The sequence below is a fragment of the Erigeron canadensis genome, chromosome 7 (assembly GCF_010389155.1).
Source record: "Erigeron canadensis isolate Cc75 chromosome 7, C_canadensis_v1, whole genome shotgun sequence".
Taxonomy (NCBI): Eukaryota; Viridiplantae; Streptophyta; class Magnoliopsida; order Asterales; family Asteraceae; genus Erigeron; species Erigeron canadensis.
In genome coordinates this window covers 35786045-35858133 of record NC_057767.1, presented here as the reverse complement: position 1 = coordinate 35858133, position 72089 = coordinate 35786045, and the positions used below count along the sequence as shown (strand labels likewise).

The following is a 72089-nucleotide window of genomic DNA, read 5'->3' as shown; positions in this document are numbered from 1 at the left end:
TGTTTATATTTGTGTTATAGCAAAGAGAGCCATGACAACCTTTACTTTTGTACATAATCTTTGAAATAATTAGTATTTAGTATCTTATTTTAGAGTAAACATCATCGTTGGATCAATAGTAAATACTTTGGCCTCTGAAGACAGAAGTCATGGGTTCGATTCTCATCTCATACAAAGGTTGGAGGACCTTTTCTACCAAAACAATGTCTCTACTTAAATAGAAGTAAAGTCTGCCTACATCTTAACCTTTCCATACACCGTGAAAGTATTGGACTCAAAACTCGTAAAAAACGACACGGAACAGCTTCTTCCTTTTATCTTATTTTAGGGTCATGATATTAAAATATACAATCATGTCATGAAAATCTAGATAAAATGGGCTAAAAAGTTTACTTATAGCTAAATCTAAGGTTTCAGTGTTTTACATGTTTTCGTCACAAAATTTTTCAATAAAAATATTACATTTATTTTATCTCTTTTATATCTCGTTTTGAACGATATTGGTATCTATAGTTGTTCCTCAATGGAGATTTCAAAAAAATTATATTATATATTTAAGATATGAAAAAAGACAGAATAGATAAACCTTATTCTCATATAGGCTATTTGAGAAAAACGAGTTTTTTCTTTTTTTGCCGAACCATTGTTTGGTCACCCAAAGTGAGACATAACGAGATTTGAAGTTGAGAGCTCTTAAAAAATCTTACTATGTTAACTAACTAGCTTAGTCACCCGCGTATTACACAGGCAAATCAAGGAAATTTTATTTTGATAAGTTGAAAAATGTTTGTTATGTAGTGCAATAATAAAAGATATATATGACTTAAAAGAAAACATATAACTCATTTGCATATTTATTAATATATAATTCGTTTAAAATAATATAATGATAATTCATTCAAAATAAAAAAAATTAAAGAAAAGCTTCAAAAAGTTATACAACTTTGTTTATTATACTAAAATGTCATATTTTTACAAACGCATAACAACATAGACTGAAATTATAATTTATAAACTTTTTATATTTTTAATGAGAAAAGAATTTTCGTCAATTTATTACTCTAAATATGCACATAATAAATATTATACATCTTATAAGTATTAATATTGAAATATTTTAAAAATGAAATTGCTTGGCTATTTCTTAAAGTTTTAACGTATTTTAATTATATTGAATTAGTAAATATGAATTTATTTATTTTGAACAGCTAACAAGAAAGTTATTTATGATGTAAAACGTACTATAATTAACATTTGTGAATAATGCATATACTAATTATTATATCCAATTTCTTGTATATTAGTGAAGAAATAAAAAATCAAAAAATAAACTAATAAATGAAGTCATAAATCATTTAAGGGAAAAAGAAAAAAGTTATAAGAAAATTTTTAAAAATACCAACTAAGTTTTTTTTAAAATAATGATGTACACAAAATCTTTCTTTATTTATATAATAGATTGGCCATCTTGATCGTTATTAAAAGTATATTTAAAATGACATCCCGATAAGAATTCTATTTCAAAATGAAAATAAACCCTACACATTTATTTTTTCCCATAAACGGTATATAATACAACTGTTTAATGTTATATGGTAAAAATATGTTGTATAAGGATTACTACCCATTTCAAAATAACGAGCTTTTTAATCATTTATATGCAGGTTATGTTTGATATAAACTTTTCAAAAGCTTTTTAGAAACTTTAACTTTTTATTTTAAATTAAAAGCTTCTAAAGTGTTACTAGTTTTGTTTGGATACAACTAGTTTTAGTTTTTATTTAAAAGAAAAAGCTCCAAAAATGAAACGCTACTTGAAATAGCGTTTTAAAAACTTTAACTTTTTTATGAAGCTTTTAATCTCTAATAGTTATACAAATACTTATTGAAGTTGTAGTTACAACTATCATACCAAACATTTTTAAAAAAATAAAAGTTATATCTAACAGCTTTATTTAAACTACAACTACCAGCTACAACCACTTTTCCCAAGCATACCAGTAATCTAACCGATATATTCATGTATCTATGACCCCTAGATTTTTGCTTGCGGAAGATTCTAAACTTCGAGAAAATATAATTCCAAACCTTGAGAAAGAAAATACAATATTATCGTCTAGCGGCCCTATAAGCCCAAATCACAACAAAAACCTAGCCCAGCCCATAAAACAAAATTCCCTGGAGACAAAAGAAAAACATCCTTCCTTAAACTATGTATGTGTATTGACTTTTCTGGGTAGTCAAACATAGATTAGAGATTTTGCAAAGATGAAAAGTAATGTTGGAAACCCTAATAATTATAATGGCGGAAACAAGAAGATGATATTGAAGAACAAAAAAAGATTAGGGGGTGGTGTTGGTGGGCTTTCACTTGATGCATTTGCAAATGCTAAATCCATGAATGATGGATATAATCCTGCTATAATTAGTATGTTTCTTTCATTTTTTCTACTTTTATTTTGTATATATACATACATATATATATTATATAAAAAAAAGTAGTTTTTTTTTATAGAATTTGTGATTTTAGATGTTTTTAGGGAAGTAATTTGAGTTGGGCAATTTTTTATATATCTTGTTTTATAGTTGTTTTTTTTTATAATTTGGTTGTTGTTATTGATAAAAAGATGTTTATTTGTTTAGTTTAGGCAATATTGTAGGTAAAATGGATGTTAAGAATGATGGGTTTTGTATAAAGATGTTTAATTTATGTGTAAAAATGTTTAATTTATGTGTGAAGTTAGTTATATTGAGGCTTTTGGGAATTGAATTGCTTATTTTGATGTTAACAGTAAGAATTCATGAAAAGCTTCTTTATGGTTAGAAAAATACGCGAAGGGACACGAAACCATGAATAAGGTGAATAAAAGAAATAAATGAAAAAGTATGACAAACAAGAAAAAAAAATGAACCCCTTTTGTTTATATGAGTAATGTATAGTATAATGTAACGTTGAAGAAAGTTTGTCCTGTGTTTTAGTATCTGAGAGTGGTATATGCAGAGACTCGTTATTTGATGGATAAGGCTATAAGTTTTTATGTAAGGAGTAAGCCAGAGTAGTATGTTAAGTCTTTAAAATTGTTAAGTTTACTAGAGAACTGATGTGAATAATTTGTAGTTTTGAGATTTTGTAGGTTGGGTATATTATCCTGTAGAATTTTGATACGACTTCTGGAGGGATTTCAAAAGCATAAGTTTGTAGCTGCTTAATGATTCTTTTCTGTTGAATGCAGTTCTGGGTAGATAAGTTTTAACGTTAGCGGTAAAGTAATGTAGGACCGTGAGAGTTGTAAATTAACTTGGTCAATCAAAGAGGTTTAGTGATTGTAAGCATAAAATATTTCTCGTAAACAAAAATAACGACAGCTATCAGCTATGTGATTATGTGGTCAATAGTTGCTTACATTCCTGCTATGTATCGATTATGGCTATTATGTAGACCATGAAAACTACAAGGGGTTTTATAGTGTAAATGTAGGTGTCATATATTGGGTTAAGGACTTAACGTACAACTGAGGTGAACACCCCTTTATCGTGCCTTAGACTGGAGGCGTGAAAAAGGTAAGGGCTTGACTGATAGAAGCTAGTAAAAGTTTATGGATTGTGTATATGACAAGAAATGGAAACATGAATACCATCTATTCTAATACAGAAGTCTATGTACTAAATGGTCTTATAAGTTTGTAGTTTCTTGTTCCTTTGACTGGAAAGTGGAAATCTGTGTTATCTCCTTTCTATACATATGCCAATTGGCAATTTGTTATCTTTACCGGGTAACCATTTACCCAAAAAAATGGCAAATTTGTTTTGTGTGTAGGTCAGTAGGTTTGTGTTGGCATTTATATATCCCAACCTTAATATTCGTAATACGATTTACTCCCAGACATTGGTGGTGCATCTTAAGTTTATTTAAAATTGTTTTAATCATTTGTGACCCGATGAGAAGGCTTACGGTTCTCCCTTCCTTGAGCCACATGAGAGGTTTTTACCCTCACAAAATATATTGGAGACCCGAGTTTTCCCTCAGAATAGAGGACTCGTTCATTTTGTTGGTTAGGAAGTATAACCTTACATGTTTTCTTCATCATGAGAGGATCCAAATCCTAATGAGAGTAATTTGTTTAATAATGATTGATTTATGTGGATAGTAGAGTTGCTAGTTTATAGTTAATGATAGAGACAATGATGATACTGGTTTACAGTAAATGCTAGTTTTGAGGCAGAGTCTTTAGGGTTGTTATGCAGTTTTATGTTGATTTTTTATGTAAAGTACAGGATTTCACAACCATAATTCTGTAACTGCTTGCTAATGCTTTTTTCGAAGACAATTCTTGGTATTAGTTTTTGACAGTAAAAGTTTGTCTCGTAGTGTAGTAACATGCTATCATGGGAAGCTTTGGGAAAGGTTAAAGTTAACTTAGTCAAACAAGAGGTGATTAATGATTGCAAGCTTACATAAATTTCTTTTCACAAAAACAAAAAAATATATCCATCAAGTTATGAGTTTCGGTTTAACATGAATGTTGTGTGTTCAATACCTTCATATTAGCATTCCATGAAAGTTTAGACACATTTTATAGTCCATTATAGATTTATAGTTATCATGTAGTCCAGCCCCTGTTTGGAATGGTCATCATACATCCGAAGTGCCTCCTAATTTCATAGTTAGAGCTCTAACTTTAATGTAGAATGGAACTTCCTAAATATGTCAGATAAATTTGTCTATGCTATTTGATTCTACCGTCTCTTCTTATGTGTTCCCTATATCATATACCTGAGTTTTACGAATTTTAATCAACATAGAGAAGCGAAGGGAGTTCTACAAAAATGCAAAATACGTCAGCAAGTACAAGAAGATACAGAAGCAACCAAACCAAGGGGAAAGTTCTTCCCAAGCTACAAAACTCATAGAGGTTGGACTCTTAGCCTTGTAACCTGAGGTTCTTTGTATGCTTTATATTCTACGATTGTTAAAGGTGTCGATATAAACCCATTAATTTATGAATGGGTTGATCTGATTCTGTTTTATCTTGATGAAAAAATTTGGACTGTTATGTATAATATGACATTACCAACCAGTCATATTCTACTATTATTAACCAAAAATGATTTTTAATTTTAAGACATGAAGTCTGTTGGGTGAATTCATTCTCTGACATAACCCTTTTGGCCCATTACCCAACCCGCCAATCTTACATAGATATTGATTTGAACTCTGAATCTTGCATGTTTCATCTTGTATCAAGAAGCTCTTAAAAAGTCACGATGAATTTGTTATACAGGATGGAAGTCAAAATAGGGAAGGTGGCAAGACACGCCAATGGAAGCAGAAACAAGGGAAGAAGACGGAGTACAGTTTAGATGCAATATATAATAAGAAGCGAGAAGAGGAAGAGAAGGCGAGAATGGAAAAGGAGGCTATATTAAAAGCAAAAAAAGAGGAGAAAGAAATATCAGAAGCTCGTCGTAAAGCTCGGAGAGAAAATATGTTCAAGAGAACAAGATCAGGTCAACCAATAATGAAGTACAGGATTGAACATCTGTTGCAGACAATCACAGGCTCAAAAGATTAAATGGGAATCCATTTCTTGTATCTACTGTAGTGTTTTTTCTTGTAATGCTCTAAAGTTTTGTCATTAATGATGCTTTTAACCCATATACTTTACCAGCCCTTTGGTATCTCTCCTCATCTTTAATCTAACACTTTTGTATAAGTTCTTTTTGAGATCTTTAATTAGAAGTTCAATGTGACTACACACTTCAATTGTTTACTCATCGTCATGAATTACAAAAGATTGTAGACCTTGATAAGGCGCTTTTGTTTTTTATCAGGTCTTTACATTTGTAGTAAAATAAATCTGAACTGATACTTGTTCTTGTTCTCAGCATTCTTTACTTTGTCATTAAATAGCTTTGGTAGGAGAATACTTTGTGTTTTAAAGTAAAGCGATTGCAAGATACTATTTTTTTTGTCATCGGCCTGAAGCAAGCTTTGGTGTCGGATCTGTTGATTGAGTGGTAGATTTGAAGACTTGGATGCGAGGCCAAGCTTTGCTGTCGGATCTGTTGATTGAGTGGTAGATTTGAAGACTTGGATGCTTGATATTTTGGTTTGCAGAAAGATATATAATTATACACTCGTATGTTGATCTAAATCCTAAGTAAATCCATAAGATAATATTTGATGCAAAGCAAGATTTGTTTACTATTACTAATATATCGAAGACTACTTGCTTGAAACACATCCCTACACCGACTATTTGCTCCAAAATTCATGATAAACGAAACAAAGCTGTTCCCATTCACACACAGATGACATGGTGAGACGTTAATCTCTAATGCACAACACATCAATCATAAATCAACTTTAAACAGTTGAATACTATCAACTTCAGTCTTGTGTTCAAACAAACTTAAAAGCTTGACCCTTTGACTTGAACAATAGCCATTTGCCAACTTGGTAGGCCTAGATTGAGTCATTGAGATTTAAGATGCAATATTCTTTGGATCCGCCCACCCACACACACACACACACACACCCCTTTTGAATTCAAAAGCCATTATATTTTTATAAGTGATGTATAACAAAATGAATGTTAGTTGTCTTACTGTCATTTCAAATTGAAGTAATTTGTTTCAATCATCTTTCTTTTTACTAAAAGTATATCTTAGAACATCTTGCCTATAGTTCAAAAATGTCAATCTTAGCAATCGACCTAATAACTAAACACTCTTCAAACGATATGTCAAGTCGAACCTCGCATTTACTTTGAGACGAAAGATACAAGTTTACTGTTTACAGACCCAAACTACCTCATGATAAGAAATAAAAGATAGCAAATACTCATTGTCTTTTAAAGTTACATACAAAAAAAAAGTCATTCGTTCATTCATTCAGTCAGAGAATTTGACTTTAATGAGCATCTACATAATGGTAAAATCTGAACCAAACAGTTGTAAAATGGCCTGTGGAAATCATAATTAAAAACTGTAGTATATGAAATGATGAAGAATGAAAAATGAAAGCCATGTGCATTGTGAGAAAGAAAAAAAGAAAGATGATGATGATGATGAAGGATATATAAAAAGTAGTGGATATCATCATCCAATACATATAAAAAGCTTTTGGTTTTTAGTTGATTATCTTATCCATTTATACACCTTTCCTTTTAACACATTCACTCTCACTCTTTTTCATCTATCTTTCCAATTATTGTCTTCTTCCTTTTATCATTTCATTCGTAAAACCAAATTAATCTGCTGGTGATTTGAACAGGAAAACCTCTTCTGGGTACCATTTTCCATTAATCTTTACAATGTATTTTTATAAGCAAGTGTGACCCATGTGACATTATCCCATAAGAGGAAGAACAAGCAAGAATACTAGTACCTCAACAACAAAAGTGAAAAGTTTCACAGCAACTAATCATGGTAACTGCAATCAAGAATGTGACATATGACATAACGAAAACAAGAAAAGTAATGTGTATTACAACAATAATCGATAATCAAATATTCAGGGTTTCAAAGAAACCTTTTGCAGTAATGTGTACACATTTTTCAGTAGAAAAAATAATACGCAAGGACTAAGATAGATTTGATCCCAAATAATATGTTGTTACAACATTAAAAGAATCTTTATTTAGAGAAACTAATGGTACAAATTACATTCTACAACTCATAGCCTTGAAATGCAGCTGCAGGTTGAGCATGACCAAATGTGGCTTATGGGTGGATACACAAACTTCAACGCTTTATTGGCACCTAGCGACCTAGGTACCGAAAGCCAATCCAATATGTCAATTTAAAGATCATTCGTATGACCTCTTTTTTATGTTTTTTACCATAACATTATTGAATCTTTGGAAGAAAGAAAACAAAATTTTATAAGTCATATGCAGTCATATGCATCGCGTACCTTAAGCAAGATTGTACACCGCATCTTTACCCATTGTGCGTACGAACTCCGGCATGTCAAACCTTTGACCAGCAACTGTTCGGTATATGTAAAGCTTCTCAACTGGATAGCTTTCTGGGATTGAATTTAGGTTTTCCCGTTCATCAATAACTTCAACGTTAAGACCAGGCATCTTTTGACCAAGTAGTTTACATGCTCCAAAAGAAACGGCACAATTAGACATCCAAAGGGATCGCATTGTCTCCAACTTGGAAGCATTAGCCAAGAGCGCCTTGTCCCCAAAAGGGCAGTCACGAATCTCCAACTTCCTCAAACTTTCACAACCCGATAAAACATGATGTAACCCCAAATCACTATCGCCTGCAAAAGCTATAGAAAGCATGTCCAACTTCTTAGCATGTGTTCCAATGTATTCAAATACAAGATCCGTTAGGAGACCCGACAACGAAAGGCGTCGAAGATCTCTGCAATTTTCAACTATGGCTCCAAACCCAACATCAAGAGGTTCCAATGTCAGATAATCAGGAGCTCGAGGTTCAAGGATGCATAACCGGAAGCATGTTAGATTAGGACGGTTTCTAGCGATGGAAATTAATGCCGAGTTTGAGAATTGTCGACAAAAATATAAAACAGACTGAAGTTTGGGGCAACCCTCTGAAACTGAAACGAGACCCTCTTCTGTTAAGAGTACATTTGCATCAGCTACAAATGGGTCAGAAGGGAACACTCTCAGTTCTCTTAGGTCCTTACACGACATAGCAAGGGAGTTGAGACCAGTATCCTCGATGTAATCTAACACCTGAAGTCGCACATTTCGTTAATTCTAACAGAAGATATTGATGACAATCAATATAATTATAAAATTATCATAAAAAGAAACAGTTCACAAGTCGTCTAAAGTGTATATGAATGAATAAACCTCCAAAGACAAGTTAGTAAACAAATTAAACAACTTTGACAGATAAATTAAAATGTTTAACCGTAGTCAAAACACTAATTAGTTACTACGAAACTACAAAATATGGAGAAAAACAAGTTACACATCAAGCAAGCCCAGTCCGTACCCAAAAATTACCAGTTTGACCCATTACCCAACCTGCACACCCAGCAGTAGAAAGAAATAAGAATGACCTTGATATAAATATATAATATTGTAGACCCTAAAGCATAATCTACTTTAAATAGTCAGACAGGTCGAACTGCAGATCGGTAAATAATGCATTTCATAGAGTGTCCAGGCATTGCATCAATGTAACGTTAACAACTAGAAGCCACTGTTGCATGAATAAATATACAACTGATAAAAATTGATGCTTGAACATGACAAGATGTGCATTGAGACTTACCAATAGACGCTGCAAATTATGACACTGGCTAACAATCTTTGTAAGATCGGGACTTTGTATAGTTGCATAGCTCAAGTTTAAAGAAGTTAGCCGAGAACACACAGAGTTAAAGGCCGGAAGATAAGCTGGAACCACATCCCAAAACCCTGATAGGCCTCTTAGACCCTTGCAGCCTGAAAAAGCCTCAGCTAGGCTTGTGTAAACATCTGACCGGATTTCAGCAGTGTATGCACCCGTACCTAACTCAACTAGATGTGGGGCCAAATGTAGGAGCGTGGAAAGTTTCTCGAGGGGTACAGCTCGATTGAGTCGAAGAATCTTGAGATTGGGTGACCGAGCAACCAGGCGTTCAAGGGCTGAGAAGCTGATGTCAGAACCCAGACAGGACATGTTTAGACACTCCAATGATGTAAATGAATCAGGGAAGTGGCTTAACCAGTGTCCACTTAGATCCTCAACTTCGCATTCCCGCAGATCCAGTACTCTCAAATTTCTGCAAAGAAAGACTTGAGTATTAATAATTCCAGCAAAATAAAAAAGAATAATAGTTACGAATGTAAATAAGCAACTGTTTAGTTTTAAAGGAAGGGGGTCCCATATAGTAACTAGCACATAAGTTTACGAAAGACACTTAACCTGGCTAGTACATCTCTTAACAATGTATATGCAAAGAGGAATTCAAAAGCTTTCATAATTAATATACAATTCCCAATTATGTGATTCCAAATATGAATTTAGACCAAAACTGAAATTGCTATTATCACCAAAGAACATTTATGAATCCAAGGCTAAGAGTATACCCGGGCTAATCATCAAAGAAAGCATATACCATTATCGCCTAAACATTTTTGCTTGTAATGTAAAACCAAATGTCACAGCAAAAGAAGGCAAATCATCCTCTTGTCAACAAGGAACAGCTCAATAAACAAATGCGACTTCATTGCAAAAACAACAGATTGAAGTCCTAAGACACGTGTATCAAAGTGAGAAATGTTCTAGAACAAGCAAAATAATTCAGGTATTCATACATATAATTAAGCATATAACCTACAATTAACCACTAGTCCCAGATGCTTCTGCTAGTTTCAATCTTTTTTAGCCATTGCATAGGGAAAGACTAAAACCAACATAGCAAATTTTACAAAACAAGGTCACTCTGAGCTAAAATTAAATGTGAAGGTTGAATAGAAATCAAAGATTCTAACTTTTTGAGCCATTGCATCCAAAAAATACTAAAAATTTAAAAATAATAAGTTCAAAGTAGCCTAAAGATAACAAAAGATTCAACCTTTACGAAAACTAATAGTATCAAAGATTCAAACTTTTTAGCCATTGAACTAAACAATTCAAAGAAAATTAGTTCCACTTACAAAAAAATTAGGCTATAGAGACAACAAAAGAAAACCTAACAAAGATTCCATCTTTACACAAATTAATAGAAAACATTCAAACTTTGTAATCTATTGCATCACAAAAAGACTAGGTTATTCAAAGAAAACTTTTAATTTTTACTAAACCTAACAAAGATTCAATCTTTAAACACAGAAAACCAAAAGATTCAAGCTTTACACAAAATTCAAACAAACAAATTCCAACCTGCAATTAGCAGCAATAGCAGCAAGTCCATCAGTACTAAAACCTTCACAAGAACTCAAAATCAAGACTTTAAATCCTTTAAAAGACTTTGAAATCAACTCCAAACATTCATCAGTAACCACCATTCTTTTAAGCCTAATTTCTTCTAAAAAGGGATAATCTTTAGACATATAATCAATCCAAGAATACACACAACCACCCCATCCATCTGGGACTAAATTAAAGTCAGCAAAATGTGGTTTTCCTTTCAATTCAATACATTTTATTTCTGGGAATCTTTGTATCAAGATTCTTGGATTGACTGCATAACAGTTGCCTATAAACACTTTCTTTCTTGACCATCTTTCCATTTCAAACCAAGATTTGCATACTAATGACACCATGTTTCTATCTTTGGAAGTTGTTAAGAATGAAAAGACATGTTCAAGTACTTCTTCAGGAAATGAATAGGCCATGGTGGATGGTTTGTGTGTGTGTTTTAGTGTGTGAAAATGGGTTTAGATCTGATATGGGGTTACACCACTAACGAGTTTAGATCGAAGTGTTTGTTGTTTTTGTCAAGTTTTTGGAGATGAGAGAGAAAAAGAAGTGGGTATGTGTGAGAGAGAGGAAGAGAGATAAGATTTTTATATGTATATATTTGTATCTATGTGTATGTGTGTGTGTTGTGTGATAGATATATAAAGTATGATAGATGATAGATATATAAAGTGTGTGATAGATAAGGTATTTGTATGGGGTGAAAACTAATTTTTTTAGACCCTTGAGAATTAAGTATTTGTATATATGTACCTTCACTTTATGTTTGGTTTTCAAAGAAAATATGAATGCTCAAAATCTTTGCGCAATGAGTGATTTGTGTTAATGTGACATTGGTAATTGGTTGGAAGTGTATGGTTCATGTACTAAAAAGAAGTGTTTTCGTGTGCAGTTTGTGTTGAACTTTAGTTATGAGTGATTGTGTCTTTTGAAAAGAGAAGATCCAATCAATTAATCCCCCAAATCGAGGAATGTCATGGATCGTAGTAAATATAAATATATTATTATTGCAACACGAAGATACATTAACAGTTTTTAAATTATATTTTGTTACGTTTTGTTGAAAATGTAAAAGGAAAATCCCTATTGCCATTCTATTCTAATTAAATTTTTTCAGTATTGATATTTAAAAATCTATCATGACCCCGTCATCACATCATCTTAACCATCACATCAATTTTCTCTTTAAAAAATACACTCAAGAACTATCTTCTCATTAACATACCCTCGTCCTCGACACATTCCCAGAACCCAATTAAAAAACTCTAAAACTCTACACATATACTTAAATGGGTCCAAATAAATCCTATCCACCCTTTTCTTTATTTTAATAAGCTTAGATGATGAATGGGGGGTTGCCTACTTGCCTATCTATGACGAAGTGAACGACCAAAATGAAGACATGCATAGGGAGGGGCTTAAGAAATAGATTAATGATAAGGTTTATTCATTTGAAGTAACTAGTGATGTGTAAAAATATATAGAGTTGTTTAGCGGATTCAATTGGCTTGATCACCTATGATGAAACCAATTATAAACCAATATTTAGCCGACAAAGACATGGTATATTGATATAGGGTTATGTTACTATGACAATCATACATCCCAGCAAGCGATTTTAACACGTAACTTATTAATATGATACGAAGTTAACAAGTTTTGTGTCATGTTTGTGTTTAAAAAAATTGACCCAATAAAAATTTGCGCCTAACATGTCTTATATTGTAACCTGTTAAGACCCATCAAACTTTTAAGAAACTTGTTTAGACATGAAGTAACTCGTTAAGAAGTTTGTTAAAACATGAATTGACTCATTAAAACCCACATGTCAAGAAGCTTGTTATGACACGAACTAATTGCTTAAGACTCGTTAATACACATCAATACCCACTTAACATGTCTTATCGTGTAACATGCTAAGAATCGTGGTGTGTTCATGTATGTAAAAAATGACACAATTAGTTATCGTGTCGTGTTCGTGTTTAACTTTAATAGATTCGTGTTTTAACATGTTTAGTGTTTGAACTTTTAACAAGTTTGTAGAACTTGTTATGCTAGTTCTATTATGCATCCATACATGGAAGGTAACAATGTGGTAGATTGGTCAACATCATAATCTTACTTACATTAAAAGACAAGACTATGCATGCCAAAATGTTTCTATGGATCGTAACACATGGGTTAAGCATATATGTACTCTATGTCTAGTCATTTGTAAGTTTAGTGGGGTTAGTTTGTTCTTTGATTACTCATAATACGTTTTGCTCTACATCTTGTTTTTTTTCTTTTAATACACATATAACTTTTTGTGTTCTCACATAGCGATATTAAATTGTTCAATATCTTTTAAGCACCTACGTCGCTAAAATCGTTACACCATGTAAAAATGAGTAGTCTTAAAGATATGGAGACTTTGTGAAATGGAAATGGGGTTGAAATATAGGTTTAAGGGATAGTAAAAATGAAATGTGGGGAAAATAATGTAACAAGACCAAAAGCTGGTGGCCTTTTTAAGGATTTTAATCCTCTGAGGTTAATCATAGCATGTGATGAGTACAATAAAGTAAATTATTAGAGTTTAATTGGTCCTCTCATTTAACATGTGTATATACATACGAGACAAGCAAACATCATTGCTTCCCAAAAAAGAACTCTAAATTTATATTCCTTTCTATGTTATCATGAAACGGTATGATGTATAAGTATCATTTACTTAATGTAATACTAATAGATACATAATATTATAAAAAGTTATCTTATATATGTATCTACTTATTTCCAATAAGCACAACACAAAAATAGATATCGATCTTACTATTATATGAACGGATCGAGTTATATAGTTATGTGTCACATTCATGAAGTTTTACAATAAAGAGATTTTACATCTATCAAATGAAAAGACATAACACAATTGTATAGGTTCATTTTACAAATATAATATGTAGCATGTGTATACCAGAAAGAATTGAATATGTTAATGGTATATAGAAGATATGATTGTATATTGTGTTTAAGCTTTTATAGATTTTTATTCACATAACACTTTTTTTTTGTGGAACTGTAATTATATTGTAAAATTGTGGAATAAAGAGAGGCTAAGCAATGTTAAGACAGTTTGAATGATTTTATGTGTAATGATATTTAAATGAATACATTTCAAAAATTATAGTTAGTATATACTCGTATGTTTTTCAATTGTATATATAAGGCTTTAGCATACTACACAATGGATATAATGGTACACAAAGAATTGACGGTTTGTTTCTATTCGATGTGTGTCTGTGTGTGTGTGAACTCATTTTCATGACATTGTGGAGTGTAGACTATAAAGACTCTATGTATTGTATATGTACCAATGCAATCTACTTTTTATTGAGGTAGAAAAAGAAAGTAAATGATTACCTAAAATAATAATTGAGATAGCATCATGTTACATTAAGTATAGTAAAAGTTTTACCTAATTATGGACTTGTCACTTACAACTATACTAAGAACCTTCTTTGGTAACTTCGAACAATAGTATTAAATTGTAGTTATTGTTGTAAAGTACAGTAAATATTTGTTGTTAGAATTTCAAACCAAAATTTACTTCATGTATCACATATATTAAAAAAATATATATATTTAAATATCTTTTTTTTTTTCATTATTGGCTTGCTTACCCATCTTTTTTTTTTTTTTGAACATTATTTTACCCATGTTATACATCAAAAAAAATCATCCAAGTTTTGCTAGTTACAATTGAAATGGTACGACAAAACGCAACGAGATTCGTAATACGGAATATATATGTATATATTCTTACAAATCTATACATGTCAAATTTATATTTTGTAAAAGGAAAGGAAAGTGATTTGTACAACATAAAAAAAAAAGGTAACATACAAGACCAAAAACATCATAGAACCTGAAACTAGTGCATGACAATCACAAAGAACATCACAAAACTATAGATTGTTCAAGACAATTAAAACCAAACCGTTGATTTGTTGAACAAGTAGGATCTTGTCAATATGGAACACGGCGAACCACCATCATTCTTCGCCGAGAAGTTGGGTTGCAAATAACAAGTAGAGTAACAGCAATAACAAACGCCATTAAGAACCCCGTTAAATCCAGATTCAGATTAATACATATCGTCTTCATCACGAGCTCCTGACTAAACCTTGGTTTTATGCACGTTAAGTTGCTTCATTATTTAAAGGAGCAAAGCTAATTATATTGTGGTTTAGATTTAAGTCTTCTACAAGTCAACTAATTAATATAAAGTTTACTTTATGAATTGGTTCTAAAACTTTACTCTATGGTCTTTGTTTTGTGACATTTATCAAACATGTCTTTTCTAAACTAGTCTCCTTAAACTACTCTTATATGTGCCATTTTTGACCACCAAGTAGAGCCAATAATACTAATCTAGCACCTGAAGGTTTAATGCATAACAAAATTTGACAACCTTTTAAACGGTGTCCTATTAAGTTTTATTTCTTTTAGCATGGCGTGTTTGATTCTCTATAGATCGAAACATAATAAGTAAACTGGTCGAAATCATCACCTCTAATGGGTTCGTCACCACTTCTTGTTTTCGCACTCAAAGGGAAAATCACCTAAAACCATCTTTGTTCATAGCTAGAACTCAAGGAAAACCGATAGTACTAATACACACTACACGAAACATGTTGAGTATGTAAGCAAGTCTGAAGAAGACGAGTACAAGTAAACTAAATACAAGCAGAGATGTTCTTTAATGAATCAAACAACCCGAAATCAAGGAACCAAAACATTAAACCACGATAAAGTCGTTAGAAGTAAGTGAGACTGGCATTGTAAGGATATCGATACACAAAGTAGTAGTTTGGACCATTTACAATACCATTAAGAGTATGATTTGCAGTGAGGATATATACATGTCCAGTGGAAATCATAATTGTTGGGTGGTGAATGATGAGGGTGTTGTGGGGGTTGAAGTATCAAAGGGAATATAAATGATGATGAATTGATGATAGTGATCATAAATTCATTAAAGTACTTCTATACAATGTGCATATATATCATCAACCAACAAAAATACTGGCCATCTTTTTTTTGAAAAAAATTTCTTGGGCTATCTACTAACAGTAAGTATATGTTTTTTGTTACAGAGATTATACATTATTCATTTAAAGTTGTACATTGGTCTTTGGTTTGGAATCTTAATTGGCTCGAGAAGAGGGAGACAGCTTTAAATTTTGGTATAAATTTTTTTTTCCCTTTTGAACCAAAACAACAGGAGCAACTTAGATGTGTTTGGAACTGTATCTATAAACATCAAATATTAGTCACGCGAGGTGATATTTACACAACAAAAATCAGGCACTCGAACTTTTTCATGTGTTACAATAAGGTTGTTACTTGTATGTGATTAATTTCCATTGTGTTACACTGTTACATCAATTACAGTTTGGTATAATGGCTCTCAAAATGTATATATAAACACATCTATATAACTTATAGTTGAATTCCTTAAGATCACATTTCACTCTAGAATAGTAATAATCAAAGGTAATGCCAAGGGGTTTCCGGGATGACCCAATATGTATTCTTTTGAACTTGTACCAAAAATGATTTTGTTGATATAAAGGGATGATACTAATTTAAGGTATGGTAAAAGTAAAACACTTTTTACCCTAAGGTAAAAACACACAAAGTTGACCATAATTCAAAAAGATTTGAACATAATAACAGTGGTCCCTAGAAGAAAAGAGGATAAAAACATACATTGCTTGTCTGCTTTCCAAAGGCAGTCTAGATAATCAGGTGTGATGAGAAGAAAGAAACTTGTGGACACAATAGAATTCCTTGGAATCTATGGCATGAATATGGTCCCTCTTTCTTCTGAATTTTTTTTTTTTTTTCTCTGAGTCACACTGTGTGCTTGTCTGTGTGTAAAGTAACCATTCCTGAACCCAACTTCAAATGAATCCAAAGAGAAAAAAATATAATGTCTATTCCTTTGATGACCTTTTATCAACTACTAATCATTTTCTGTCCTCATTTCCTCACAAACAAAAAGTTTGAGGTTTGAACCTCTTTAGTTGAACATTTGAGGGTAGCCCAATAAGGAGGTATTCGGAAACGGTCACAGGATACCGGGTTAGGTCTAATGTGAACAAGAAAAACTTAATCTGTTTTACTAACATTTTCTCATATTCTCATATCTTGTGCAATGTTTGCTTGTACATGAGATGAACATGCATGATTGACTTGTGCCTGATATGGTTTTATGGTTAATATCTACAAGAGAATAGAGTTGTGTACCAGTAGAGTAAGAGTACTAGTACTGGTCACTGGCAATTCAGATGATTTATACAGCTTTTGTCTCAATAAGATTCCTGTTAGTACGATTCACAGAAACTTTTTTAACAGTGGGAGAATTTAGGAAGAGGGATTAAAACACCTAGTGAGCAAGGATAATAAAACAACACAATTCCTCATTCCCTACATGAAGGACTAAAAGGACCATCTATATATATAGCACTTGTTGATATCAAGCCTTCGTATACAGCAACATGAGTTGGAGTTATGCGAACCACGTTCGGACTGAGGGAAGACAAGTCGTCTAGTCGTTATTGTCCATGACCTCACATTTTTTGTTTTCACCCTATGCTACAAGGTATGCTTACAAGCAAATAAATCTATAGGATGATATTGTTTTCCATGTGCTTATCTGTAGATGATCGTGCACCTGCTATGCATGTGAAAGTTTGAAGACGCCGAGCACCTCAAACAAGCCAATTTCTACACCTACATATCCTTGTATAATTGTATGGCTTATAAGTGGTTAACCTTAACTTGAAATTGAGAAAAAAAAGACTCAGCTAGTGCATCTATGAACATAGACCATTCCTTGGATCAAACCATGTAAATTCCTACGTACTAGTTTTTAGTGCGTCTATCAATTCACAGTTCTTGTTACCTAATGATTTCAATAAAGCTATGCATACAAAAATCTAAACCATTACAAGTGATATATCTAAACATACGAGATATTATGAAGGAAACCAATCATTGAAAGTTCGAATCTCAAACAAGATTTGAGTTTATCAGGATACAGGTAAATAATGCTAAAGTACATAAATGTGATCAATTAGCTTAAGAGAAACATACAAGATACTAAAAGAAATGTGAACTATGAAAAATGTATCGGGAACAACTCGGACGTGAATCTTTTTGTTCTCTACATGGGCACAGCAGCTACTTAGCACCTCTGCAATCCAATAACAGATAATACAGACTCATTTTAGTTAAATTCAAGCAACTATAAGATATTATGTGAAGTGCTCATAGAAGGCAAAGCTAAAGAATTTGACAGGACTAAAAGTTACTAGTCGAATGAGCAAAACCTAGCAAAGATATAACCAACAACGTATATTGGTTTCGCGGGAGAATACTGAATACGCAGATTCATATACAATTCGTGAACTAGCGCCGCAAGCAAATATAATAAAGTCTTAGATGGGGTTGTGTCATATTGTGTGCCGCACCAACATAACCACCATAAGAGTGCAACTCAACTATTTATGGATAGACAACGAATAGAGATAACAAGCTAAACTAATTTCAATATGAATGGATCGATTACGACTGTGCTACAAGCTTAAGAAGAAACGGGTCAAATGTGTCAGAAGGCAACCAAAGCATAAACCTAAATCAATTTATATAACAGGTGTTGCGTTATTATTGAAAAGATAATCAGATTGCAGATAAGGTTTAGAAAATTGAGGAAATGGATTTTTCGAGTATACCAAAGCAAATTTGATCAAATATAACCCATATCAGAAAATCACCCGTCTTGACCCATTTTCACCTGCCCGGTCCACAATTTGCCACCTCTACAGATTAATAACCAGAAATTATACAAGCGTTTACCTTTCATATTCGGAATGAGGATTCAATCCATCCAGACATGTCTCAAGAAGTTATATTTTCACGATCTTGATTCATGGTCCATACAAAGTCAGGCATGTCAGACCTCGGGCCAGCAACAGTGCGGTATATATAAAGCTTCTCAACAAGAGAGCTATCAAGACTTGAAACTAAACTTCCATTTTCATCTATAACTTCAACATTAAGCATAGGCATCTTCCGACTTAGAAACTTACAGGCTCCAATACTAACTGCACAAGATGACATCCAAAGGGATCGCATTGTCTCCAACTTGGAGACATTAGCCAATAAAGCCTTGTCACCAAAGGGGCAATCTCGAATCTCAAGTTTCCGGAGGCTGTCACACCCTGACAACACATAATGTAAACCTAAATCACTGTTCCCAGCAAACGCAATAGAAAGCATCTCTACACTTTTAGCATGTGTCCCGATGTACTCGAATACACGGTCCGTTAGGAGACCAGATAATGAAAGGCGTTTGAGTCCCTTGCAGTATTTTACTATGGCTCCAAATCCAACATCAAGTGGTTCATGAGTCAAGTAATCGGGAGCACGTGGTTCAATGATGCATAGCCGGAAACACGTTAGGTTAGGGCGATTTTTTGCAATGGCAATCAATGCAGAATTTGACATTTGCCGACAGAAGTAAAGAACAGACTTGAGCTTTGGGCACCCCTCTGAAACCGAAACAAGGCCCTGTTCTGTTAAGGAGACATTTGCATCTGCAACAAAAGGGTCAGAAGGAAACACCCTCAGTTCTCGTAGATCCTTACAGGATAATGCAAGGGCATTGAGTCCACTGTCCTCAACGTGATCCAATACCTGTGATCCAAGAAAAAGAAAAAGCTCCCATTAATTCAATAAGTCATGGCGGTGTAGATACACGAAGAGTACCAATAACAAACTAACAAAACTATCCTAAATTTCTAGGAGACAAACATGCGTAATCATATTAATAGATATAACTAAATGACAATTGTCATTGAAAAACCCTACATAACAAAAAAAAAAAAAATAGGAGATTATTTGCCTAATCATTGCCAAGTTTGTGAGTTGTGATGCTGAAAAATAAAAAAAAATTAAAATTATATCTTCGTCAGTTCGTCTATTTGTAGATTCAGTTACTTAAGAGAACGATAAAGCAGATTTGCAGTTTAATGACAAATATAACAGTACATTAATTAGTTACATATACCAGTAGAAGTAGGCAAACAAGAAAACCTACCCATAGACGCTGCAGATTAGGACATTGACCAATCACCTTGATGATATCAGGACTTCTAACAGTGGCATAGCTCAAATTCAATGAGGTCAGCCTAGAGCAAACAGAATAGAAGGCTGAAAGATACGATGGATCCACGTCCCAAAACCCTGACAGTTCCTTAAGCTCCTTACAACCCATGAAAGCCTTAGACAGACCTGAGTATACATCAGACCGAATGCCTGACGAGTAAACACCTGTACCCAATTCAACCAGCTGTGGTGCTCGCTGCAATAAGGTGGAGAGCTTTCCCAGAGGTACGGCACGATTGAGTCGAAGGGTCTTTAAATTGGGCGAGCGAGCAACCAGGCGTTCAAGGGCTGAGAAACTAACCTCCGAAGCCATACAGGACATGTTAAGCGACTCCAGTGAAGTAAAAGTTTCTGGAAAGTGGCTTAACCAATGCCCACTTAAATCCATCACTTCACTTTCTCGCAAATCCAACTCTCTCAAGTTTCTGCATTACCACATAAAAGATGATAATGCTGTACTACATAAGTAAAGTACATATGCAAATTGCAAAAAACTGATTACTTAGCTATAGTCTGCAGATCATTTTTTACATGTTGATACACCAAAAAGTATCAACTGCATCAGTTTGAAAAATTAATGCATCAAAGTATAAGAATTGATGCACCATAAACCGTCTTCATTTTTCTCCATAAGGAAAGTTTTCCCCCAAACCCACCCTTACATCTATATTATCATAACTTAACGTATAAATAAATAAAGTAATAAGCAGCAAAGAAGCTTAAAGTCGGGAAATTTCACCTGCAATTAGCAGCAATAGCAGAAAGTCCATCAGTACTAAACCCCTCACACGAACTCAAAACCAAAACCTTAAAATTCTTAAACGACGTAGAAATCAACTCCAAACTCTCATCCGTAACAACCATCCTCTTCAACCTAATCTCCTCTAACCAAGGATAAGCCTTAGACATTTCATCAATCCAATCACAGGCATACCCTCCCCAACCTTCTGGTACCAAATTAAAATCCGCAAAATGCGGTTTTCCTTTCAACTCCACACACCGAACCTCCGGAAACCTATGTGTGATCATTCTAGGGCTTACCGCATAACAGTTTCCTACAAAAACCTTTTTCCGGCACCATCGTTCGGTCTCATACCATGACTTACACACCAATGACACCACATTACGGTCATTATCCGTTGTTATAAATGAAAATACATGCTCCAATACCTCCTCCGGAAATGAAGACACCATTCTCTCTTTTTAACTTTTAAACTTATTCTCTTCAGTTATTTACCAGGTGTAAAGCCTTTTACCCAAAAAAAAATTATTCTCTTCAGTTATATATACATATAGATACAACATATATACGTATGTATATTAGTATATCACTATATCAATATATATTCTTAGAACCAATCAAACTAGAGCACAATAGCACATTTATTAACTACAGATCTAAGTAAATATTTCGCCGGCGTCACAAAAACCTAGCAATAACTCGCCGGAGTTACAAAAACCTAGCAATATCTCGCCGGAAAACTATATCTACACTCAGTACTAACAATCAAACGATAAAATACCAAAAACTAAACAGTAGATAGCATATATTTAACTACCGGCAACAATAACCTAAAGTACCTCGCCGGAAAACTCGCCGGAAAACGATGTTTAAGTTAATACCGCCGCTAACGAGCTCATTTATTTGACCGGAGCTACACAAAATCCTTACAATGCCTCGTGAGAGAATCGCCGGAAAAAACGCCGGTAGAACTCGCCGAAAAAACGAGATTTTACGGCGAGAAGTAAGAAAATAATCAAACTAGTAAATAATAGAAAACATATTAGATTCCGATCTGGAGTAACACTGAATATAATTTCACCGGAAACTTTATATTTTTATGAATCTATACATACAACCTATAGATACATACACATACATATCAGGAGTAGTTTATTTAACTTGTATATATGAAAGAGAGATATTATTTTTTATACTGTATTTTTTTTAATAAAAATATATTACTTTTTTGTGGTTTTTGAGACAGGTTAGGTTAAAATGTAAGTGAGGTGCATGTTGAGATAAGTTGTGGGGTAAGGATCGATGGTCTAAAATAGTGGCACGTGTAAAGATGATAAATTTTGGATCGTTGGATGAATGATGGTATATGTATTATTTTATTTATTTATTTATAAATTTTAAAATTTTGTTGTAATTTTTGAGTTAATTGATTGTGTTGTAACTTGTTTATCTTGTTGTCATTGAAACTTAATATATACTATAAGACAGTTGAACTAATGACTTAATAATCAATTAAATCGTTCAATATTATCAAATTGATTCTCGCTTATGTCATCATTTAAATTAACTATAAATTAAAAATCCTAATAATCATTATTCAAATATATTATTATATTGGTATTTATATTAATTTGTAGAAAAAGTCTCATTAATTTACACTTTTTTGTTTACCATCAATAATTTACACTTTTTAACCCTAAATACTTAATTTATATTTATTTTTAGCCATCAACTTGAGAGGATTTTTCTTAAATTTTTTAAAAACGTCAAAAAGTATTTATATTTAATTTTTTAAAGTTACAATTGTCACTCAAATCAAGAGTCTTAATTGTTATTAAACAATATGAAAACAATCTTAATTGTTATCTAATTATTATAGGACAGTGATTGAAAATAAAAATATTCATGTTATGGGCCGCATCTTGATCAAAGCATACTTGAATGTCAAATCACAAGTATGTTTAAGTTTTAATTCTTAATAATATTTCATAATAATATCACATTATAAGTACAACCAGTTTAAAAAAATTATATAATAGATAAATTATTGTAGCATGTGCCTTGTGGACAAACAATTTCATCAATATGTATCAGACTATAATGATATTGACAAACTTGTGGTTATTGTACTACAATTTGCAAAGTATAACACTTTAAACCGTATATCTTCAAAATTATAAGTTTTTATGAATTAAATGTATCAAGATTTAATATTGATAATATCGTAAACCCCGTGTCCAGTGTAGAACACGGGTCTAAAATCTAGTATCGAAACGAAAAAAGTAGTTGTGTATTTTTGTTAATCTGCAATAACAATGTTTTTTTTCCAAGACATAATATATAATTTAATATCGATTAACACACTTTGATTTTTTGTGTTGATACATAACGTGAGTTTTTTTTTAAAGGTAAATGTCGTTTAAAATTTCATGTCGTGATTTGATAGTGGGAGAGTTATCGATTTTAAAGTAATTGGAAGGAAAATGTTTGAATACATATCATCTCTAAATATATATAAAAGAGAAACCTTAATTCATAATTGAAAAAATATGGACTCTTAGATGAAGTTAAACTTTTAATTAGAGTCATTATGATGTCATATACTTTATTTAACTTTTTTAGGTTTAATTTTATTTTAATTAATTTTAATTATTATTATTTCATTATTTAAATTTGTAGACATTAATAATTAATTTTTTTAATGATATAATTATGGAAACCGATATTTTTATATTTTACTTCATTTTTTTCTTTAATATTAATTTTTAATGATTTTTTACAATAAAAGTTTATTTTTTAATGTAATACGTTTTTATTAAATCATATTTTTGTATAGAACTTTTATTATATAACGAATAAAATTTGGTTATATGGATTTTTGTATAGGACTTTTATCATAAAACATTTTTATTAAATCAATGTTTTGAAAAATGGACCGGATGTCAAACCGGTCTTCTTAATAAATAACTGAAAAACAAATATGGAGTTTAAAGTAAGCTATCACAATTATATATCAGAAAATAATTGATAAAAATTGCAATGATATTATGCATAATTTTAAGTTAGATTAAAACAACATGCGATATATAGATTGATAATTAAATTGCTTAGTAATTTTAGCGTATAACTAAATTATTCAAGCAAAACGTTAAAACACAAGTACAATGACAATGCAGATATATCCGGATGAATAAAAGACATCCAAATAAACGAAAACTTTACTTAACGAGACCTCTAATAAATGATGTATCCATTTTTCAACTCTCTCTGTTAACCGGAATCTAAATGACCACTAATGTAACTTCATGTTTTTTAGTGGTTTAATTCTTATCTGGATAAATATTTCTGAAATTATGATATTATGAAAATTTAACATGTCATTAATTATATATGTTTTCCGCATATTACGCGGATAATAATATAGTTTGTAATATAATAAAAAGTATAATTTACAATTATGCTAATTTTTAAAAAAATTATCATTTTCCTTTTAAAAAAATTAAACTTTGTCACCATGTTACATGTTTTTGTTTTCAAAGGCACTCTCGGAATCATCAACTTAAAAATTACTTTGATTTAATTTAATTTAAATTTACAACAATATTAAACTCTGTTACCACAAAATGTTTTGCTATTTTTTTACTAGAAGGCTACTACCAACCAACTATTGATGAATTAATCCTTTGTCGTATATTGGCCTTTGCCCTATGCCCTTTCACAGTCGCCAAGTGGTAACAAAGCAGGCTTTTTGGTCTTTTCATGTCATTAAAATTTATATATTATTGTACACTATTTTATAAAAAATATATTATATGGTCGTCAAGATTATGTATTTTACCACTAGAGTATGAAGTGATCATATTACTTTTTATTTATACTTAGAAAATGGGTTTTTTCACACACTAGTCATGTGGGTTAATTATACATAACCTTTTTTTCTAAGTATCAAACATGTTTGTGTTACTAGATCAAAGTTATATTTTTATATGTGAGATATGTGAAATAAGTGAAAATATGACATGGACTGTATAGTTATCTACTTTTCAAATTGCACAATTTTAGACCAAAGCTATATAAAATGCAAAATGAAAACGTTGCCAACGAATCATATGATAGTTTATTCAATAAAAGACAAAATAGTTTTCATTAGATTTGAACTGTAACAATTTTTTATTTTTTTTTATGATGAAAACGTGAACAAATCATTATTTAATTCTAATTTAAAAATGAGATAATTTTAATGGAAGAAGGTTCAAATGCAACTACCTATAGACGTACTTTTCGACTAGTAACTTTTTATTCGATTTGACAACATGATTTTTTGACTCGTGACTCGGAATGTAACTCGACTCGTAAGAGTCATGACATTTTTGAGTACGACATAATATAGTATAATCATTGTTGTAAAACTCACCGAGTAGAGTCGAGCACTCTCCGAGTACTCGCTACAAGGTAGGGTGTCGAGTCGCCCGATTACTCCTAGTACTCTCCGACTTGACCACCGAGTACTCACCACATGCACCCGAGTACTCCCAACTCGCTTGTCAACCGACCTGGGAGCGATTAGTAACTTCCTCAACCTTGAGTATAATTATATATATGACGTCTTTAGAACCAAAATATAAGTTCGTTATGTTAATAAATTTATCAAAATATTATATATTCAATAGTTTTGAGACATAAACTTACAACTTATCTTCAAATTCGCAATAAAATGATCAAAACTACATAGATAATACGCAAAATAATGTAACAAATTAAGTATAATATATAATATATAACCATAACGTCAAACTACAATAGTTATAAGTTTACAACTCTTGACTCAGTCCAAGTTTACACAACGACTCGTAAGAATCTGGACAAAAGAATCTGGACCTAACGAGTCGACTCGTTTTTGGTGTAAATCGGCTCGACTTGTAAGAGTCGACTCGTGACTCGTAAAAGTTTAACAACTATGCCTGTGGAATAATATGGTATCTTGTCCTTCACTTGCTAGCACAGTGATTGGACACACCGGATGTTGTAACAAGGGTCTCATCTCGAGCATTGTTACTAGCCAATATTCTTGGCGTGCGAGTTGAATTTACCGGGTGAGACGGGCGGGGGGCTAATATTCTTGGCGTGCGAGTTGAATTTACCGGGTGAGACGGGCAGGGGGCGGGGATCGGGTAGGCCCTTGGTATCCAGTCCGGATACCCGTGGTCTGACCTTTTGCTGTTCTAAAAAAAATAATATGGTAAATCTATAATTGAGCGATTATAAGTTTTTTCTTAAGTGTCATTTTTAGATTTTTGTCACATTAAATTTTTAATGCATTGTCATTTTTCAATTTAAATTGTTATATTTATATTGTCTTATTATCTTAATCATCAATTCTATCTAATCATCAATCATAATCCTAATCATTAATATTTATTTTTTTATATGAGTACAAAGATGTTTATATACATTATAATATGTTATATTCCCTCCGTCCCATTAGAAGTGTCCTATTTTGAAATATTCAAAGTCTTTATTTATAAACTTTGACCTTAAATATGTTTTGTTGTGTTATATAAAACTTGATAAAAGTTATACCATTAGAAAACACGTCTAAAACACAATCAATTCATATAACTTCCATCAAATATTATCTAACACAAATAAAATTTTAAAGTCAAAGTTATAAATGTTAGATTTTGAAAATTCAAAACATGACACTTCTAGTGGGACGGAGGGAGTAATAATTATTCTTTTCAAATGAGATTGTTGATTATATTATGTTTATTTTATTTTTTTTGAAGAGAATTTATTATATTCTATTTAATAAATATATATCATAATTTTTTTTATGATTTATACAAAGTTTTATGTTTTATTACTCATTATTTAACATATTTGACGCATATCATATATCCATAAGCTATAAATTTATTGTTTGTATCAGTCATAATCTGACAGATTTTTATATTATATAAATTATGAATAATAATGTAACTATCATTTATTGTATTTATTTTATTTATGTTTTCAGTTAATCCCGCACAATGTGTGTGTTTAATCTAGTGGTAGTATATTTAACTATTTATATACTTCGTAGTTTACAATTGAGTGACCAAATTTAATTCACTAAAAAAAGGCGACGAAAAATATCTTTTTAGAAAATGGATAAATAGGTGAAAACTTCATGGTCTCATTCTCTAATGTATTATTTTGATAATCAGAGCGCACATTACATGGAACATAAAATTAGTGAAGCATTATACTCACATATGGAGTACAAAATATGTTTCTTCACTTGCCTATTTTGGCGAGATTTTAACCTGTGACTTTGTGTCTTCATCTTGTGGATCCAAATAGTCACATAGACAGAATCAGTTTCTCCACAATAATGTGTTTGATCAGATTTGAACTCGTAGAACTTGTTTTGTTCGTCTAAAAAGACTTGTTTTATTTTAGCTTACTAAAACATAATTTTTTTTATTGTGTATCAAATTTTAAACTTAATATGGAAACTATGTATTAGGGGTGTGAAAAAACCAAACCAAATAAAAAACAAATAATTCGAACCGAAAAACCAAAAGTTATGTTTCAGTTTTGGATTTTCTAAAAACCAAAAGTTATGATTCAGTTTTGGATCATATGAAAAACGAAACCAATCAAACCGAAACATTATATTGTTTACTATATTTTTATATTTGCACCATTTTATTAATTTTAACAAACATAAATACTTATAAGAGTTATAACTATAACCAATATTTATTACGTTATATGATAACAAGATATATAAAGTCATAATTTGAAATAACAACAGGAGAAAGAAAATCAAAAAGTGACTTTAAAAAAGATTAAAATTTGTTACTTTCAATAATTATAAAATATAGACAATTATTTTTTACAAATAATTAAAATTAAATTTAAAAAAGTTATAAAAGATATATGACAATTTGACATTAATATTCTGATCTAATGACTTAATTAAAATTTGAGTTTTATACAATTTGGAATTAAAGTTTTTATATATATATATATATTTAGAGATTAGAGATAATGCTTTATTTACTTTTATATTAGTAAAAGTATAATAATAATAATGCACATATTAGATAACAAGAACGGTACCCGTGCGTTACGACGGTGATGGAGATGGCGGCAGTGGCGGTGATGTAATGGAGGTGGCGGTGGTGGCGGTGACAGGTGGTGGTGGCGGCGAGCGGCGGTACTGGGGTGGTGGCGGCGGAGATTGGTGGTGGTGGTGGTGGCGCCTGTGAGTAGTGGAAGTTATCGATGTAATGTGACTATGATGTATCATGCATTAGAATGTCTACATTGTTGAAACTTAAAATCAATATGGAAATTTTAAGTTCAACGTTGAAAATCAAAAATGAAGGGGTGCTTGGTTTAATTAGGAGAATGGAAATGGGAAAGATAAAAGGAATGCTAAGGAATGCAATGGGTATTCCATTACTATTAATGTTGCTTGGTTAACCTAGTCTATTATACAAATATATAAAATGTATAAAATTTTATTAAATAAGTGTAATACTAATTATTTATTTAGAAGTCTTTCAGATTATATTTATATGTCGATGTATCATCTATATAGATTATAACTATAACGTTAATTATTATAATAATGAGTAAATTAATATTAATATATACACATATTTGTTTACTTTTATGCAATTATTACGTGCTGGGAAATATATTTACATTGCATATATCACAAATTGGCATATGGATAATATTCTTTTTTTAAAACCATATTAGGTGTAGTAGTTACCATTTACCACAATGAAGATCACGGCGGGAGTTACATTATTTACTAGGTAATGATAGTTATTACACCCAATTTAGTCTATGATGTCCCATTACCCATTTTTAGTATTTATTAACCAATTTTCTTCTAACCAAGCACAATTAGTCATTATATTACCCATTCCTTACCCCTAAATACCCCTAATCAAGCACCCCCTGAATTTGCTTTATAATATAATATAGATTGTCAATTGGGTTGGTGGCAAATTGGTAAGGTATTTATTCTTGAGGGGATTCACCTGGGTTCGAGTCACACTTCCTACATTTGTGGGGTAGATTAATAGAGATTTTTCGAGAGTTTCACTCTAAACATGCCTATAATTTAGAGTAGAAGTAGATTAGAATATAGTTCTAAAAAAATAATATAATATAGATTAGTCCAATTTATAATAATTATTCTTTCTGCACAAATATTATTTACTTTCCATTAACATTATATCTATTGTTTTTCATTTTGATTTAGGTGGCCATTTTTTTTTCAAATTGATTGAGTGCTACGTTGAAAAGATTAAATTATACATAATTGACAAAAAAAAAAAAAAAGAAATTCGGATTCAACAGCTTGGATATTTTATTAGACTACGTATATATTAGCTAAATTTGTTTTCTCTAGTTCATTTTTTATTACGTTCAAGTATGTTCATATATAATAATATTAGTCGTCAAATATGTATCAATTCGTGTATAGTACGAATATTAACACTAGTATAGTATATATAATAAGCTTTTTGCACTCCAATTTCTTTCATCACCCATAATTAACACTAACAAACCAATTGATATCGTATATCATATTTTCGATCATCAAAAATATTTCTTGTTTATCAATCGTTCGAAAAACATGAAAATCTTGGTATTAAGGATGCTTAAAGAATCACCATTTAGGTTGAAAGTTCAACACAGATGATCATGGGTTGCAGGGAGGCTTGCAAACGCTTGCTAGAAGGATCACATATTCCTAAGGTGGTCGATAGCTAGGTTGCATACAATCGCTGATGCGAAGATATTTATTGAAAAAACCGAAGAGGTTCATGTGGATTGACAAAAGGGTTGTGTTTTCGGGCTAAGTGTGTCTTGATGATAAAGGTTGTTTCACCGAATATGACGTTGAAGACTGTCGTGTATTGCATCTCGTTGACTTGATTTGATTGTTCGAGTCTGTATTGTCTTTGTAGTTTTCATATATTTTGTTAGAGATTTCGGAGGGTTTATATTTGTGCTTTTTAATCTGGTTAATAAGGTTTTCAATTGCATATGTACAATCCGAATGTTTTCTTAGATTTGATTCTACTGATCGAAGAATGTTAATTTGTTATATACTATTTTGTAGTATAGTATTTTTCTTATTTTCTTTATCCTCCGTTTAAAATTATCATCGGGATCGATTCAACTATTCAACTATTCAAGTCCTTAAATCTAATCCAAAATTCACATTCCAAACATACCCAACAATGTCAGTTTGAAGTGGGTCAATTGGCCCAATTTAAAAAAATATAAATAAAATAGTTATTCTATGATTGACGTAGCTTAGCATGACTAGTTTATTGGGCCAGGTTGTTTTTATATATCCATATATAACGTAGTCTCGCCGTTTCGGAGAATTTCACATTAAATAAAACAAATAATTCCTTAGGGCAACTATAAGGTTTTGAGTTCGATTCTACAGGATAATAACCCCCGGTCGTTTTGGTAGACGGAGACGGATTGTTAGAGCCGATGTTCCTTTTCGAAGGTAGAATCCAAGTATAGTGTCAAACAAGTAGGTGTAATTGTTGAGTTCTATGGTGGTGAACTTAATGAAGTCAGTTATAGTGATCCTGTTATTGTCAAAAAAATATGCAAGTCGTGCTCAATTGGGGGAAAGTTTTGAATTAGATTGTGCTACTTTGAAATTTGATTGTCAACTTTTCGTTATCTAGGATCCATGCAATGCTTCAGAGTTCAGAGAGGTTTTTTTTGTGTCGAAGACTGACCGAATGTTCGAAAAAATAATTCCTTATCTTTGATGTGATTTCAAAAATAGGGATATCAAAAGGATCGAAAAGATGGATATAGAGGAACAGACTAGTATAGCCAAATTTAGATTTTTGGATTCAGTGCTACACAATTTAATTAGAAATGATAGATGACATATGAGAGCATCACCGTATACAAGATGGATGATTGAACTAGAAGACGGCTACAAAACAAGAAAGTCTCGTTATAACTGCAAAAAAGAAAAATTCTACATATATAGTGGTAATATGACCAACTATATATGTACGTGTCAGATTGTTGACAGGTGAGGATGCTAAGGCGGACGTGTTAGAGCGTTGGCAGAGATAATTAAGGTTGTTATATATGGCGGACATGTGGTAAAAGACTGTTTAATATGATATCGGAGTTTTTAGAGCGAAACTTTAAGCATCTACATCTGAACTTAATAAGCCGGGATGATTAAGGTCTAGCTAGCCCATATATATAAAGGAAGGAAGAACAATTTCGTCAGATTAACCAAACTTCTAGTCATTATGTTCCAAAATAACCCAATTATAGTTGTTATTAATTGGACGCACACATCGAATCGCCCTTTCTTTGGGAAGGATAGCATGGAAACATTCCACCATGCATGCATCGATCTAGTGATCATTACGTAACATGAGCTTCTTACTTTTCTGTATACTTCAATTTGTAGAAAGAGAAGAAATAATGTTCATCTTAATGAGTTTATTTTTTCAAGTTTGGACAGTAAGTTACCATGCAGTTTGTGTTAGATTAAGCACATTTTAATTACGAGTATATATGTAGCTACCATCAAAACCAATCAAGTTTTATCAACGCACCCTTAAAGGCGTTTGATTCTTTATAACACCATCTATAAAGCATGCATATTAAAAAAGATTGCTAGCTAGCTAGTAGCTCTACAATTGTGAAATCACCTTGTAGCTTAAGATACCAAATTAAAAGAGTCATTCCAAACATATTATAACCAAATTACAAATAAAGGGAGGGATTTACACTTTTACAGGTTCAAACTTGAAAGCCCACCTCATGCCAAAATAAATGATTGTATCGTACAACAAAATAGGAAAAATAAAATAAAAAAGAAAAGAAAGGATGGATATGACGTATATATATCTATAGAAATTGTGAAGTTGGAGGATGAACAGAGGAGGTTCTATATATGCATATGGTAGTTGCAACCTAGCTAGATCCATGGACCTAGTTAGGCTAGATTGGAAATTTTTTCCAATACTACAACAACAGTACCAAATCCGTAGAACAAAGTATGAGGGAGGTAAGTCTTATAATTGGCCACACGTGATATGATCACGCCTTATCCACCCATTAATAATTTTATCATAGTTTGAGAGATGATCACGTACATATATCTTCATGATCAACTAATTAGCTATCATCGAAAAATTCAACGGCTTTATCTACCCATTTGATCGCAGTTGCAATGGAACTCACGGTACTCACAATATTCATCACACTCATACCTCCAGCTCCATTATTATTAACAACAGCCTGAGCTTGTTTTGGACAATTCATAGCATCAACAATTGCAATAAGTGCGACCACAAATGCACAATCCACGTTAGGGTTAATTCTTACCATAAAGTTCCTTTCCGCCGCCATATACTCCAACGATTGCTCTATATTCGTCTATACAAGAATAAGATCATATCGATCATGCATATATATATAATAATAAATTGATATATAGATATGCAAATGTACGTAAGGACGAACGTTGTCAATAATAAGTTTCTACTAGTACTAGCTAGCTAGCTGATCGATTAGTGGAAGTACGTAAAAAGAATGAGAGAATTAGTTTAATTACTTACGTTGGCTATTATTGAATTTCCCATATAAATACTAAGACTTTTCCTAGGCCAGCTTCCTTTGATTTGGAAGTCATAATCCTCGTTGCAATTATGCTCGTTTCCCAAGTAGACGTTTACACATGTCTCAAACTGGATCATGTTGTCGTTTCTTGTGGTGAATATAATATCCGTATCATTTGTACCTTCACCCGTGAATACATTCCATCTACTATGTGCACTCAATTTCTGTAATTATATTAGATGTATAGCCCATGTCATTAATCTCAAACTTAGCAGCAATAATATAACTAACTATGAGCGTATAATTAATTGGTTGCTAGATGGTAAAAAATATGTCCATATTGCCCTTGTCAAAAACCTTATATTATACAACGAAAATTTTTTAGCTAGAACCTAATAATTAAGCTCCACACCGAGTTTATGATATATATATATAAACAAAAGGTTATAATTTTGTAATCCGAACAGTCAAACTTTAAGTTTGAAATTACAACATACGAATCACCTAACATGATGTCTACGTGAATTTTTTTGATGCAAAAACTTTAATTATTTTGTCATAATGAACATTAAGTAAAACCTCCTTTCAATACTTAAAATTGCTAACCCGTCTAACGGCTCATGATTCATGGTACTTCGTAAATAAGATCTAATGACTTATTTTGAGATATTTGTAAAGACCGAGTAAGTTCATGTATTTGTCTTTATTATATTTCTCTATTTTCAGCACCAGATGGTTGTATACAATAAATCATAATTATTTAAGTTCTACAAATATGTATGAAAACATTTATATGATATATCTTAAACAACATATAAGTTATATTAAACTATATATAAGCAAAAAAAATAAAAAAAAAATTAAAATGATATTATAAGTTGAAGGATGATTGATCTGATATCTAACTATAAAAGAAAAAAGAAACGAAGAAATAATCAAATATTATGAAGTTTAGATATTCGCGTGTCTTTTTTAAAAGTGAAAATCCTTATATTATTTTTAATGATATAAGATATTAGGTGAATTGAAGGATGATTGATCTGATCTAACTATAGAAAGGAAAAAGAAACGAAGAAACGATCAAATAATATTTTGAAGATTAGATATTACTGTGTCTTTTATGAAAGTGAAAAGCCTTATGTTATTTTTAATGAGATAAGATATTAGGTGAATTGAAGGATGATTGATCTGATCTAACTATAGAAAGGAAAAAGAAATGAAGAAACGATCAAATAATATTTTGAAGATTAGATATTACTGTGTCTTTTATGAAAGTGAAAAGCCTTATGTTATTTTTAAGAAAAATGATTGATCATCTCAACTCATCCTTTTAATAATATGATCATGACACATGGTGCAATTAAATGATAAAATTATAAAAAAGAATTAGTAAAATACACTTAACATTGAGTTAAGACACTAGGAGGATTATTCGGATGATGAGTTATGAGGATTAATCATTTCCTATTTTTAATAATACATATATGGGTAGTTATATTGAGGAAATTAAATAGATACACTGGGCCTAGTATATAATCATTTGGGCTGAAATTTGTTGTCCCAATCTACATGCTAGCTGCTCTGGGCTTAAGCCCAACTTGCCCATAGTCAAGGCCTACACTGCTAAAAGTGCTAACTATATATATCTTTAATAACCATTACCAAGTGGTCTGGTCTAGTGACAAAAAGTTTTAATTGTTTCCTTACTTACGGCCTCAAGTTCGCTACCTACCCTAGGCATATAACTTAATTGAGTGCCATGGAAATGGTTGGAATCGACCGCAGGGAAAAAAACCCCTAGTTAGGCCGTCGCATCAGAGCCAAAATTTGGCTTGTCATATCCAGTAACCCGAACATATATGGAAAACCTCTGCAACGTACGTACGTTATATTATATACTATAAGATTAAAAAAGTTGCTAGAAGCTTAAAATAATTTACCTTCTCCCGTAGCTTTACTATGGGTATGTCATTAGCGTCTAGTATCCACCGCTGACGATGGAAAGTAGTGTCGCATGGTCTTACTTTGAGTATTATTTTGTTCTTTTCATCAGTGATTACGAGTGTTCCGGCAGCATACATTTCGATCTTAATATCAAGTGGGTTTGGTGAAATGAATTGAGACCCTATAACAGAAGTTGTTGTAGCCATCTTAATTAATTATAAAGCTAGCATTAGTTCACAATGGGGCTTAGAATTAAAGTTGATCGAGTGGAAATGAGACTATGTGTATATATGTGACAACGTCGTGTGCATTGTAGAGAGTTCACTTTTGATCTTACATTTATAGAAATAGAAATAGAAATAGATAGAATTGAAGTGGGTCTCTGTACGTACAAATGATTTTTACGATCACATATATCTTATCCACAATTAAAGAAGAAAGCTCAGCGGAGTTCAAAGAGTCTTCCTGGAAGAAAATGGAATATGATATATAGTGCATGCAATTAATGAATATCTTCATCGCGGAAAAAAGCATATCAAAATTGATATTTTTGATTTTCCTTTTTCGGTTTCGCTAAACAAGCCCTTTGAATTAAATAGTTATACACTTACCATAAAAATCAGGGGTGAACTTTTAATATAGAAACGTATAACCTTTTTTATGCATTTTAAGTAAAGCCCTATGGGCTTTGTTTAACTTTTTTCTTTTTTTAATTATAGTTTTAGACTCAGACAAATTAAAGTACAATAAAAAGATCGTAATGAGATTAAATTCGCAATAAAATTTTGAAAATCGCAATAAAAAATCACCAAAGGGCAATAATTAAGTTTCACTAGCATTGTACCCGCGCGATGCGGCGACGGTTTGGTGGTGAAGACAATTGGCGGTGGTGACGGTGGCCGTGGTGGTGTTGTTCATGGAGGGTGCAACTGTGTAAATAATTTGTGTAAATGTAATTGATGTAAAGTGATAATAGATATAATTTAAAAGATTAAAGATTAATGATGTAAATTAATTTATAAAAGGTAAAATGATAATTTTTCATTTAACATCTTTATGAGAGATGAATTAAATAGAGTTGAATTAAATCATATTAAGATTTTCAAAATCGAAACGATAAAGCATAGAATGTAGAAAGTCTTCGTCCACTATAAAGTGAAAATGGACATTACATGGACCAAGTCCAAGAGCATCATTAATGAATTTCCAATAATTGATCAAGCCACATCAACGTTTTACTTAGACAACTTGTTAGAAAAATAGGGTATGTAGTTGCTCTTATTATACGACTTGTTAGAGCCGCCGGTCGTCGTGGCCGATATGGTTCAGCGTCACTGATTGTAGGTTCAATGTCTAGCACAACGTTATATTTTTGGTGTTTATAATTTTTTTTTTTTTACCATTAAAATGTGAAAAAAGAAATTTTTAAAAAAGTTTGACACGACCTAATGTAAAATTAATTAAATCTAATATAGATTCGTGATATAAATCTTGATGACTTGATAACAAGAACACAAAGGAACGAAATAATCATCTGTTATTATTAATTAATAAAGAAGGTTTAAGATACAAAAATAATTTTGGTGAACAAACCCAAGAATCAAAAACGATTACATTGAAAATAATATTTAAGAGATAACGGTCAGAATCTGCAGGGAATGTTATTAACCCTAGGTGAAGATAGCTGTGTATATATAGAGCAGCTAGTTGCACAAGTAGTCCCTTAAAGTCTTGATATTCCACTTCCAGTCCTTCAATCTTCTTACTTCTTTCTTTGTACAACTTCAGTCCTTTATTTTTAGAAAAGTAGCATCCATGATCCTAACAAGCATCCATGGTCCTAACTGTTTCCTGCATATCAACATTTTAAGTTAGAAAGCATACTTAAGTTGCATAATCAAAACCCTCCTACAACTTAAGTGTGGAAGACATCGAAGAGACCTAACTTTTCACAAAACAGATTGTGTTGTGACACAGGAAGACTCTTTGTAAAATGGCAGCCACGTTTTGTTCAAAGTTAATTTTCAGTGTTTCAATCATTTCATAGCCAATCTTTTCCTTAACAAAATGGAGATCAATTTCAAAGTGTTTGGTCTTCTCATGGAAGACAGTATTGGTACAGCCTTACTATCACAAAAGATTTGAATTGGTACATTTCTTTTAATCTCAAATTCCTCAAGAATTTTAAGTACCCAAATGATTTCATTAGTAACAGAAGCTAAGGCTCTGTAATCAACTTCAGCTGAAGACCTAGAAATTGTGGCTTGTTTTTTGCTTTTCCAAGAGATAAGAGAACCTCCAAGAAAGAGATTGAACCCAATGGTGCTCTTTCTGGTGGTAATTTTCTTGGCCCAATCAGAGTCTACAAAGACAGAAAGGGTAAGTGGTATCCTCTTTGAAGAGAATACCTTTACCTGGAGATCCTTTAAGGTATCTAAGCACCCTCATAGCAAGTCTTAAAGAAGAATCAAAAGGGTTATGCATGAATTGACTAAGAATGTGTACAACATATGCAATGTCAAGCCTAGTAAAGGTTAAATAAATTAACTTCCCAACAAGTTTTTGATACCCACAAATGTTCTCTAAAGGTTTATCATTGTGAACAGAAATCCTAAGGAACAAGATTAAGTTCCATGGGAGTTGGTGCAGGCTTACAGCCAAGAAATTCAATATTCATTAATAAGATCCAAAGCATATTTTCTTTGAGACATGCAAATACCAGTATCAACATCTATAATTTCAATCTCAAGAAAGTATCTTAACTTTCCTAAGTCTTTTATAGAGAATTTTGAGTTCAGAAAGGACTTATAGTGGTTGATTTCCTCCGAGCAGTTTCTTGTTTTTTACAATGTTATCAACATAAACCAATAAAGTAACAAAAATATTTCCAACAGATTTAGTATAAAGAGAATAGTCACTTTTGCTTTGTAGAAAGCCAAGTTTGTTGAATACTTAGACTTCCCTTATCCTTATGTTTTGGCTACTTTATTTATGATTTAAGATACTTGTAATAATGAATTAATGACATTTATGTTGGTGTTATGACTTGGATTTCATTTATATTATTTTGATGATGCACTTTAGTAACACCATTTTATGAAAGGTATCATCCGGTTACAAATGAGACAACTTTTAAAGTGATTTTTCCCTCTACGTTTTAAAGGCCGTTTGACAAATTTTTGAAAATCAAGGCTTTTAAATGACGGATGTTACAGTTGTTATATGTCCAGCTGTATTGAACATGACTATAGTTGTCAAACTGGTATTAGTCAGTGTAACATCTCAAAATTTTAAAGTAAATAAAATAAACCTTTATTGTAGTTTTAGCATTAAAATAATTTTTTAATATTTTATATTTGTAAAAGGGATTTATTTAATTACATCTTTAGCGAATAACGATTATATTACCCATTTAAAATAACATTTCACTTCACCAACCTTGTTCTTCTTTTTCTTTCAAATCATTTTCTTCTAAATTCTCTCTTTTAACAATCGATGTGATTCTTCCACACCTAACACATTATAAATCAAACAAACTTAATCAAACCACCATCCCCTTCCCACCAACCAGACACCTACTACTACATTGGAGGAAGAAAATCTATGCTGCCATATCATTCAACAGCAGCCATGTTATTTTCCATATCTATTTATCGCATTCCATTAAAAAGGGGATTAATTCGAAAGTGAAAATAGCAGCAGCAGTCGCAAGTGGAGGTGAGGGTGCGGCAGCCGCAGCTTTGTTCGACTTTGAACAACAACAACCGATGAGACCTCACCATCGTCACCGCCCAAATCCCCTTGCTATCACCCATCACCACCCCCACCACCTTGATATGATGGGGTCCTATTTCCGATCTATGATTTACATACACATATAAGTATATATTCACCCATGAATTCTTTCTAATAGATTTAAATCTTCTTTGTTTTTAAATGTTAAAAAAAGAAAACTGCTACCGCTTCTTATTGGTGAATGAAATGTTGGAAGTCCATGGCTGAGATATGGAAGAGGCAGAGGCTATGGTTTCATTGGCTGAGATTTGTATAATGGCTAGGCTTTGTGCAACAGATGAAAAAGAAATTTCAATCTCTTACACTTGTTATGTAAAATTGATGTTCTATTTTTGATCCTTATTCTTTAATCTTTATGTTCTTTTAGATTTTATACGAATATGAGATTTACGAACAATTTTGGGATTTTATATATAAATTTATTATTGAAAAATGTTTTTAACTTGGATTTATATATAAAGAGGTGTTATATTTACACACACAAAACCACTCATCCAAAACTAGAGGGTGGTTTTGGTCCCCATAATATATGCTTATGTCAAGATATATGAAATTATTGAATAGACCTTACAATAATAAAAATTTACGAGTTCGATACCTTAAAAATGATTTGCCTTAAATACAATTAGAATAATACTCATATGTTGCTCGGGTTACACTAAATAAAACATATTTATAACTTAGACAACATATCTCATAAAGCTTTTATCAATAAAACAAAATCATAATTTACAACACTACATATAGTTAAACAACAATAAATATTATCATGATTTTATTTTGTTTAGATGGTAACACAAGAAAGCATCATTTTAGTCTATCACATTTGGTCACCACCCATTCTAACCTGTTTTAAACCTCGTGGAGAGAGTTATATGCCCGTTGAGACCCGTTTCAAGATGCAAAGGCGTTCATGGCAACCCAAAAGCTTTTTAATATTGCCCAAAATCACCTTTTTTTTTTTTTTTTTTTTTTTTTTTTTTTTTTTATCTTTCCGAGTCATTATTGCCGGCTATAGTTCCGCCATGCTTTATCCACTTTCAAAAACCTCATACACATCTGCGGTTAAGCCATTGAGAGTCTGGCCACCTCGGCCAAATTATCGATCAGATACAAGACGAGATGTTTCAAATCAGATACATCAGGAAGAGATTTCCAATCAGCTTCAAAGCACGATTGCAACATTCTGATCAGATTCGAACAATATATAGGAAACGTTGATCTTTGGATCAACAATACAAAAAACTATACAAAATCAACAATACAACAATCAACCATATTAAATCATATTAAATCAATGAATCAACCACTAATATATGAACGATATAAATGAGTATATAGAAGATATAGAGGGACGAAATATGTGTTGTATATCTTGTGTATGTTGCTACAGCCTTTCGTTATATTCAATTCAATGATAACTATATATAATACATCATGGATGTAACCGGAAGAGTGTTTTACGACATTAAAAAAGTGATTTACAGGATTGACGAAAAAATTGGGGTAGACTCATTCTACACATAAACAAATAACCACGTTTTCATCATCAGTATTAACTAACCTCCATTTATAATGGAGGTACCTATACTGTTGCGATTAGTAGTTAGGTTGATTGGATGGATAAGATTTCATAAACAACCAAAAAAAAAAAAAAAACTTAAGTTGATTATATAAGATTTTACAAAATGAGACCTATACGTTGGACTAAGATTACCATGTCGATTTTCAGTAACTTAAGTTTTCGTTTTAATAAATTTCATATTTTCAAATTCAAAATTTGAACCTTCTTGGTATACATTTAAAAAGAAATAGAATTAGGTTTTATTTATTATTTAGGTCACATGTTTATTAACTTTTTCTTTACCAGGATTTTTTTTTGTCCATTGCTAAATATATATTTCTTGATAGCTAGATAAAATTGTTTTTAACTAAATGTTAAAATCTAAATATCTATATTATATTATAAAACAAGAACCTTTTAGATTTTCAATATTGAAGTTAAATTTTTAATATTTATTTTAAGTATTTTCTTAAAATAACTCTCTCATCTATTCTATATTTATCTAAAATAATTATAATACCCTTTCCTTCTTCTCAAATCTCAACCAATCATTTTTTTCCTCTTCCTCATAAATAATTTTATTCTTCTAGTTTATTCAAAATCTTTTATCTCAAAAACCGTACAACGATAAATTACAAAAATTATATGTGTATTCTTAAAATTTCATGCTCTTTCATTAGAGATGTCATTCGATATACTTTTGACGAATTTTTAAATCCGACGGTGGAACCCGCACAGCTAAGGCATTTGACAATCATACCCTAGCTATAACCTATCATCTCCTATTAACTATCATACTCTATGACCTATCACCCCACCATCTCACTGTCGTAACGCGGGTGTACTTTGTCACGTGCATAAGAAAGTTTTAAAGATGGGAGTTTTAAAATTAGATTGATTTTTTTTTAAAAATTAAGTTAGAAAGATATGTTGAATTTTGTAAAAAAAAAAAAAAGGGAGTAATCAATTCAAACTTTTAAAAATTAGAGGATAATGTTAGCTGTTAGTAAAATTTCTTACGAATATATAAATGAAAAAAGATAAATGTGTTGTTTATAAGCACATGCATGGCTAATTAAAACCAACTAACTTTGCATATATTTTCCAAACAAAAAGGAGCAGTTTAAACGGTAGAGATTTAATATAGCTTAGACCTTACGATTAAAATTCTGTTTTAAAAAAAAAAAGAAAATCACTCACCGACAACAATATAGATATATAATATAGACATAGACATAGATATAGATATAGATATAGATAGATATATAATAGGAGTATATAATAAGAAAAAATAAAAAGAAAAAGAAAAGGAAAACATAGAAGAGAAAAGCTCACCCATTCCCGTAAACACTTTTTAGTATGGTTCACTTTGACCTCAACTTCATTTCACTCGTTTTACAATTGACCTGTTCTTTCTATCTATACTCTCATGCACGTAAATGTTTTTTCTCCATTTTTCATGTTTACATCATTTTATTGCATGCAAATTGTTTTTTATCCTTGCTAATTAGATCTTGTCGATTACCTTTGTCGTTCTTTTCTAAATGGTGATGAAGTTGACGGTCTATATGTCAGGAAATGCAGAAAACAAGTAGCTCCATTATTCGTAAAAAGTGAATGTAAATATTACTGTATTTCATTTCTATTACTGTAGAATTCGAAGTTATTGAATACTAAAACATTTTTCTTTTGAAGGGATATACTGTATTAATTGATTTAATTAAATAAAAGCCACTATTTGATTTTTGGTTAATTATTGTCCTTATATCTTAAAATTTGTTTCAATTTACTCATTTAGGGTGATATGATGCCATGTCATTTCACTAATTAAAATGAAAATAAACAAATTTGTACAGAAATTTAGGCCCTCGAAAAGTTATGCCGTGATAAACCGGCCGAAGTCATTAGTCAATACGGAAGATTGGAGGCAATTTTCATTAGTATTTCACATACATTTATTTCATCAAAAGTCAGAAGTCATACTTTGATTCAAAATACATTTATATATTCAATATATCAATCAAATTCAAAATTCTAACACATTATTTAGCCGTGTAGATATTTGAATAAGAAAGACGTGGAGTTAACAAGCACACCTCTTCTACACAATTCAACTTAAAAAATTCTAAAAATTCATCCGGCCCCTTATTTTTGGATAAGTTAGACATGTAAATATTTTTCACCTCAAAATATTTAACGGTAGGAATAGGATAAGTAATTTAAGCTAAAAAAAGTATATATGAATATTGTTGCACTTGAGAGAAAAAAAGAATATGTCTTTCTTGACCATAGTTTTCTCAAATTCTACTAGGGGAGGAGTCATGCATATAGATGTCCAACTCTTAGTAGTAGTATGCTGTCAAGTTCGAAATACTAGGTTGGCTCTCAATAAAGGAAAAGAACCATCTATATATAGAATCTATTTATCGATCATATAATTTTTGTAAATCAATTATATTTCACTTTTTGCCATGTGATCAGCATACTTTTATCATATATTTTTTTCTCATTATTGAAACTTCATAATTATTTGGTCAATTTCATCACCATCTATCCATCACTATTAAATAATGCGTCTCATGGTTCCGGAAAATTTGGGCAGCACCCCGATTCTTAATTTGACTAAAAGTTTCTGAATATCTATTGTCCAATCTTTACTCAATCAACACGTCTAACCATGTATAAATATAAGCATCCATGCATTCATATTTCCATCAACTTATTAACAATAATTCATTATAGATATTTTCCAAGTGTTTCATTCATCTAGCTAGAAATAATTACACACTACTAGAGTACCTTGCTGCTAGCAATGGCGGATTTCCAAACCTACTTCACCATCTTTATGTTATGGCTGATACCCACCATTTTAATCAAATTCTTCTTAAAATCTAAGAAAGCTCATCTCATCCCCCCAACCCCCTTTGCCATTCCCATCATCGGCCATCTCCACCTTATTTTTCCAATCCCTCATCAAGCCATGCACAAGCTTTCCCTCCGATATGGCCCTATTTATCGACTCTTTCTTGGCTCACACACGTCTTTCGTTGTGAGTACACCAGAAGCCACAAAAGAATTCTTCAAGTTCAATGAGAATGCCTATTTGGATCGACCAATTAACTCGGCAACATATCATATGACATATGAAAATAAAGATTTCGTGTTTGCCCAGTATGGAGCGCATTGGAAGTTCATGAAAAAGATAATCATGACAGAGCTCTTAAATGGAGGAAAGGTAGACTTGCACCGTCAAGTAAGGAAAAACGAAGTTACTCGTTTTATGAAACAAATTTCTCAAATGGCAAAAGACAAGAAGGCATTGGAGATGGATTTGGAGTTGGCCAAGGTCATTAACAATGTGATTATAGAAACTATTTTGGGCACAAAGTTCTCGGATGAGGCCGAGGCTAGGAAAATGAAGGATCTGGTTGACGATATAGCTTCGTTAGAAGGTAGCTTCAACGTATCGGACTACATATGGTTCCTTAAAAATGTTGACTTGCAAGGGTTTGGGAAAAGATTTAAGGCTGTTCATGAACGATTTGATATATTCGTAGAGAAGATCATTAAAGAGCATGAAAAGGCTAGAAAGCTAGAAAACTTAACACCAGAAAGGAAGGACTTGCTCCACATATTACTCGATACCGCAGAAGATAAAAGCCAAAAGATTCAATTGACAAGAGAGAACATCAAAGCCTTCATTTTCGTAACATTCTAACCCTTAACATCGATTTTCTTGAGATATTAGTATTATTACTATTATAATTATTTACGGAGGAGTATTTTTATTATTTTCTATACATGTCATTGGTATCTTGTGGAAATACTAACTAAATTATCTAACTTGTACGTCTTTACCAGAATATGTTTGTCGCAACAGACACTACATCACTTACCATGGAATGGGCACTTTCCGAACTTATCAATCATCCAAACGTCCTGAAAAAAGCAACAGAAGAGATGGATAGAGTTGTTGGCAAAGACAGACTTCTCCAAGAATCTGACATACCAAACCTTCCGTACCTCCAAGCAATCGTGAGTGAATCTTGGCGTCTTCATCCAGGCGCCGCATTGATTCCAAGATTAGCAACAGAAGATAGAACCGTGGCGGGTTATCATATTCCAGCAAACTCTACTGTTTTTTTTAGCCCTTGGGCCCTCGGTAGAGATCCAGGGGCTTGGGAAAACCCTCTTGAGTTTAGGCCCGAGAGATTTGAGCACATGAAGATGGAACCAAGAGGACAAGATTATAGCATGCTCACATTCGGGGCTGGGAAAAGGATGTGTCCGGGGTATTCACTAGCATACCAGTTGCTACATATAACCCTGGGTTCCATGATTCAATGTTTCGAGTGGAAGGCCGGGAAAGATGGGAATATGACTAGCGTTGATATGGAAGAGGGTGTCGGAGTCACACTTCCTAGAGCAAACCGTTTGGTTTGCTTGCCTGTGGCTCGACTCAATCCTCTACCATTTTAAGTATTCTCCAAATCAAACAAATCGATCTACAGGGACTCAAGCGGGACACTTTGAATCCCCAATGACTCGCAACAACGGTTTAAATTAATTAATTAATAATACTTGTTTACGCGCAAGATAGTGTTTTTATGAAGTCATAGGATACGAGACTCTTGTATTCTCTGTCTCACTAGCTAGTTTTATCATTGTTGGAATTATCATTATATTTCTTTCAATTCGGAATGTCAATAAGTTTAATTAACATTGTGCTGTACGTTAATTGATAATGTAGAACTCTACTCATTTCTTATTCTGTCTATATATATGATCGATCGAGTTTACCAAAGTTGGTGTGTTTTTAGAATGATATTTAGTTAACTTTCATATTACGAGTATTTGTTAAAAGGAATTCGTGAAACTTATATATTTGACGGCGGCTCTCTTTATTGATCTTAAATTGATCGGTGTAATTAAATAACGAGATTATGTATGTATAAAGTAAATAAGACGTATTTTATTTGTTATATAAAATTGTTTGTTTTTAATTGTGTAACACAGTTCATGATTGTTTTAGTTAAAATATATATTATATGTATTACGTGCATGAATTTCTGATGCGATCTATCCAGTCACAAAAATATTGGACAGTTACTCGTATATTGTAAAAGGTCAATTCATATAAATACTACTACAAAAGTGAATGTGCCATATTTTCAAATGTGTAGAAATTATTTAATTGGGTTAACTTTACGTCATCGATCACGTCGAAATTCTTAAACAATCTACCTGACGTACGTACTGCCTTAGTGTTCAAGCAAAGACATTCCCATGCGCATGGACTTCAAGTTTCACAATTTTACTTAATTTTGCAATAACTATTTAGGAATGTAATGAACTATAAATGAATGTATATGTTGTGTAATGAACTACTTAGATTTTTATTGCATTTAATTAATTTTCAAATGCAGGTTATTGGATGTATTCGACCAATCAAAAACTTACAAGAGACAACTTATATAATACCCGGGTATATTCAATAACTAAGATTTAAAAGTTCATTACATAAAATAAATATTCAAAAAGTTCATTATATAACATAAACATTCGTGCATACTTTATTACATTCTCAAATACTTATCCTTTTTATTTTTTTTTAAAACTATTCTAGTACCGTATAGAAATGTTTAATCCGGTATAATAAAAACGAGACCAATTTTGTTAACAAAGACCAAAACAATGATTTTTAATTAGTTTATTAAGGTGCAATAATCTAGGGACAGAAACACAAATCTATTTTAAGCAACACCAATATGACAAATCAAACGAAACACAAATGACAAATCCATTTGGTATCCGTTATTGTAGTTTCTTAATTTAACTACAAATGGACAGACAGCTAGCCAAAACACTTTTTGTCTTTGCTTTTGAATATTTTTGTCTTTGATCAGAAAACTACGGAGTATATTATTACCACGAAATTTAACTTGGGGCGTAAACCAATTAAGTCCTTTCCGTTAATAATACAAAATCTACAACTTTGGCATAATAGAAGCAAAGTATATATAACCCCCGTTGACCACTTACTCATAAATTAATGGTTGGGATTGCCACCTTCATTTTGGTCCTTCATAACAAACTCGAACATTTTAACGAATATGTATTTTAAGTAAAATAAAACAAGTATTATATTAAAATAAATAAAATAATAGGTTTTTTTTCAGTGATAATCACTGTGCACATGAAAATCATCGTACATAAATTGTTTCATAAATCTTCGTGCATCAATTTAATCATGATCTAAGAGTCAAGATCATGTTTTATTTGTTTTATTTTAATATTTGTTTTATAATATCATATATTTATAGGAAAAACTGTATTGCTTTATCTTTTTAGTTATGGTGTGAATGTGTGATGATAGATTTTGAAGAACCCTTTGACGGTCAAACTTTGACCCCAAGCAGGATCGGACGGAATGCGCTGACAACGGGCCACCTATATCATATTTTGTACAGTATATTCATACTATATGATTTAATTCCATGTTACTAAACTAAACTATGTTACACATTCCTAATATGATTTATGTTAGAAAAGAACTTTTTGGCCCAAACGGACAAAAGTAACGCACAAATATAGTAGTTTTGATAATACTTTTCAGGAGGTGGTAATATTGCCACCGAGTTAGGTATGGGCGTGCGCAGATGTAACGGCGCTCAGTGTCAGCTCAATTTGCTACTTCCAATCGCGAATCCGATTGAGAATATGAGTGAGAGGGGTCACAATTTCTTTTAACCAAGCAACACCAAATCGGCAAAGCCGTTCCTTAATTAGTTTTTTGATGGTCATAGCTACACTAAAAATATGTGCCCGGCCAATTAATTTATTAGACATACAAATAACACACTAATATAGTTAAATTAGCTGATTCATCCTTACGTTGATTGTATTATACTCCGTATATGTAAAAAAATTCACATACTTGCGGCTTGAGGAGATAAACTTTATATTAAAAGGTAGACTTGCCAAATTACATAAAGTTTTCCTACTTTATTACCTTTTTCAATAAGATTTTGATGTCACTTAGAGTCGGCAATTTCCGACACGGACCTGTTAGCACGACACGACCTGGTTTTTTTGTGTCTCGTGTTTGGCCTTAACGTGTTTCGTGTCTTAACAGGTCTGGACCTGTTAAAACACGATAAGACACGATAAGATAAGTAGTATAATATACGGACATGTTAAGACACGTTAAAGACCCGTTAAAGACACGTTAAGGACACGATAAGACACGATAAGACACGTTAAGACACGTTAAAACACAATAAGATACGTTATGAGGTCTCTTAACAGGTCCAATATTTTGTAACTTTTAACAAGTCCCTTAACAGGTCTCTTAACAGGTCCCTTATCGTGTAACCTGTTAAAAATCGTGTCGTGTTCGTGTTTGGAAAAACTGACACGATTAGCTATCATGTCGTGTTCGTGTTTAACCCTATCGTGTTTGTGTCTTATCGTATCGTATCGGACACGATATGCCAGCTCTAATGTCACTTAGGATAACATGATACAGACAATATACATTAAGTCATAGTTCATTACATTACATAGATTTTCGGTATATTTCATCTCATTTTTTTCTTCTCTAGCGAATTTCCAACCAAATTCCGACGAATCCATTTTTCCCGATGTAACTGATAAATATTCGATGAGATTTAATAAAATTTTCTACCGGTTATAATTTTGAAATGAGTTCAATGAGCTAATTAATTAGTGGTGCAAAGTTTTGACTAGAAATTACTCGTATATATATGGTCGAATCAGTTGATTAGTATTCCATGTTAAGTTTTTGATACAAAGTCAGAAGTCATACATTGACTTTATTCATAACATCAATCAAAGTCATACTGGGACACCTTATCTACAACATTAACATTGAAATTCTAAAGACATGTAAATATTTAATGATGTAAATAATTTTTTTCTTCATGATTGACTGTATAATTAATTTTTTGGGTATTCTCAGCATAATTTTATCTTCTTTTTCTCTTTGCAATGTCATAATTTTTTGGTCAATATTATCACCATGACCAAGTATTCAACTCATAGTTACGGTATTAAAAAACAACAGAGTTTATTATGATCGACCATGTTTGAAATATTCAAAATTATAGAATATATATTTTTGCAGCACCCCCATCGAATATATATAATTATTATTACTCGTAATTAGTTTGACTAAAAGTTTCTGAATATTCAAAACCAATATCATTTTCAATTCCTTGATTGTCCAATGTTTACTCGATCAACACTTCTCACCTCGTATAAATATAAGCATCCATGCATTCATATTTCCATCAACTTATCAACAATAATTCATTATAGATATTTTCCAAGTGTTTCATTCATCTAGCTAGAAATAATTACACACTACTAGAGTACCTTGCAGCTAGCAATGGCGGATTTCCAAACCTACTTCACCATCTTTATGTTATGGCTGATACCCACCATTTTAATCAAATTCTTCTTAAAATCTAAGAAAGCTCATCTCATCCCCCCAACCCCCTTTGCCATTCCCATCATTGGCCATCTCCACCTCATTTTTCCAATCCCTCATCAAGCCATGCACAAGCTTTCCCTCCGATATGGCCCTATTTATCGCCTCTTTCTTGGCTCACACACGTCTTTCGTTGTGAGTACACCAGAAGCCACAAAAGAATTCTTCAAGTTCAATGAGAATGCCTATTTGGATCGACCAATTAACTCGGCAACATATCATATGACATATGAAAATAAAGATTTCGTGTTTGCCCAATATGGAGCGCATTGGAAGTTCATGAAAAAGATAATCATGACAGAGCTCTTAAATGGAGGAAAGGTAGACTTGCACTGTCAAGTAAGGAAAAACGAAGTTACTCGTTTTATGAAACAAATTTCTCAAATGGCAAAAGACAAGAAGGCATTGGAGATGGATTTGGAGTTGGCCAAGGTCATTAACAATGTGATTATAGAAACTATTTTGGGCACAAAGTTCTCGGATGAGGCCGAGGCTAGGAAAATGAAGGATCTGGTTGATGATATAGCTTCGTTAGAAGGTAGCTTCAACGTATCCGACTACATATGGTTCCTCAAAAATGTTGACTTGCAAGGGTTCGGGAAAAGATTTAAGGCTGTTCATGAACGATTCGATATATTCGTAGAGAAGATCATTAAAGAGCATGAAAAGGCTAGAAAGCTAGAAAACTTAACACCAGAAAGGAAGGACTTGCTCCACATATTACTCGATACCGCAGAAGATAAAAGCCAAAAGATTCAGTTGACAAGAGAGAATATCAAAGCCTTCATTTTCGTAACATTCTAACCCTTAACATCAATTTTCTTGAGATATTAGTATTATTACTATTATAATTATTTACGAGTATTATTATTATTTTCTATACATGTCATTGGTATCTTGTGGAAATACTAATTAAATTATCTAACTTGTACGTCTTTACCAGAATATGTTTGTCGCAACAGACACTACATCACTTACCATGGAATGGGCACTTTCCGAACTTATCAATCATCCAAACGTCCTGAAAAAAGCAACGGAAGAGATGGATAGAGTTGTTGGCAAAGACAGACTTCTCCAAGAATCTGACATACCAAACCTTCCGTACCTCCAAGCAATCGTGAGTGAATCTTGGCGTCTTCATCCAGGCGCCGCATTGATTCCAAGACTAGCAACAGAAGATAGAACCGTGGCGGGTTATCATATTCCAGCAAACTCTACTGTTTTTTTCAGCCCTTGGGCCCTCGGTAGAGATCCAGGGGCTTGGGAAAACCCTCTTGAGTTTAGGCCCGAGAGATTTGAGCACATGAAGATGGAACCAAGAGGACAAGATTATAGCATGCTCACATTCGGGGCTGGGAAAAGGATGTGTCCGGGGTATTCACTAGCATACCAGTTGCTACATATAACCCTGGGTTCCATGATTCAATGTTTTGAGTGGAAGGCCGGGAAAGATGGGAATATGACTAGCGTTGATATGGAAGAGGGTGTCGGAGTCACACTTCCTAGAGCAAACCGTTTGGTTTGCTTGCCTGTGGCTCGACTCAATCCTCTACCTTTTTAACCGGTCTTCAAACCGAACAAATCCACGTGGACTCTTGTATTAATAAGCAGTGATCAATAATTGTTTACGTATATATGGTACTATTATGTTTGATAGTTAGTATGATGAAGTCATAAGATACGAGACTCTTGTATTCTTTGTCTTACTATTTCTTATATTGTTAGATTTATAAGTTCAATTAACATTGTGCCATACGTTTGTAATCTGTATACATTACTTCTTAATCTTTCTTTAATTTATGATCGAGTTTAAAGTTGGTGTATTAATTTTAGAATGATAGTTAACTAACTTTCGTATCATTTATTAAAAGGAATTCATGAAAAGATGAAACTTATATACATATGATGGCTCGATCGCTGTACATAATTACGAGATTATATAATGTATGTACAAAAGTAAAGACTTTTTTTAATTTATTAATTACTGATCTGTTTGTTGTTAATTGTGCCTTATTGTTGTTTTAGTTGGATTATTGTGTGGTACGTACGTGTGAATGCATGAATTTCCGATGCGATCGAGTCACAAAAATTATGGTCAAAAGGATATGCATGGCTAGCTAATTAACTTATTAGTTTTAATAAAATTTTGTATTTGAATTAAAGCGATACAACTGTTTCTGTTACGTGTGGTATATCGATCATTGATGTTTCAATAATTTAGAAACATCAGTGAACGTGTGCCTCAAGTATTTGAAGTGAATGCAGTTGACTTTGTAATGCATATATGCCTTCAACTAGCCTATTAATTGGTAGTATGCAAAAGTTTACTATATATATACACATTAATTAATAAGGTCAATATTGGATAGTTATGTTGTAAAGGGTCAATGATCTGATCTTATAAATACTATACTACCACAAATGTGAACGTACGTGCCTCGAGTATTTAATTTGTATTTCACATGTACTTACGTGTCTCTATCACAGAAATTATTTGGGTTTACATCATCGGTACGTAGAAATTCTTTAAACTATATATCTACCTTACGTAATGTCTGAATGTTCAAGCAGAGATATTCCATGAAGCATGGACTTCAAGTTTAACATTTTTACTTTTCATGAAACTCATTTTTGTATCGTATAGAAATGATTAATCTGGTAATACTAAAAAAGAGACCAATTTAAACGAACGTGGAATAATCAGGGCATCCCCATCTCCAACGGCCTCCTTATACATTATTTGAGCCCTCTCATATTTCATTTTTTTTATTATTCTTTTTTGTTCTTTTATTATTTAGGATGACAATGTTGTTGTCATTTTTTATTTGATTGAAGGAAGTGGAGTTTTGGAAGAAAGAACAAAGGGTGTTTTGAGGGAAGTCTGTTACAAATTGAAGAGAAAGGGAAGGAAATTGAAGAGAAACAAGAGGATAAAGAAGAAGGGGTTAGACTAATTAATCACAATGGGATGTATTTGGGGATCCATGATGTTTATGGGAAGAGAGTTGTTGTGGATAATGATATAGTTGGAGGGTGTTCATTTTTATAGGCAAGAATTATGATGGATGGAAATAAATGATATTTGTGTGTATTTATAATTATAGATTGTATATGAGTTTAGTTAAAATAAACTATTATTAAAGTAAAATAAATAAAAATTTATTTAATCTTCACTGATTTTGCATTAATTTTATCATGATTTAAGGGTCAAGATTTTGTTTTATTTATTTTACTTTGATGCTTGTTTTACAATAACCAACCTGTATATATGTGTGTATATATATATATATATATATATATATATATCGACAATCAAATAAGAACATGGTGAAAACACTTACAAATTACATTTTGATGCATTAAAAGACCATAAAACTAACATAGTGTATAACTAATTATCATTGTTTAGAGTTTAACAACACATTAGCCTGTCAAAATCAAGAAAATCATGTTTTTGTTTTGTGCATCCATCTTGGATGCATATTTTTCAAAATGATGCATCTAACAATACGTGATTTTTTCGATTTTGACGGATCAATGTGTCGTTAAACACTTAAATAATGATAATTAATTATGCGTTATGTTAGTTTTATGGACTTTCAATGCATCAAAATGATGTTTTTAAGTTTTCTCACCGTTCTTATTTTAAAAGTGTTATAACCGGAGTATTACCTTATATATAGGTATATATATATATATATATAGGGGGATGGGAATATAAGGCTGTCGGGTATCTAAGCTTAGGTGTAGAACACTAACATATTGTTTTTTTAATTCATAAAAATCATGGGGGCCCATGCATTTATTCATTAAAGAAGAAATAATAAAATATTAGTATGTGAGGGGTTTCACACTTAAGCTTAGATGCCGGACAGCTTTATATTCCCTTTTCCCTATATATATATATATATATATATATACATATATATATATATTGATTTGGTATATGTGGAAAAGATGAATATGTTATCGGTGTAAGTAAAAATTGTTGGTGGAGAAAGTATATGGAAAACTGATATGATTAATTGGGTTGTTTATGAAATGACAACTCGGAGACTCGGAGAGTGATCAGATGATGTTTTTTTACTGGCTAAAAACTGTCGTGTGGTGTCTAATGGTATAACACAGGTATTTTGCCTATAATGGTAACTTTTAAAAATATGGTCCATATTTTGAAATGCCTCTCTAAACTTGGACACCCACGTAATTTTCAAAAAAAGATTAACCCAACAGTCCAACACTAATAGACAAACGACGTAAATGGGCATGCAAGATGGATGGAAATCATGGAATTGTGGTAACTTTTAAAAACATGGTCCTTTTTTTGAAATGCCTCTCTGAACTTGGACACCCATGTAATGGTAACTTTTAAAAACATGGTCCATATTTTGAAATGCCTCTCTGAACTTGGACACCCACGTAATTTTCAAAAAAGATTAACCCAACAGTCCAACGTACACTAATAGACAAAAGACGTAAATGGGCTTGCAAGATGGATGGAATTGTGGTAAATTTAACTCTAGACTTTGGAGGCCGGCCCATTTGTGTCAAAAGGGCGATTCGAACTCTAATACATATATTATCATTTTTATTTCAGTTTCTAAGCTTGTATAACACCATCATATTTATATTATTTTAATTCGGTGATGGAAATGTAATACTCGTAAAGTCGTAATAATAATACTACAGGGATATCCGCGCAATGCGGCGGTGATGATGGTAGTGACGAAGGTGTGGTGACGGAGGCAGTGGTGACAACGATGTGCGGCGGTGGTGGTGGCGTGATGGTGAATGTAAATTAATTAATGTAAGAGGGGTTAATATGGTTTTTTAAAGGCTGAATTATTTATGTTGTAATTTATTTCATTAAAAGTATTATAGGTAAATAGGTGAAGATGTTTAAATTAGTGAATAAAGAAAAGTGTAATATGGTCATTTTAAAATATTAATTACTTAAAGAAGGAAGGGGTAGTTTGCTTTATAAATTAGTATATATAGATATAGAAGTATAAATATAGATATAGATAAAAGCATGGATGCTTATGTTTATACATAGTTAAAAGTGACAATCTGTTGAGGGTTGTGATCATTTGAAAACAAACATTTTTGTGAAAACTACTTGCCGAAATACATTGTGAACTGAATTTAAAACAATGTGTTTTTATTTTTTTTTTAGAAAACACATTGTGTTAAGTTCATATCACGATGTGTTTGAATAGTTTTCTGATTTTCACGCGCTATCAAAAACACATTGTGTTTTAAAAAACACAATTAATACACATTATGTTAGATTCAGATCACAGTGTGTTTTGACTAGTTTTTTAGTTTTCATAAAAATTTTAGTTTTCGAATGAATATTTCACGATGAAAGTAAATATTAGACAATTAATGAATTAAAAGATGATATTGGTTTTGAATATTTCAGAAACTTTCAGTAGTCAAATTAGTAAAGGGTGCTGCCTGAATTTTCCATAATGACTATTGATAATTTGATATATCAAACTTCTACTTTTGATAACCATACGTAACTCTACATTTTGCATCCTTAGTCATGGAGATGAAATCGACCAAATAAATCTACGTGGCTATATTTGTGTGAGTATTGAATTTGATTAATTGATATTTTATAATTATAAATGTATATAGGTATATATGAGTGTTGATGAAATAATTGTGCAATTTTGATTTTATGATACAATAGTTTGGTCCTGGTGCATACATGAAGCTAGCCAGCTGCTAGGTGCAAATTATTTTTTTAACATTTACTATCATCTTGTTAATTGCTGCATACATTTGCTTTTGTGTGCTTGATTTTATTCTTGCAATTAACAATTAATGTATTGATATATTAGAGCCATATATATCTCTTGTCAAGTTGTCATGATTAGCTAGTATTTGAGTAGTATAAGACATGAGGTACCGTCGTTTCAGAATAACTTCTTATTACCGGAGGTAATTAAACTCTAATAATCCTCTTTAAACAATTAATTAATATATGTATAGAAGACTCGGCTCTCGAATCTACCGTGGGTCAATCAAATGGGAGTAGTTTAGGGTTGAATTTAAGGCCAAATTTCTTGAAGATTATTGTCACTAGATGGTTTAAGAAAAAACGCTTAATTAGACAGTAATCATATTTCTTTGAAAGAAGTGGATGGTTAAAGACTTCAAGCATATCGGCCGGCCATGATAACTTCTGTGATAAATACGTGTGTACTACGTTCACATTTGTGGTAGTAAATAAGATTGAACCATTTACATTAAATATACCGTCCAATATTGACCTGGTTAATAATTTTACATTTCCACAAAGAGCATCACAAAGTCAACTGCATTGACTTAGAATTCCTGAGACATGTTCACATTTGTAGATAACTAGAATATGGACTATGGACTCGTTGAGAATAATTTTGGTCTAGTTTGTGGCCTACTAGTAGTGGAAGGCGTTCTGGTGGGACCCTCACGGACATACAGTCAGTTTGAGAATAACCATTCTTCATTCATGTGTGCACTAGAAAACATTCTCTTTGGGTTAATTAATGATAGTTTGCTAATAACATTCTCTTTGGGTTAATTAATGATAGTGTGCACTAGAAAACATTCTCAAGGACAATGTGCAACTAACTGTCGGGGATTTAAAGTGTTTGGAATGATATTAGAAAAAAGTGGCAGTAGAGTCCAGTTAATTACTGTCATTCTCAAAACGTTAAACACATGCAGTAACTTTAATTGGTTGAACTCCTAATTAGGAATATATAATTATAAACCCCACAATATATATTGTTAATTAACTTATTGATATTACATATTGAAGTACAAATATGTATTGTATTTATAAAATTCCTTCAATAATAGAACTAGTGAGATACAGAGTACGAGAGCCGCGTAAGTTATGACTTCATACAAACACTATATAATGCCATATACGTATACTAAACAAGTATTGATCGATCAATACTTATTATTTATTCAAATTGTTCTCGATCTGAGTCGAGGTGGATTAAAAGAGCTAGTCCGGGTGATCAGTCTAGGTGGATTGGATCGGAGACTAGTTAAAATGGTAGAGGATTAAGCCGAGCCACAGGTATGCAAACCAAAGGGGTTGCCATAGGAAGTGTGATTCCGACACCCTCTTCCAAGTTCACCCTAGTAAGTTTCCCATCTTTCCCGGCCTTCCAGTCAAAACATTGAATCATGGAACCGAGGAGTAAATGTAGCAACTGGAATGCTAGTGAATACCCCGGACACATTCTTTTCCCCGCCCCAAATGTCAGCAGGCTATAATCTTGTCCTCTTGGTTCCATCTTGAAGTGCATGAATCTCTCGGGCTTGAATTCAAGAGGGTTTTCCCAAGCCCCCGGGTCTCTGCCTAGAGACCAAGAGTTGAAAAAAACCGTAGAGTTGGCTGGAATATGGTAACCCGCCACTATTCTATCTTCTGTAGCTAGTCTTGGAATTAATGCGGCGCCTGGATGAAGACGCCAAGATTCACTTACAATTGCCTGGAGGTACGGAAGGTTTGGTAAGTCTGATTCTTGGATAAGTCTGTTTTTGCCAACAACTCTATCGATTTCTTCTCTTGCTTTTTCCATTATGTTTGGATGATTGATAAGTTCTGAAAGTGCCCAATTCGTGGTAAGTGATGTAGTGTCTGTTGCGACAAACATATTCTGATCATAAACACGTACACGATAGATAATTTAGTTAGTATTTACACATATATATATACCAATAACATATATATAGCTAGATAATAATAGTAATAACACATGCAAGGATATATATAGATGTTAAGGGGTAGAATGTTACGAAAACGAAGGCTTTGATGTTCACTCTTGTCAATTGTATTTTCTGGCTTTTATCTTCGGCTGTATCTAGTAATATGTGGAGCAAGTCCTTCTTTTCTGATGTTAAGCTGTCCAGCTTTCTAGCGTCTTCATGCTCTTTAAGGATCTTCTCTACGAATATATCAAATCTTCGATGAACATCCCTAACTTTTTTCCCAAACCCTTGCAAGTCCACGTTTTTAAGGAACCATATGTAGTCCGAGATGTTGAAGCTACCTTCTAACCCAGCTATATCGTCAACCAAATCCTTCATTTCCCTAGCCTCGGCCTCCTCCGTGAATCGTTTACCCAAAATGGTCTCTATTACCACATTGTAAATAACCCTGGTCAGCTCCAAATCCATCTCCATCGCCTTCCTGTCTTTGGCCATTTGAGAAACACGTTTCATAAAACGAGTAACTTCGTTTTTCCTCACTTGGCGGCGCAAGTCTACCTTTCCTCCATTTAAGAGCTCCGTCATGATTATCTTCTTCATGAACTTCCAATGAGGTCCATATTGGGCAAACACAAAATCTTTATTTCCATATGTCATATGATATGTTGCCGAGTTAATTGGTCTATCCAAATAGGCATTTTCGTGGAACTTAAAGAATTCTTTTGTCAGTTCGGGTGTGCTCACGACGAAAGACGTATGAGAGCCAAGAAAGAGGCGATAAATAGGGCCGTATCGGAGGGAAAGCTTGTGCATGGCTTGATGAGGGATTGGAAAAATGAGGTGGAGATGGCCAATGATGGGAAGGGCAAAGGGGGTTGGGGGGATGAGATGAGCTTTCTTAGATTTGTCGAAGAATTTGATTAAAATGGTGGGTATCAGCCATAACATAAAGATGGTGAAGTAGGTTTGGAAATCAGCCATTGCTAGCTGCAAGGTACTCTAGTAGTGTAATTTAGATGAAACACTTAGAATACTATGAGTCTTTGGTGATGATGGAAATATGAAAGCATGGATGCTTATATTTATACATACAAGAGGTTAAAACTTAAAAGTACTACTGTTGATCGAGTACATACTGGACAGTTAACATTCCAGAAACTTTAACTAGTCAAATTAAGAAGTGCCCAAATTTTCCGTAACTATGAGCTGCATTATATGGCGACGCATGCTGATGAATTAATTGACCATAAAATTTATGAAATTGCAATGAGAAAAAAGAGGATTAAAATATGCTGATCACAAAGCGAAGGTGTAGCTATTTATATTTATCATTATCTATTTATACTATCTTAAAAAAAAAATAAAAAAAATAGCCCTCATAAATATTTAAAATATCCTTAATGATTAAATTATACTATCAGTTTTTTATATTTTAAAATATCCGTATTAACATTTTACATGTCAGTTATCTATATCACTCGACGCCGCCTACACCGCCAATAATTATCCCCTCCACAACACCGCTCATTGCACGGGAACCGCACTAGTATATATAAAGTATATAGCGTTTGATCGAAGAATCGTACAGACGACCTTCGATCCGGAACATGGAAAGGTTTTGGATGATTTATTGGCGATTCCCTTCCAGTCAAAGTGCTATGGAGCTGCTTTACGCCATTGTATCGGAGGTGTTTGTGTTGGCGGTGGACAATTCTCCATAGAAGAGAGGCCGGCCACCTTAAGTGTTTTGGGGTGAAGAGAACATATCCCCATCCCATGATGAGAACCTCTATTTATAATGATAACTCATCTTGGGGAATAAGTTAGGTTTAGGGTTTTTCCCTAATGTTTATGATAAGATTCGTAGGACATGTTTAAGGGATTTACATGCCTTATAATTAATGTAATTAAATATATTATAATAGTAAATGATATGGCGACGTGCATTTTCTTTAGGAGGAAGAAAATAAGAGATTTTTTCCATATTTGGCGGAGCTCCGTTCTGACGGAGTGAGCTCCGTAATCCTGACGGAGGTAAACTCCGTGAGCTCCATAATTTTGACAGAAAACATCCTTAAGCAGCCTCGTAATACGGAGATAGAGCTCCGTATAGGGTACATCATCAAGCCACCCTAGTCTGATGAGAGATTCTATCTGCAGAATATCGCATTAGACTCAAAAAATAAACAAATAAATATCATACCTTTCGAAGATCAGAAAGTGTCCTTGAATTTGCGGAAGTTGCGGTTGTTTCTCCGTGATTGATGTATTCCGTCTGGTAGATCCGATGAGGCTATTTTACTTTTGCAAGACTATCCTATAAGGCTGAAATATGCACAAGATTTGCCTTGTCGTCGAGACTCTGTCTGTGAAAATTTGCACAAGACTTGCCTTATTGATCATTCTGTCGCCTAGGCTTTGTTTGTGATAATTAGCACAACACTTGCCTTGTTGAGCTTTTGATCGCAAAGACTCGTCTGTGATAATTTACACAAGATTTTGCCCTGGACGAGGCTTTATCTAAATCAAGATTTATCCGACATCCTTGGATTTTATGGGTGTCAATTATTGGAGATCTAACCCAGCGGTAGAGGTAGGAACGTGTGGAATATGGTCCCACGGATGGCACCAATTCGTTTGATCAAAGAATCGTACGGACCTTCGATCGGGAACAAGGAGGGATTTTGGATGATTTATTGGCGATTCCCTTCTGGTCAAAGGGCTATGGAGCCGCTTTACGCCATTGTATCGGGGGTATTTGTGTTCGCGGTGGACGATTCTCCGTAGAAGAGAGGTCGACCACCTTAAGTGTTTTGGGGTGAAGAGAACATATCCCCATCCCATGATGAGGACCTCTATTTATAAGGATAACTCATCTTGGGGAATAAGTTAGGTTTAGGGTTTTTCTCTAATGTTTAGAAAAAGATTCGTAGGGCATGTTTAAGAGATTTACATGCCTTATAATTAATATAATTAAATATATTATAATAGTAAAGGATATGGAAACGTACATTTTCTTTAGGAGGAAGAAAATAAGAGATTTTTTCCATATTTGGCGGAGCTCCGTTCTGACGGAGTGAGCTCCGTAATCCTGACGGAGGTGAGCTCCGTAATTCTGACAGAAAACATCCTTAAGCGACCTTCGAATACGGAGGTAGAGCTCCGTATAGGGTACATCATCATATAGTTAGGATCATTTCTGTTCAAGTTGTAACTGTAGGGACTAATAGTGTAAATATGTGTAACAAATTAGTTTAGGCGGTTAAAGTTTTATTTAAACTTGAAAACCAGATTATATAATTAATTCAATTCAGTTTTCAATAATATTTTTCCCAAAATTCTAATTTTCTCTCTAAATTTGCTCCCGCTTCATATGGTATCAGAGCACGGAATTTGCTCTTTTTGATCCATTTTTGTTTGATATTCCGGTTACCGACGTCTCCTTTATCGTCGGAGTATCGATTTCGCTATTTTTTCCAGTGATTGAGTTTGAAATTGATCAATTTTAGGTCAGATTTCTTGAATTCAACCGTTTTTTTATTAGCGTTTCATCGATTTGCTTCAATTTTAACCTAATTCGTACTTCAATTTGTGATTTGAATCAATTATCACGAATTTCAGATTTAGGTCAATTTCTTGTGAAATTTAAAGAAAATTTGACTTTTGAAACATGACGATTATTGATTGAGATGCTGCTCCAGAATCATCTTTTCAACGACCTTCTGTTGTTGAAACCCTAACTGCTTCTATGAATAATGATTCTCTCTTCTTAGCTAATTCAGATCATCCAGGCATGATGCTTACTAATACTCCATATAATGAAGGTAATTTCTTTGGATGGAACAGAAAGATTAAAATGGCACTTGGTGCTAAACTGAAAATGGGATTCATTGATGGCACAACTCCTAAACCAGAGGTTACTGATGTAAACTTTGGAAGGTGGACTAGATGTGACTATATGGTTATTTGCTAGATCTTGAATTCTATGACTGCTGAAATAGCAGAGGCCTTCTTGTATGCTCAATCTAATCAGGAGTTGTGGAAGGAGATTGGTGAAAGGTATGGACAGAGTAATGGTCCTCTCATATATCAAGTTGAAAGAAAACTTAGTAAGGTCAGTCAAGGTGATCTTTCTATTGCTGCCTATTATAATAAAATGAAAAAATATTGGGATGAATTGAGTAGTTTGCATGGCATTCCTAGTTATGTTTGTGGAAAATTGCAAGAGTGCAGTTGTGGCATTGTTAAGAAATATTTGGAAATTGATAGCGGGACTAAGTTGATGCAGTTTTTGATGAGGCTAAATGATGGTTTTGAGTCTCAGTCTTTTTGAAAAGGTTTCTCAGACTTTCTATAATTAGTATTCTACATGGATGCGGATTTAGACGATATTCGAGAAGAATGAGCAATTTGTGTGTCGAATTTCATTTTTAGGTAGAAAGTATTGTAAACTACATTTAATTAATTATCGGTATATATTTGGACATGAATCGTTATGTAATGAATTGGTGACGCGTGGTTTTGATATATATGAAATGCGTTAATATTGTACTATTATCAAGTTAATTTATTGTCAGGTTTATTATGTATATAATCAGGTTTAAAAAACAGAAAAAATAAAAAAAATGATTTTATAGGTTATGACACGCAAAAACATGTCAAAAAAGTGGGTCATAAAGGTTATGACTCTCTACTGCAAAGGTCAAAAAGGAGAGTCATAAATGCGCGTCATAGACGGATGACGCCCAAATGCGGGTCATAAAAATTTATGACTGGTCCTTCCTTGACGCGCTTTTGCGCGTCATCTGACCCATTTATGATGCGCATTGTGCGTCAAGAATAGCTGTTTTTCTAGTAGTGTTTCCTCACTTTGACAACTGTTTTTCATGTGCCAGATTTCCAAATAAATTTAATATTTGTTGGTTAATTGCTTAATTCCATGCCTTTCATTGCTATTTTTGGTCATACTTGGTTTACTTTTCAGGACCTTTCCACTAACAAGCTGGTGACAGTTGGGAAAGGTCACAACAAACTATACATTTGCAAGCCTTCTGCAAGTGTTCCTTATGCCACTTTTTCTGATTCTGTGTTTCCTCTTGTAAATAGTTTTGTCAATAATGTTGTAAAATCTGCAAACAATGTGTCTATTGATCTGTTTCATGCTAGAATGGGCCATTCTTCTGTATCAAAAATGAAACATGTAGATGCTTTTAAGCATGTGAATGTATCTCATTTCTTATGTGATACTTATTTACTATCTAAGTAACACAGATTACCCTTTTCAAGAAGTCAATCTAAGTCTTTGATTCCTTTTGAGCTTATTCATGTTGATCTTTGGGGTCCATATAAAACACATGCTTTGAATGGTGCTCAATACTACTATACAATTGTTGATGATTGTAGTAGATGTACTTGGACATACTTATTGCATACCAAAGATCAAGTTCTCCCTATCTTGTCTAGTTTCATTTCTTATGTTTCAAATCATTTCAATAAAAGGCCAAAATTTGTTAGGTCTGATAATGGTTCTGAAAATGCAAATGGGGAGGTAATGGCTTTCTTTAGAAACATGGTATCATTCATCAAAAATCCATGGTTTATACACCCCCAACAAAATGGGGTAGTGGAAAGAAAACATAGGCATTTGTTAGAGACTGCTAGAGCTTTAAGGTTTAATGCTAATTTTCCAAAAAGGTTTTGGGGATATTGCATCTTAGCTGCCACTTATTTGATTAATAAAATGCCTGTTAAGATTTTAGATTGGAAAACACCTTTTGAAATTCTACATGGTGAGGCACCTTCTTATGACAATGTAAGGGTTATTGGATGTTTATGTTATGCTGCCATTACCAAACCTCATAAAGATAATTTGAACCTGGAGGTGATAAATGTGTGCTTTTAGGATATCCTCCTGGTCAAAAAGGGTATCTTTTGTATAATTTGCTCACCAGTGAAATATTTTCTAGTAGAGATGTAATATTCAATTAAAATATTTTCCCATTTAAGGAGAAACAAGTCTCTATAGAACAAGGGTCTAATGACAGGGTTTTCAAAGAAATATCATTGCCTATTAAGGAGGAATATTCTGTAATTCCAAATATAAATCCTTCCCCTGTTCATATTCCTTCCACAATTGAAGATAATGTTGAAGCACAGTCTAGTGACATAATCCAAGAAACTACTACTCCAGTTTCTTCCCCTCATATTGTTCAGCCATTAAGAAGGTCAGCCAGAAGTACTAGTACTCTATCTTGGTTGCAAGATTTTGTTGTTCCTCAATCAAAGAAATCCAATACTTCTTCTGTCACTCCTCATGCTGCTAATACTGTCTATCCTTTATTCAAATCCTCTGACTTTAAGTCCTGTAGTCAAGAATATATAGCCTCTTTAGTACAAGTATTGGTTGTTCTAGAACCTTCCACCTATGCACAGGCTGCAAAAGAGCACAATTAGGTAGAAGCCATGAATAAAGAGCTTGCAGCTTTAGAACACAACAATACTTGGGTTTTGACTACTCTTCCAACATGACATAAGGCCATTTCATCTAAATGGGTGTACAAATTAAGTTAAGTATAAGTCAGATGGGTCAGTAGAAAGATATAAGGCAAGGTTGGTAATTAGAGGTTTTAATCAACAAGAAGGAGTTGACTACAAGCATACATTTTCCACTGTTGCTAAAGCTGCAACTGTTAGGGTACTCATTGCCATTGCTACTGCTAAGGAATGGCCATTACATCAATTATATGTAAACAATGCATTTTTGCATGGTTTTGTAGAAGAAGAAACATATATGAAGCCTCCTGAAGATTATACTAAAGCTTCCCCGGGTCAAGTCTGTAAGTTCACCAAATCCTTATATGGCCTGAAACAGGCTTCTAGACAATGGAATCAAGAATTATCTAAATTTCTTGTTTCATTGGGTTTTGAGCAATCAGAAAATGATTATTCCCTGTTTGTGAAGGTTGTTGGGAATGAATTTACGGCAGTATTAGTCTATGTGGATGATATCTTAATTATTGGAAATTTTGATGAGGAAATATCTAGTACTAAAATGGCCTTAGATAAGAAATTTACTATAAAGGATTTGGGACTAGCAAGGTATTTTCTGGGCATTGAGTTGAATAGAACAACATCTGGCACTTACTTGAATCAAAGGAAGTATACATTGAATTTACTGGAGGATGCAAGATTAACTGCAGCCAAACCTGTTTCATTTCCTTTACCTAATCATCTCAAATTATCACTAGATAAGGGATATTTGTTATCTAATCCAGAGTCCTATAGGAGATTGGTGGGTCGATTGTTATATTTGTCAATGACAAGACCAGATATTTCTTATGCAGCTCAACACTTAAGTCAGTTTGTTTCAAATCCCAAGATTCCTCATATGCAGGTTGTTATACATCTACTGCGACACTTGAAGGTTCTATTTCAAAGGGCTTATTTTATCCAGTTCAAACTAACCTGAAGGTCACAGGTTTTAGTGATGCTAATTGGGAATCCTGTATCATGACTCAAAAGTCACTCATAGGGTATTGCGTATTTCTGGGCCATTCTTTGATTTCCTGGAAAACTAAGAAGCATGCAACTATATCTAGATCGTCCACTGAAGCAGAATAAAGAAGCATGGCAGCCACCACTTGTGAGTTGATATGGCTAACATATTTACTGAAGGATTTGCATATTCTGGTTCAAATTCCTTTGACAATGTTTTGTGATAACAAGGCTGCTCAACAAATTGCAGCAAATCCTTGTTATCATGATAGAACAAAACATTTGGATGTTGATATTCATTTTACAAGAGATAAAGTTCAAAAAGGATTCTTGCAGACAACCTATATTCCAACCAATCTTCAACTAGCTGATATCATGACCAAAACATTGGGATCTTCTCAACATTCGATTTTAAGTCACAAGTTGGGTTTGAAGGAAGTTCCAACTTGAGGGGGGGATATAGAGTATATAGTTAGGATCATTTATGTTCAAGTTGTAACTGTAGAGACTAGAAGTGTAACTATGTGTAACAAATTAGTTTAGGCAGTTAAAGTTTTATTTAAACTTGAAAACCAGATTTTGTAATTAATTCAATTCAGTTTTCAATAATATTTTTCCCAAATTTCTAATTTTCTCTCTAAATTTGCTTCCGCTTCATAGTATATCCTTGTAAAGATTAGGTATGCGTTGAAAGTTTAGTAAATATAGGACATGAGATATTACGCTTCTACCCTTACCTTCTCACGCACATACACCAAGATATCAAACACACTCCTCCAATCTAAACCCCCTCCCCCCCCCCCTCTCTCTCTCTCTCTCTCTCTCTCTCTCTCTCTCGCCAACAACCTCCTCCCCCTCTTTGTTCGTCATCTGTCCACCAATACACGATGGGGGAAATTTATGGATCTTCAATCTTTTATGTACACATTACAACAACAGGCCGTCAACAATATACGTCACAACGCGTGAGTACCATGCTAGGGATGTGCATGGTTTGGTCGAAACCAATAAAACCAGTTAAACCAAACCAATTGTACGATTTGGTCAGTTTGACATCAAAAGTTTAAGCCGATGATTTTTTCTCCCCATAAATCGTTCTTACGGTTTGGTTTGCGGTTTTAAAAATTGAATCAACCATTTAAAGCAAACCGGGCCATTAGATTAAAATATGCAGTTATAAACATAAGTTTATATTTCTACTCATGTAATAATGTCATCGTATTAATTATATCATGCTATTGTTTTATACCTTACAAGCATACATATCAAATACTTAATAGTTGTGACATATGAAGAATATAACTTCACTATATCTTAGTATGTTAGCTATAAGCACATGATTTTATTTATATATTTATAAAAGATAAACCGGCCAAATCAAACCGGTTTAATTGGTTTTGGTTGGTTTGGTTTAAGACACTAATCTGGACGGTTTGGTTTGAAAAAACATTAAACCGTTATTATTGGTTTAGCTTAAATTCTTAGTTAAAACCGTTCAATCCAGACCATGCACATCCCTACATGCTAGTTATTGTAATATGATACTCTGTTAAAAATATTTATCTACTACATTTAACTTTTAATAGATGATATATAATGACATGGTATTTATTTAACCTATTTGTTTTGACCTTAATTACAATTTAGTACTTAAATTTTTAGTATTTCTACTGCATTAATCTAAATTTTATCAACCATTTCTTTTAACCATACAAAATCTAAATCCGTTAAATAGTATAAATACATAATTTGTCTATAAATTTATTATTTAATTTTTCTTATTATCAAAATAACAAAGTTTTAAGACAAGTTGTTTAATTATGTTTGATTTTTCTTTGAAAATAATATTTTTTCGGTTTTACATAAAAATTACTTAGATACTTTGAAACTCATTTCAATTTTTTTCTAATCAATACGAACATTTATCTCTAGATATGTTCTTGATTCAAGTTTACACATTAGCCCCTTCAAGTTTTTACTTGATAGCTAGACGTTGGTGTAGTTGTTGTAACTTGAAGGATCACAACCATATAAGATTATTAAGATGGAATTCAATTTTCATTTGTTGTATATAATATAATAATAACCTTTATAAAAGTGGAAAATCTTGAGTAAGTAAAAGAAAACAAAAACTTGTCACCACAAAAACGATTTCTTTAAGCTAATGTTATCTATTTCTTTTTTTTTTTTTTTGCTATACAGTATTAATTAAGTATGAAAGATATTTGCACATAGAGATGAGCAAAAAAAACCGTTGACCCGCACCCGACCCGAGCCGACCCGCCCGTACCCCAAACGGGCCGGGTCACGGGTCACGCATTTGTGGTTTTCGTAGGTCATGTGGGTCGGGTGAAGGCAAAAACCGAAAAAAAGTGAAGGAAACGCGTGACCTGCCCGCGACCCGCCATACCCGAACCGAACCGACTCGGACCTTCACGGGTCGGGTCACGGTTTTGATTTTCATGCATTCACGGGTCGCGGGTCGGGCAGGGTTTTCATGGGTCGGGTCGGGTCATTTGCACATCCCTATTTGCACAATGATTATTTTAACGTACTACTCCAATAATACAGGTCCTTAATAGTTAGATTGATAAATAGATGGAAAAAGAATAGCTTAAATTAATTATCCTACAGTAAGTTTTGAAGAAAAATATGTACAGGTTTAACTTATCCACTAATAAGGGATAAAATTTTGAAATTTTAAACTTAAATTGTGTAGAATGTAGATGATCATATGCTTGTTTTTTTTAAAGGTGAAATTCACTAGAAACTTCGTGTCGCAATTCGATAGCGGGAGGTCTAGCATACGTTGTCTTAATCGGGTACGCGCTAGAGAGCTCCATCGAAGTAAAAATGCCTATTTCAGATACCCGATGGTGGGAAAACTACCTACTAATCCGCCCGAAGGCATGACGGTTAATAAGGGTAAACCCTGCCCCCTCAAACTTGAACCTGGGTATACCCAAACCAAGCCCTCATAAAGGGACTTATTTCCTATGTCCTCCCCAATGCTTGAACAAAATACCTCATACAAGGGGGGATGGTCATACAACCATTGAGCTAAAGCTCAAGCACATTAGATGTGCTTGTTAACTCCATGTTTTACTATTCATGTATTTACACGACAAAATAATGCATTAGAAACTATAAATAAAAGCGATGTATGACTTCTGACTTTTAATGAATTAGAGAGAAGAGATTCCTTCGAGTTATTTCCAACTTGATTGATTAAGTTGAAAACATCTTGACATTTGGATTGAAATCAAGAGTGAAGATTGAAAGATTATTCAATCTTGACTCTTGATTTCAATCTAAGTCATGTTAGCTGACTAGAAGGAATCTCCTTCCTGAATTAAAAGTATGTGGAAATGTGGAAGACGAATGAAAATTGCCTTCAATTTTGCATATTGACTAATTAATGACTAACTAGTGACGTTTGGGCCCCGTTTTGCGGGGCTTCAGTTGTCGTGTTGATCCGGGTTCATTATGATAGTCTACTTGCATTGAATCCATCAAAAAGTCCAAAAGAAAAAAATTGTGAAAAAACCAAGAAATAACATGAAGAAACAAAAAGTGTTTGTGCACGAAACTTAAAAAAACCGTATCAAAAAGTGTCCAATATCGAATACATACATTTAGTATGTGCAATAAAACTTAAAATCAAAAATGAAGGAAAACAAAATGTTGAATAAATATTTCCAATATATTAGTTAAGAACACACAAATAGTGATGTGGAGTGTAAGATAAACCAACATAAGGGAAACACAAAAGTAAAACAAATTGTGCAAGAAACCAAACAAAACTAAAAGAAAAAAAAACCCAAACACGATCCAATATAGCGAAATCCGAGTAGTAACGCGGGGTGTATGTGAACCAATAGAACATTGCAACGTGGCAGTGGTTGAGAAAACAAAAGCAAAAAAAACAATGAAAAAAAACCAAGAAAAAATCGAAAGAAAAAAACTCCAAACGGGATCCGATATGGCAAAATCCAAATAGTGATGCGGGTAATAGAAGAGAACACGAAAGAAAAAAAATTGTGAAAAACCGAAAGAAAAAAAACCCCGAATGTGATCTGATATGCCAAAAATCCAAACCGATAGAAAAAACCCCAAACGGGATCAAATATGAAAAATCCAGATAATGATTCGGGGTTATACGACGAACCAATATAAGAAAATACAAAAGCAAAAAAATTGGTCAAGAAATATAAAGAAAAAATGAAAGATAAAAACTCAAACGGGATTTGATATGACAAAATCTGAAGAGCATCGCGGACTGTAAGTGGACTAATGAAACAGTGCCACGTGGCGGTGGCACTGTTCATTAGCTCCATTGTTTATGATATTACAATACAATACAATACAATGACAGAGCGGCTTACGCAGTTACGCATAAGATGAAGTGGGTGACACTGATCATGACTTGACGCGGGGGCCTAAGTATTTTAAATTTTTTTTTGTTAAAATCTTATTTTTTAAACAATAGTTTTTGTGACATTTATAATCAAATAAAAATACTGAACACTTAAAAACTTTATTTTGATGTAATAATGTATAACTAATTATCATTATTTAAGTGTTTAACAACATGTCGATCTGTTAAATCGAGAAAATCATGTTTTTTTATTTTATTTTGTGCATCCATCTTGGATTCATTTTCATCAAAATTGGTGCACAAACAAAAAACGTGATTTTTTTTATTTTGACGAATCAATGTGTTGTTAAACACTTAGATAATGATAATTAATTAGTTATGCACTATGCTAGATTTATGGACTTTTAATGCATCAAAATGATATTCTTAAGTGTTCTTACCGTGTTATCATTGTAAGGGTGTTCTCACCGGAAAGCCGCCCTATATAATCTAATTTGTCTTCATCCGTTTTTTTCTCCTATTTTCGAATGAAGCAACTTGTTTTCACATTTTCTACTAAATAGACCGTCTAAATTCATAACCATTCAGAAAGGAATAAAGGTAATTGATGAGCGTCCATTTTGTGATAAAAACCCCTAAAGAAAGGCTTCATTTTTATGCTTAAATGAGTTATTATTCCGGAACTATTGGTACTTAATGAATGATGTGATTATGCAGGTTCCCGGAAGATGCGAGAGAGGGTAAATGACATCATGTGACTCAAGAAGGAAGCCTATGAAGTTACAAGACACAAGAAAGTGGTTCGGGAGCCAAACGAAGACACAAGTGCAAGACAGCAGCCACCAGCGGCCGCTGGCCAGCCAACCAGCTCCGCTACTCGTTCACTAGTGGCCGCTCCTCGACCAACCAGCGTCGCTGGTCAGCCCACCAGCGCCGCTAGTCGGCCCAAATCTAAAACCGACTTTAACACCTATTTAAGTCGAACTAACCCTCAAAACCCTAAGAGAGAGCCGATTCAGCAGCCCTAGCCGCCTAGGAATAACCCTAGATCGAACTTGCAGATTCCAAGAAGGTTTTGGAGCATCTAAACACCTTCCGATCTTCACTCTTGGTCTAAACCTTTCATCTTTATTTACTTTTTGTTATTGAACTATGTCTTTTATCTTCTCAGACTTTGTTATTCCTTTAATAATGCTAGGCTAGTAGGCTAAATACTTGTTTGGATCAATGTGATCATGTAGACGCTTATTGTTTTACTGTGTTTGTTTAGATTCCATTGGAGTGTGTTTTACTGTTTATCGTAGATCCATGTTTATTAGTAATTCATGTTGCTATTGGTTTTATATCTGAATATATTAGTTTAATTCTAATGGTTGTCTATGATCATGCACTAGGACTAATATGCTAGGACGGAAAACAACTAGTCGGTCTATAACTAGAAGTAAAAGGTGATTCACTTATAACTGAGGGATCCAGAACCATAGTAACTAGGATGAATTGAACATGAAGCTTAACAATACCAGACGCGATCCTTTGACTTGAAAACGAGCACCGTGGTCACCGGAGGGAATTATATCTGGTCATGGCTTAAGAGCCAGGTAATTAAAAGATGAATTAGTAACACAACCTTTAGGTCATAATGCTTAAAACAATGAATCTAGCGAGAATTTGTTTTAATGGGTAGTGTGAGTCTAGCGACAGCACTACTAACTAGGTAAAGTGAATCTAACGAGAATCTGAACCGTGATTAAGTTTCCAACAGGCTAACAAACCAGTAAGATAGTATTTAGTCGTACCATGAGATCGGAGATGCCAAACAAGTATTTTAATTTAATTACTGTTATTTGCATTTTCCAAACTATTTTCAGTTAGCCTCTCGCTGCAAAGTGCGTGGTTAGATTTTATTTATCTTACTGTCAAAAGTATTAGTTTATTAGGAGTTAGTGACAAACCCCCAAACAAACTAGAATTACACGTACTACTAGATTAGGTAACGCAACGCGTCCCTGCGAACGATCATGTAACTTACCACTAGGCAATATTGCATTGATCGGGTTCTCTGCTCGTTAAAGTGTGTGTTAGTTTAGATAGTACTAGTACAACATAAATTTTAAGACAAGAATTAAACACCACCATCAGTAATATAGAAGATCTAAAGTAAAATTGACTTCACAAAACTGTAAATGAAAGGAAAAAGGAAATTAATTGAAATTGTATGCAATAAAAGGATGTAAACATGAAAAAAGCAGAAAAAACAAATTTTGGTATGGAAGTGAAAAAGAAAAAACAGGTCAATTGTTCATTAAACTATGGTCCGATACATTCAAAGTAGACCATATCATAGTTGTCGATGTTGGCCCATCCAGATCATCTCGGGCTTGAATCAAACATATCTATTGAACAAAACTCACACACACAAACTCACACTTTGTATATATGAATTCTGTTATGTATTACAATGCGTAGACATCCTATTTATAGACACACAACCGAACCATTGTGACTTTTTCCAAGAGTCATAACTTTCCATACATAACTACCATCGTGACTTTTTCTAAAAGTCACACCCTTCCATAAATATCTTCCTATAACTGAATATAACTACCATTCGGTTATTGACTTTAATATTGACATACTAGACCCCTTAACTTATAAACTTTACAAACATGACTCTAAATACACAAACTAATTACACAACGACCCGTTTAGCTCTGCCTCCGCTAAACATAATTATCCCGGAGCTCCAAAGGTAACAAATACCGAGCTCCAAGGAGATATACAATAAATATTGGATGTAGATCTCTTCCATAATTAATCTATTGAATATATATATATATATATATATATATATATATATGTTAAGCTCCGATATACTCGGACATAACTAGGTAACAAGATTACCACAAATCTCCCCAAGAAGGAAACAAGATATTCACAAAGGAGGAAGAGATTTACCCTAATTCTCTTATCCTTCTCTCCAAGTTATCTACCCTCTATATAAATAGAGGAGGTGCCCCACGACACAATCAGGATATAAACAATATACAAAACCCTCACACGACTTATTCGATCTCCGAATAAACCCTTAAACCCTAAGGTGAACTCGAGCGGCTTAGGACCAACAAACAACTCGGTGTAAAGCGGTCTCTCCGACCCTCTGACCGTAAGGGAATCGCCGTTCAACACCCACAACCCCATTCACACCTCCGGTTGAGCCATTGTGCGATTATTTGATCAAACACTATTCAACACTCTCCCTTAATTTATCAATCCATGCCTTCAACGTCTTCATGATTTCAACTCGATCGTCTTTTCCTCGAACATGTTGTAGCGGGTGTCGATCTCGTCTTTTTCAAAGTTCAAATATAGCCTTTTTCTTTTGAAGTAAAAGTCCACAAAATACTTCAGCCCACTGGTGCTTGGTTATTACTTACGAAACCAACAGCCCAATAGTTTATCACTTACTATCTTCTTGTACAGGGCAAAGTTACGATGCCCCTCTTTTCTTCTTCGTTCTCATCTCCCTTTTATTCATAAATTAGGGCTTAAAAATAAGAATAATATCCCGCTTTCTGGCCTGGGTGTTCTCGACACAAACAACAACGCCACAACAATGGCGGTCTGGTACTTTTCTGGCGATGATGATGTTGGTTTCCTGGTTCTCAATCGGTAGGGAACACTACCCTTCAGTAACCTGTTTTCCGGCGGTTCTTCACCGGTCGGCAAACTCCATGGTGGTTGTTTCTTCTTTCCTTTCCAGCAACTGCATATAGGTGTTGCAATGCAATTGGCAAGTCTTCTTTTCTCTTTCCTTTTTTTTGTCTGATTACATCTTTGAAATTTATGTCTCCTATTCCCAATTTCTGAATCAATATCCTCTTGATTGAATTCAAAAACCTGGCTGTTTCTTCTTCTTTTTTTTTTTCTGGCGAGCACAACGGCGGCGGTTTCTCCTTCACACAACCAGTATGTCACTTTCTCTTTACTCTTTTACTTTCTCTGATTACGTATTTTCTCTTGATTTAATCTTGTCTTGAATTTGATCCAATCTGGATGATCAGATCAAAAACTCTTTGTCTCTTCTTTAAATCGGTTCATAGCAAACCGATCCCGTCTCTTTTGTTAATTGATTTCCTGAATCAATTTCTTCTTGGTCTCTATCTGATTTCGCTTCATCTTTTGATTG

At 32.9% G+C, this 72089-nt stretch overlaps 7 protein-coding genes across 10 annotated transcripts; 3 read left to right on the top strand and 4 right to left on the bottom strand.

Annotated features, from left to right (window-relative positions):
- Positions 1-2198: 2198 nt before the first annotated feature.
- Positions 2199-5758, top strand: LOC122607475 (rRNA-processing protein FYV7). The gene is made up of 3 exons (XM_043780452.1): positions 2199-2428; positions 4804-4913; positions 5283-5758. The coding sequence occupies exons 1-3, from the start codon at positions 2269-2271 to the stop codon at positions 5571-5573; spliced, it is 561 nt and encodes a 186-aa protein (XP_043636387.1). The 5' UTR covers positions 2199-2268; the 3' UTR covers positions 5574-5758.
- Positions 5759-7462: 1704 nt separating this feature from the next.
- Positions 7463-11526, bottom strand: LOC122606882 (protein TRANSPORT INHIBITOR RESPONSE 1-like). Of its 2 annotated transcripts, XM_043779766.1 has the most exons (4): positions 10861-11526; positions 9265-9757; positions 7919-8717; positions 7463-7772 (listed from the first exon to the last, which is right to left on the bottom strand). In XM_043779766.1, the coding sequence occupies exons 1-3, from the start codon at positions 11313-11315 to the stop codon at positions 7920-7922; spliced, it is 1746 nt and encodes a 581-aa protein (XP_043635701.1). In that variant the 5' UTR covers positions 11316-11526; the 3' UTR covers positions 7463-7772; position 7919. The 2 variants fall into 2 exon arrangements, with proteins under 2 accessions (XP_043635701.1, XP_043635699.1); XM_043779764.1 differs by having other exon boundaries at positions 7463-8717; positions 10861-11525.
- Positions 11527-17925: 6399 nt separating this feature from the next.
- Positions 17926-22016, bottom strand: LOC122606916 (protein TRANSPORT INHIBITOR RESPONSE 1-like). Of its 2 annotated transcripts, XM_043779806.1 has the most exons (5): positions 21700-22016; positions 20858-21367; positions 20051-20543; positions 18808-19647; positions 17926-18145 (listed from the first exon to the last, which is right to left on the bottom strand). In XM_043779806.1, the coding sequence occupies exons 2-4, from the start codon at positions 21310-21312 to the stop codon at positions 18850-18852; spliced, it is 1746 nt and encodes a 581-aa protein (XP_043635741.1). In that variant the 5' UTR covers positions 21313-21367; positions 21700-22016; the 3' UTR covers positions 17926-18145; positions 18808-18849. The 2 variants fall into 2 exon arrangements, with proteins under 2 accessions (XP_043635741.1, XP_043635740.1); XM_043779805.1 differs by having other exon boundaries at positions 20858-22016.
- A 9573-nt stretch (positions 22017-31589) lies between these two features.
- On the bottom strand, positions 31590-34815 carry LOC122607708 (protein LURP-one-related 15-like). Of its 2 annotated transcripts, XM_043780735.1 has the most exons (4): positions 34435-34815; positions 32494-32718; positions 32261-32311; positions 31590-32173 (listed from the first exon to the last, which is right to left on the bottom strand). In XM_043780735.1, exons 1-4 carry the CDS (start codon positions 34642-34644, stop codon positions 32051-32053), a joined length of 609 nt encoding a protein of 202 aa, XP_043636670.1. In that variant the 5' UTR covers positions 34645-34815; the 3' UTR covers positions 31590-32050. The 2 variants fall into 2 exon arrangements, with proteins under 2 accessions (XP_043636670.1, XP_043636669.1); XM_043780734.1 differs by having other exon boundaries at positions 31590-32311; positions 34435-34809.
- A 7682-nt stretch (positions 34816-42497) lies between these two features.
- LOC122607921 (cytochrome P450 93A3-like) lies at positions 42498-44565 on the top strand. Its single transcript, XM_043780996.1, has 2 exons — positions 42498-43503; positions 43659-44565. Exons 1-2 carry the CDS (start codon positions 42610-42612, stop codon positions 44274-44276), a joined length of 1512 nt encoding a protein of 503 aa, XP_043636931.1. The 5' UTR covers positions 42498-42609; the 3' UTR covers positions 44277-44565.
- Positions 44566-48170: 3605 nt separating this feature from the next.
- LOC122608403 (cytochrome P450 93A3-like) lies at positions 48171-49983 on the top strand. The gene is made up of 2 exons (XM_043781505.1): positions 48171-49101; positions 49253-49983. Exons 1-2 carry the CDS (start codon positions 48208-48210, stop codon positions 49868-49870), a joined length of 1512 nt encoding a protein of 503 aa, XP_043637440.1. The 5' UTR covers positions 48171-48207; the 3' UTR covers positions 49871-49983.
- Positions 49984-55065: 5082 nt separating this feature from the next.
- LOC122608283 (cytochrome P450 93A3-like) lies at positions 55066-57102 on the bottom strand. Its single transcript, XM_043781372.1, has 2 exons — positions 56119-57102; positions 55066-55979 (listed from the first exon to the last, which is right to left on the bottom strand). The coding sequence occupies exons 1-2, from the start codon at positions 57010-57012 to the stop codon at positions 55362-55364; spliced, it is 1512 nt and encodes a 503-aa protein (XP_043637307.1). The 5' UTR covers positions 57013-57102; the 3' UTR covers positions 55066-55361.
- Positions 57103-72089: the final 14987 nt, after the last annotated feature.

Excerpts from the sequence above, each read along its gene's own strand:
- LOC122607475 (XM_043780452.1), top strand. The coding sequence starts at position 2,269 with ATGAAAAGTAATGTTGGAAACCCTAATAATTATAATGGCGGAAACAAG. Across the intron at positions 2,429-4,803 it reads ATATAATCCTGCTATAATTA|AGAAGCGAAGGGAGTTCTAC; the intron begins GTATGTTTCTTT and ends TAATCAACATAG. Across the intron at positions 4,914-5,282 it reads AAGCTACAAAACTCATAGAG|GATGGAAGTCAAAATAGGGA; the intron begins GTTGGACTCTTA and ends TTTGTTATACAG.
- LOC122606882 (XM_043779766.1), bottom strand. The coding sequence starts at position 11,315 with ATGGCCTATTCATTTCCTGAAGAAGTACTTGAACATGTCTTTTCATTC. Across the intron at positions 9,758-10,860 it reads GCTATTGCTGCTAATTGCAG|AAATTTGAGAGTACTGGATC; the intron begins GTTGGAATTTGT and ends CTTTCTTTGCAG. Across the intron at positions 8,718-9,264 it reads ATAATTTGCAGCGTCTATTG|GTGTTAGATTACATCGAGGA; the intron begins GTAAGTCTCAAT and ends GTGCGACTTCAG.
- LOC122606916 (XM_043779805.1), bottom strand. The coding sequence starts at position 21,312 with ATGGTGTCTTCATTTCCGGAGGAGGTATTGGAGCATGTATTTTCATTT. Across the intron at positions 20,544-20,857 it reads GCTATTGCTGCTAATTGCAG|AAACTTGAGAGAGTTGGATT; the intron begins GTGAAATTTCCC and ends GTGGTAATGCAG. Across the intron at positions 19,648-20,050 it reads CTAATCTGCAGCGTCTATGG|GTATTGGATCACGTTGAGGA; the intron begins GTAGGTTTTCTT and ends CTTGGATCACAG.
- LOC122607708 (XM_043780734.1), bottom strand. The coding sequence starts at position 34,644 with ATGGCTACAACAACTTCTGTTATAGGGTCTCAATTCATTTCACCAAAC. Across the intron at positions 32,719-34,434 it reads TAGTAAAGCTACGGGAGAAG|AAATTGAGTGCACATAGTAG; the intron begins GTAAATTATTTT and ends ATATAATTACAG. Across the intron at positions 32,312-32,493 it reads GAAATTCAATAATAGCCAAC|ACGAATATAGAGCAATCGTT; the intron begins GTAAGTAATTAA and ends ATTCTTGTATAG.
- LOC122607921 (XM_043780996.1), top strand. The coding sequence starts at position 42,610 with ATGGCGGATTTCCAAACCTACTTCACCATCTTTATGTTATGGCTGATA. Across the intron at positions 43,504-43,658 it reads ACATCAAAGCCTTCATTTTC|AATATGTTTGTCGCAACAGA; the intron begins GTAACATTCTAA and ends CGTCTTTACCAG.
- LOC122608403 (XM_043781505.1), top strand. The coding sequence starts at position 48,208 with ATGGCGGATTTCCAAACCTACTTCACCATCTTTATGTTATGGCTGATA. Across the intron at positions 49,102-49,252 it reads ATATCAAAGCCTTCATTTTC|AATATGTTTGTCGCAACAGA; the intron begins GTAACATTCTAA and ends CGTCTTTACCAG.
- LOC122608283 (XM_043781372.1), bottom strand. The coding sequence starts at position 57,012 with ATGGCTGATTTCCAAACCTACTTCACCATCTTTATGTTATGGCTGATA. Across the intron at positions 55,980-56,118 it reads ACATCAAAGCCTTCGTTTTC|AATATGTTTGTCGCAACAGA; the intron begins GTAACATTCTAC and ends GTTTATGATCAG.